Source organism: Capra hircus, chromosome 15 (assembly GCF_001704415.2).
Source record: "Capra hircus breed San Clemente chromosome 15, ASM170441v1, whole genome shotgun sequence".
Classification (NCBI taxonomy): Eukaryota; Metazoa; Chordata; class Mammalia; order Artiodactyla; family Bovidae; genus Capra; species Capra hircus.
The window spans coordinates 54,481,783-54,543,895 of record NC_030822.1 but is presented as its reverse complement, the minus strand read 5'-3'; the positions used below and the strand labels follow the sequence as shown (position 1 = coordinate 54,543,895).

General features: G+C 41.2%; 1 protein-coding gene across 1 annotated transcript; it reads left to right on the top strand.

Moving 5' to 3' along the window:
* PAFAH1B2 (platelet activating factor acetylhydrolase 1b catalytic subunit 2) lies at positions 30,929-59,378 on the top strand. The gene is made up of 6 exons (XM_018059744.1): positions 30,929-31,328; positions 42,231-42,318; positions 49,669-49,758; positions 50,537-50,653; positions 52,080-52,202; positions 56,068-59,378. Exons 2-6 carry the CDS (start codon positions 42,238-42,240, stop codon positions 56,344-56,346), a joined length of 690 nt encoding a protein of 229 aa, XP_017915233.1. The 5' UTR covers positions 30,929-31,328; positions 42,231-42,237; the 3' UTR covers positions 56,347-59,378.

Below are 62,113 nucleotides of genomic sequence, written 5' to 3'. Positions count from 1 at the left end.
CAGCAGACCACATTCTGTCAGACCTCTCTACCATGACCCACCCGTCTTGGGTGGCCCCACATGGCATGGCTTAGTTACACTGAGTTAGACAAGTCTGCGGTCCGTGTGATAAGACTGACTAGTTTTCTGTGATTATGGTTTCAGTGTGTCTGCCCTATGATGCCCTCTCACAACACTTACCGTCTTACTTGGGTTTCTGTTACCTCGGACGTGGGGGTATCTCTTCATGGCTGCTCCAGCAAAGCACAGCCACTGGTCCTTACGTTGGACGAGGGGTATCTCCTCACCGCCGCCCCTCCTGACCTTGAACGTAGAGCAGCTTCTCTCGGCCCTCCTGCGCCCGCACAGCCACCGCTCCTTGGACGTGGGGTTGCTCCTCTGGGCCACATGAACATCACCAGATGGTCAACACTGAAATCAGATTGATTATATTCTTTGCAGCCAAAAATGGAGAAGCGCTATACAGTCAGCAAAAACAAGACCAGGAGCTGACTGTGGCTCAAATCGTGAACTCCTTATTGCCAAATTCAGACTTAAATTGAAGAAAGTGGGGAAAAGCACTAGACCATTCACGTATGACCTAAATCAAATCCCTTATGATTATACTGGAGAAGGAAATGGCAATCCACTCCAGTACTATTACCTGGAAAATCCCACGGACAGAGGAGCCTGGTAGTCTACAGTCCATGGGGTTGCAAAAAGTCAGACATGACTGAGCGACTTCACTTCACTTATGATTATACAGTGGAAGTGAGAAATAGATTTAAGGGACTAGATCTGATAGACAGAGTGCCTGATGAACTATGGATGGAGGTTCATGACAGTATACAGGAGACACGGATCAAGACCATCCCCATGGAAAAGAAATGCAAAAAAGCAAAATGGCTGTCTGAGGAGGCCTTACAAATAGCTGTGAAAAGAAGTGAAAAGCAAAGGAGAAAAGGAAAGATATAAGCATCTGAATGCAGAGTTCCAAAGAATATCAAGGAGAGATAAGAAAGCCTTCCTCAGCGATCAATGCAAAGAAATAGAGGAAAACAACAGAACAGGAAAGACTAGAGATCTCTTCCAGAAAATTAGAGACACCAAGGGAACATTTCATGCAAAGATGGGCTCGATAAAGGACAGAAATGGTATGGACCTAACACAAGCAGAAGATATTAAGAAGAGGTGGCAAAAATACACAGAAGAACTGTACAAAAAAGTTCTTCACAACCAAGATAATCAGAATGGTGTGATCACTCACCTAGAGCCAGACATCCTGGAATGTGAAGTCAAGTGGGCCTTAAAAAGCATCACTACAAACAAAGCTAGTGGAGATGATGGAATTCCAGTTGAGCTATTTCAAATCCTGAAAGATGACGGTATGAAAGTGCTGCACTCAATATGCCAGCAAATTTGGAAAACTCAGCAGTGGCCACAGGACTGGAAAGGGTCAGTTTTCATTCCAATCCCAAAGAAAGGCAATGTCAAAGAATGTTCAAATTACCATGCAATTGCACTCATCTCACACACTAGTAAAGTAATGCTCAAAATTCTCCAAGCCAGGCTTCAGCAATATGTGAACCGTGAACTTCCAGATGTTCAAGCTAGTTTTAGAAAAGGCAGAGGAAAGCAACTGACAAACAACTAATCTCAAAAATATACAAGCAACTTATGCAGCTCAATTCCAGAAAAATAAACGACCCAATCAAAAAATGGGCCAAAGAACTAAATAGACATTTCTCCAAAGAAGACATACGGATGGCTAACAAACACATGAAAAGATGCTCAACATCACTCATTATCAGAGGAATGCAAATCAAAACCACAATGAGGTACAACTTCACACCAGTCAGAATGGCTGCGATCCAAAAATCTGCAAGCAATAAATGCTGGAGAGGGTGTGGAGAAAAGGGAACCCTCCTACACTGTTGGTGGGAATGCAAACTAGTACAGCCACTATGGAGAACAGTGTGGAGATTCCTTAAAAAATCGCAAATAGAACTACCTTATGACCCAGCAATCCCACTTCTGGGCATACACACCGAGGAAACCAGAATTGAAAGAGACACATGTACCCCAATGTTCATCGCAGCACTGTTTATAATAGCCAGGACATGGAAACAACCTAGATGTCCATCAGCAGATGAATGGATAAGAAAGCTATGGTACATATACACAATGGAGTATTACTCAGCTGTTAAAAAGAATTCATTTGAATCAGTTCTGATGAGATGGATGAAACTGGAGCCAATTACACAGAGTGAAGTAAGCCAGAAAGAAAAACACCAATACAGTATACTAACACATATATATGGAATTTAGGAAGATGGCAATGACCCTGTATGCAAGACAGGAAAAAAGACACAGATGTGTATAACGGACTTTTGGACTCAGAGGGAGAGGGAGAGGCTGGGATGATTTGGGAGAATGGGAATTCTAACATGTATACTATCATGTAAGAATTGAATCGCCAGTCCATGTCTGAAGTAGGGTGCAGCATGCTTGGGGCTGGTGCATGGGGATGACCCAGAGAGATGTTGTGGGGAGGGAGGTGGGAGGGGGGTTCATGTTTGGGAACGCATGTAAGAATTAAAGATTTTAAAATTTAAAAAAATAAAAAATAAATTAAAAAAAAAAAAAAAGAAAAGGCAGAGGAACCAGAAATCAAATTGCCAACATCCACTGGATCATAGGAAAAGCAAGAGAGTTCCAGAAAAACAACTACTTCTGCTTTATTGACTATGCCAAAGCCGTTGACTGTGTGGATCACAATAAACTGTGGAAAATCCTGAAAGAGATGGGAATACCAGACCACCTGACCTGCCTCTTGAGAAATCTATATGCAGGTCAGGAAGCAAAGTTAGAACTGGACATGGAATAACAGACTGGTTCCAAATAGGAAAAGGAGTATGTGAAGGCTGTATATTGTCACCCTGCTTATTTAACTTCTATGCAGAGTACATCATGAGAAACGCTGGACTGGAAGAAGCACAAGCTGGAATCAAGATTGCCAGGAGAAATATCAATAACCTCAGATATGCAGATGACACCACCCTTATGGCAGAAAGTGAAGAGGAACTAAAAAGTCTCTTGATGAAGGTGAAAGAGGAGAGTGAAAAAGTTGGCTTAAAGCTCAATATTCAGAAAACGAAGATCATGGTATCTGGTCCCATCACTTCATGGGAAATAGATGGGGAAACAGTAGAAACAGTGTCAGACTTTATTTTGGGGGGCTCCAAAATCACTGCAGATGGTGATTGCAGCCATGAAATTAAAAGATGCTTACTCCTTGGAAGAAAAGTTATGACCAACCTAGATAGCATATTCAAAAGCAGAGATGTTATTTTGCCAACAAAGTTCCGTCTAGTCAAGGCTATGGTTTTTCCTGTGGTCATGTATGGATGTGAGAGTTGGACTGTGAAGAAAGCTGAGCGCCAAAGAATTGATGCTTTTGAAGTGTGGTGTTGGAGAAGACTCTTGAGAGTCCCTTGGACTGCAAGGAGATCCAACTAGTCCATTCTAAAGGAGATCAGTCCTGGGTGTTCATTGGAAGGACTGATGCTGAAGCTGAAACTCCAATACTTTGGCCACCTCATGTGAAAAGTTGACTCATTGGAAAAGACCCTGATGCTGGGAAGGATTGGGGGCAGGAGGAGAAGGGACGACAGAGGATGAAATGGCTGGATGGCATCACCGGCTCGATGGACGTGAGTTTGAGTGAACTCCAGGAGTTGGTGATGGACAGGGAGGCCTGGCGTGCTGCAATTCATGGGGTTGCAAAGTGTCAGACACGACTGAGCAACTGAACTGAACTGAACTGATGAAAGCCTTTAGTTATTGGTAAAATGAGATGGAAATAGGGTGGAAGACAATATTAATGGAGGAAAGGGTGCCAAGGAATCGAGAGGCAGGATGTTAGAAGGATCATTTACAGGTGTGTTGAGATCACCAGGAATTGAGGTGAGGAGTTCTAGAGAGTAGGGAGTGGTAGCAGTGCTGGTCGCTCAGTCTGTCCCCATGGTCTGTATCCTGCCGGGCTCCTCTGTCCACGGGATTCTCCAGGCAAGAATACTGGAGTGGATAGCCATTCTCTTCTCCAGGGGATCTTCCTGACCCAAGGATTGAACCCAAGTCTCCTGCATTGCAGGCAGATTCTTTACCGTCTGAGCCACCAGGGAACCCTTCTGAGAGTAAGCCAGGAGCTCAAAGAGAAAATAGATGATACGGGTGTATTGAGATGAGGAGAATATCTGAAGGTATCTGAAGCTACGAGAGAGAGTGGGTGATGGTGGAATACAAGATTCTGAGCTTGGGTTTATCCGAGAGGAAAGATTGAGAATAATCTGAAAATAGCAGGACATCTAACCCATGTCCAGGTCCAAGAATATAACAGTCACAGGTGTATATGTGCCCACCACTCTAAATGCAAAAAGATGAAGGGAATGTTTAAGAGATATTTGTGACTATAGGTGATTTTGCTAATCACAAAATTTACTGATCACAAAATTTAAGGTAAATAGTGAAAGCATTTTAGAAGTGTGGAAAGGTGAGAGGGGACAGAGTAGGGGATATGCCAATCTTTATGGGATGTCATGGAAGAACCCCACCTCAGAGAGGAAAATAAGAAGTAACAAGACGCCAAAGGTGATAACTAGACAAGCAAGCAGGTTAGTTTGCCACAAGTCCTTGGTAGCTAAAAGTCAAAAATGAAAGTTAATAGATCAGGGCAAAACAGTTCACTACAGCACGGCAAACAGCAAGAGCATCAGCCTCATTGTGCTGACTCCCCTTGCCCTTGGGCCCCACAGGATGATACAATAGGCCCAGATGGTTGCTACACACACTCCACAGGTTGTGCCTCAGCTGAGAACTACAGGGCCAGGTCTCAGTATCTTTTGCAGTAAGGAGCAGACAAGCCAGTCACCCTCCCCTAGGAGGGCGCCGTTGAGCAAACAGACAGCAGTCATACCATGGTCACCTTGAGCTACTTCATTGCTCATTGACTACGGAAACTGCTCAACACTGGGGGATAAGTCTCACAGTTTGGTACCCTCTGTAGGGCTTCCCAGGTGACTCAGTGGTAAAGAATCTGCCAGGCAGTGCAGGAGATGCAGGGGACACAGGTTTGATCCCTGGATTGGAAAGATACTCTGGAGTAGGAAACGGCAGCTCACACCAGTATTCTTGCCTGGAAAGTCCCAAGGACAGAGGAACCTGGTAGGCTACAGTCCATGGGCTGGCAAAGAGTCAGCCATGACTGAGTACACGCACATGCGTGTGTACTCACACACATACACACATTTCCAGAGCAGAGGTAATAGACCTAATAGGATTAGTTCCAAGGGATTCAAGGCAGAAGTTCAAATCTGTTCAGTGTTGTCAGGCAATAGGGAGGAGCTGGTGTCTGGCTATCATTTTTTGCTCCTGTTAACAGAGGCAAGGCAGTCTAGGAGTTTGAGATCTCGGTCCCAGTTTGTGGACCCTGCTTGTCGTCTGACGATGTAGGTAGGAAGCCTGATGGAGGGGAAAGGGTCTCAGGAGTTCAGGTTCACTCTTGGCTCTGTTGCTGGAGGGGCACGTTTACGCCAGATGCGCAGTCCGCTTTGGTACCTGCTGAAGGAGTTGGGATTTCTCAGGAAACCAGGGGTTGGTCTGAGGTTAGAGATCCCCTCTTTGATCCGGTGATATGGAAACAAGACCTGAGAGTTGTGTGGTCTTAGTTCAGTGCACAAATGAGCTACACTGGCCCCCTTGGCACTTTATTATTATTATTTTTTGCTGCCCTATGCAGCTTATAGGGTCTTCGTCCCCCACCTAGGGACTGAATCTGGGCCCGCGGCAGTGGAACATAGTGGAAGCACAGAGTCCTAACCGCTGGACTGCCAGGGAATTCCATCCCCTCCGCTCTCTTGATGATGGGGTAAAAGAACGCAAAGGGATGTGGTCTTGACCCCGATGCACACGTTCCCTTGGGGAAAGGCAAACCTGTTTCTTCAGTCTGTCTTATGAAAAATTATGTATATAATTATATACATACATATATAATAAATGCATCATTTCACCCATTTTTAATTGCACAGTTCAGTTGCATTGAGTACACTCATATTCTCATGCAGCTATCACCACCATCCATCCCTAGAACTTTTTCACCTTCTGCAACTGAAATTTTGTACTCATTAAACACTAACGCCCCATTCCCCCTTCCTAGCCCCTGATGACATCATTCTAATTCCTGTCTCTATAAATGTGATTACCCTATGTAACTCATGTAAGTCGACTCATACAGTGTTTTCCTTTCATGATTCGCTAATCTCACTGAGCATAATGTACTCCAGGCTCATCCATGTTGTGGCCCGTGACAGAATTTCCTTACTTATTTTTGGCCTTGTCACCTGGCTTGTGGGATTTTAGTTCCCCGACCAGGGATTGAACCCAAGCCCTCAACAGTGAGAGCATGAAGTCCTAACCATGGGATCTCAAGGGAATTCCAGAGAATTTCCTTACCTTAGAAGGCTGAATACTAATGCATCGTACCTAGACTGCATTCTGTTTGTCCATTTATCCATCAAGGAAGGTTTGGATAGTTTCTGACCCTTTTGATTAAAATACTGGGGACAATGGAAGGCCCATTTTCCATTCTGATGGGGATAGGAAGTCCTTACAATCTGATTATAATCACAATTCATAATCTTTGGTATGTATGTACTATTAATATTAGTCTATGTATGTATGTATTATTTATATGTATTAATGTAATGAACTCACTGCTTAACTTGAAAAATGGAACTTTGTCAATAATTTGCATCTATCTCTTTGCTTCTTCCTTATCTTCTTCCCTTGCCCACTCTCAGAGGATTCTTGTCTTATATTTCATCTCACTTTATGCCTGAAATACATATTGTTCCTGACACAACCCAGTTGTAAAATCTGGTAGAACTTTATAGTACCAAGAGTGAATCTTCATTTATGCAAATTTTAAAAAATCAACCTGGAGGATAGAAAATTCTAAGATGGAATATAGACTATTACAAAAGAATTTAACTGTGTATATATGACAGAATTTCACTGAAGCAGGTGGGGAAACAGAGGTGCTGGCTTAAGTAACTTCGGCAACTCTGGAAACTGTAAGACTGAAAAGAAACCATGCTTAAGCTCTGTCATCTAGTTGGTAAAGTTGTTTTCCTTGGAGGTGAGGGCTTACAATTCTAAAACCACTCTACAAGAAGCCTGGGAATGAAAAAATAAGTATATGAATGGCAGGTGGTGTGAGCCTGGTTTCTCACTATTGGAGTGAGCAGGCACAGTTAGGGAAGGGAGGGAAAGCTAGAATGAACCATGTGATACTGGGTTATAGCGAGCGCTATCAGGATGAACTCACGCTTAGTTTAATTCAGATATGAGAGATGATGATAGTGTGGTGTAGACACATACAGGTACAGGTATGGTTATTTCCTGGCTCTGTCCTTTGAGAAGCCTGCGAGCAATATTACCCAGTAGCAATGAGGACACGTTAGATCTTGCTGTCCTTTATCTCCATATCATTGTCCAGTAAAATATTTTAGGTGGTCTTTACATTAAAGATTCTCTCTCTTTCTCTTTTTTGTTTTTTTGGCCATGATACTTTTTTTCTCTCTTTTTTGGGGGGGTTTTATTTGGTTGTCTGCACTGTGTGGCTTATGAGATCTTAGTTCCACAGGCGCTCTGCCGTGAAGGATGGGCCCTGGACTGCCAAGGAATTCCCAATCATGATACTCTTTTTGAGATATCATAAAACTCACATTTTTTTTTCCACGAAAATATCATGGGAAAAAATTGTGTTTTGTTTTCTTGTTTTTTTCCTCCATTTTCAATATTAGGAACTTTTCTCACATATCTGGTAACTTTGGCCTCTGCCTTGCTCTCAGTTAAGAGTGAGGGAGTAAATATCTGTTGAAATCTCTGAGTACATCCATGGGGCTTGTTGACTTTGAGCTTCACTATAGGGGTGAGCTGCAAAGGTCATTTGTTGGAAACAAGATTCCCTAGAGAGGCGGCTTCCTTGATAATCCCCTAGTTAAGAATCCGCCTCCCAGTGCAGGGGACATGGACTCGATCCCTGGTCCGGGAAGGTTCCACATGCCACAGGGTAACTAAGCCTGTGGGCCACAACTACTGAACCCATGTGCCCCAGCGTCCATGCTCGGCAACAAGGGAAGCCACCACAGTGAGAAGCCTGTTCACCACCACTAGAAAGTAACCCCCACTTACACAGCTAGAGAAAGCTTGTGCACAGCAGCCAAGACCCAGTTCAGCCAGAAGTAAATAAATAAATCTTAAAAAAAAGAAAAAAAAATTCCCCAGAGAAATTTCTTTCAACCACCTGCCTTGGTAAAGGTGTGTGTTCTGGGAATCAAGTGGGAAAAAGGTTCGGGCTCTCTGCATCCAGCAATCAGCACACACAAAGAGTCACTTCATCCTCCTGTGTTAAAGTGCCTCCCATCCTCCAGGCCAGAACCTGTCTGTTCTACCTTCTCCAGAGAATATAACTCAAATCTTCTCCTGGGAAGAAGATGGGATCAACCAGTGGAATGGAATGGGTTGAGAAATCTGTCTTTCTCACTTAGCTTTCACACAAAACTCCTCATCTGAGTCCAACCCCATTCCCTTCCCACTCTTACACCCAGTTCCAGAGGGATTGGGTTGGCCAATACCGGAAAACCCAAATTTTTTGGCCAACTGAATACCTAGTGCTGCCAACTCTTGTGACTTCTGAAGATTTTGTGATGTAATTCAGGTTGTTTTCAGATTTCACCACTGCCAGTTAGGGATTGAGGTTTCTCAGTTCTGTCAAATGAATAACTCTTTGGTTATTATCTTTCAAGTCTAGTGATTTTATTGTCTTTTAAAAATACCATTACCATAGTTATAGAGGTGCTTTGAGAGGGAGTGGAATTACATAAATGTGCTAAGCTTGCCAAATTAATTCCAAACTTTCATACCTCCAGTCTTTTATCCATCAAAAGTGAAAAATTCAAATTGTTAGTCATTCAGTCATGTCTGACTGACTCTTTTTGACCCCATGGACTGTAGCCCACCAGGCTCCTCTGTCCATGGGATTCTTCAGGCAAGAATACTGGAGTGGGTAGCCACTCCATTCTCCAGGGGATACTTCCTGACTCAGGGATCAAACCTGGGTCTCCTACATTGCAGGCAGATTCTTTATCATTTCTGCCACCAGGAAATCCCCATCAAATCCTACCTACAAATCCTTACCTCATCTCTTGCCAGAAACAAGTGGGATCAGGGTGAGGAAGGCTACATAGACGCCCTGTGGAGGGTGACCAGTCATTCAGGTCAGTGTCAACAAAGGCATGGCAAACCCTGTCTTTCTCTGGGTCAACTTAGAGATCCAAGAGGCTCTATCTTGTGATAGAGGGGTGATACATGATAGTAGGCACCATCTCACCATGACAATGTTAGTAATCAAGCTTTTGGGACTTCCCCAGTGGTCCAGTGGCTAACACTTCATGCTCTCAATGCAGGAGGCCCAGGTTCAATCCATGTTCAGGGAACTAGATCCCGCATGCTGCTACTGAGAGTTTGCATGCCACAACAGAAAGATTCTGTGTACTGAAACAAGAAATGAAGATCCTGCCTTCCACAACTAAGACCCAGTACAGCCACATCAATAAATATTTTAAAAAATCAAGCCACTAGTTTGAAACAGAATCTAATGGGGAGGAACAGAGATGGAGACCTGTCCCCAGGAAGGGTAGTCTGGAAAGAATTATGTAGGTTGTCACAAAACCCACTGATAAAGTTCAGGGTAGGCCTATAGTTTCAGTGAGGAGAACAAGAGGACTAATCCAGAAATCACGTATGGCAAGAATGGTAGACTTCAGCTCAAGACTTCAGTCTCGCTCTTGCAGCAAGACTGACACCAAAGAGACTGACTATAGCCTCTGGGTTTGTCTAGGTCCTTGCTACTCAGAATATGGAGTCAAGGACCAACAACTGGGATATTATCTAGAAGCTTGTTAGAAATGCTACTCTAAGCCTATTGTATCAGAGCTTATATTTTAACAAGACACCCAGCTGATGTGAGTCTGCCCATAGTTTGAAGGTCTTTCCTACCTCCCACTGGGGCAAGCTTGAGGGCAACAGGTGCTACCATTAAGAATACTCTTACAGACTTGCAGAAAATACATCAAATTGAACTGACACTACTTCATTCATGGTGAGTAAATGGATTTTCCGGTGCTTGATCTGCTCAAATAAAATCCAAGATTACTAATATGATGGGATTACAAGGTCAGTATAATGTGTAAGACAGTCATAGTTGCTCAATTAATACAACAGGGCCCATCATACTCTTAGTATTTTGTGAAGCCACTAAAAACAAAGCAGAGAAACATGTGTCTTGTGTTTCAATAATTGCTAAAAGTTTAGGAAAACAAGTCAACGAAAATATGAGGACCTTTGGGAATCTGGAAGATTAAATGTAGGATTTGTGTAGCTTCATATTCTTGGTATGGTAGAAACAGACTGAAAAGGGAAAGTGTTAGTCGCTCAGTCCTGTCCGACTCTCTGCAACCCCGTGGACTGTGGCCCACCAAGCTCCTCTGTCCATGGGATTCTCCAGGCAAGACTCCAGTGGATCTTCCTGACCCAGGGATCAAACCCGGGTATTTCAAGTCAACAGACCTTGTTTGAATCCCAGGTCTATCACTTACTGGCTAATAGTGTCCAAGTTATTCAACCTCTGGGAACTGACTTTTCTCATTTGAACATGAGGAATAATAATACCAAATCGTAGGGATAAGTGACTATTAAATAAGATGGTAAAGGGACTTAACAGGGTTGTGGAGAAATTAACTGACGACACGGCATCAGCCAGGCCCTCTTGCCCCACTCTCTCATGCTGCCTCACCCCATGTTCTGCAAACAATGATATTGCTGAGCTTGTAAGGTTGTGTAACAGCTGCAGCTGTAGCACTGAGCATGCATGTCACGTTGCACCCGCTGGGCCACAAGCCACTGTTGTTCTGTCTTAGTTTATTACAAGTCCTGCCTGAGGACCCCTGGTTGCTGTTGCCCAGAGAGAATAGACATGTCTGCAGTCCCCATGGCTCCTCGAGTGTTTTTCCAGCTTCGTTGGTCATGCCTTGTCTACCCTGGGTTCAGTGCACAGTGCAAGAAGCAAGACAGAAGTACTGTGCGAATGTGTCTTTTATTATTATTAAGCCCCTAGTTCAATTATAATTCTGTAAGTAGAGCGATGATCAAATTGTATGACTGAGAAGCCTGGTCACCTACATGTGATTTGAGGAACACAGGAAAAGGTCTTCGCTTGAGTGAGAACTGTAGCATCTGAAATTCCACCATAATTGCTTTTACTTCATGAGGTTAAGTCTATTAGCCCCATGAACCCCTCTGTTAAAAAGCAAATTCTATAGTGAAAATACAATCAGCCCTTACTTGTGTTATTGCTTTAATTTTTCAAAATTTTTTCATATTTATTATCTCGTTTTATCCCTTCAACTGTGTGATATGGTAGAGTTGATATGTTTACTATTTTTGCCATTTTGCAAATAACTGAGGCTCAGACAACTGAAGTGACTTAATCAAGTCCACACAGTCACCTCCATCCCTCTTCAAACTTAAGTCAAAGATTAAAGCAATTCTTGATTCTCTCTTTCCCTGCATCTTATATGCAAGTCAGGAGAAGATTCTATCAGTTCTACCTTCAAAATATTCCTACATCCATTTCCTCTTTTCCTTGTTTACTTTGGTTTACTTCATCCACCATATTTCTACATCACTGTCATCTCTGTACCTTCATCTCTCACCTGACTGCTGTTACCCTTCAGGCTCTTCTCCCTGCTTCTGCTTTTACCTCCTACAGTGCCTCCTCATAAAGGAATTAGAATGACTTCTTAGAAACAGAAAGTGGATTTTTAACAAATGGTGCTGGATATGCATGTATGCACGTGTTGTCGCTTCAGTTCATGTCCAGCTCTGTGCGACCCCATGGACTGCAGCCCGCCAGGATCCTCTGTCCATGGGATTCCTCGGGCAAGAATGCTGGAGTGGGTTACGGTGCTGGATATCCACATGCAGAAGAATGAACCTGGACTCTTACCACGCACCCTATACAAAAATAAACTCAAAATGGACGAAAGATCTGAATGTAGAGGCTAAAACTATAAATCTCTTGGAATAAAACAGAAAAGCTTTATAACTTTGGATTTGGCAAAGATTTACAGGCAACAAAAGAAAAAATAAGTAAATTGGACTTCATCAAAATTGAAAACACATTGTGCATCAAAGGACTCTATCAACAGAGTGAAAAGGCAACCTATGGAGTGGGAGAAAATATTTGCAAATATCTCATAAGGGATTAATACCCAAAATATAAGGAACTCCTATAACTCAACAGCAAAACAAACAAATCAATTAAAAATGAGTAGAGGACTTGAATGCACTTTTCTCCAAAGAAGACATGCAGATAGTCAATAAGCACATGAGAAGATGCTCAAATCACTAATCGTTAAGGAAATGCAAGTCGAAACCGTAATGAGATAATACTCCACATTCATTAGGATGATGAAAGAAAGAGAGAGAAAAGGAAAAGAAAAGAAAGATGGAAGGAAGGAAGTAAAAGAGTAGGGAAGGAGGGAGGGAGGGAGAAAGGAAGAGATAGAAAGAAGAAGGAAGGAAGGAAGAAACAAGAGCAGAAAATAGCAAGTGTTAACAAAGACACGGCGAAACTGAAACTTGTGTGTGTGCATAGCTGATGGGAAAGGGAAATGGCGCAGCCACTGTGCTAAATAGCATGGCAGTCCCTCAAAAAATTAAAGAATGACCACACAATCCAGCAATTCTACCTGTCAGTATATATTCAAAAGAACCGAAAGCAAGGACTCAGATATTCACAAATTCATGGCGGCAATATTCACAATAGCCAAAGATGGAAACATTGATTTCCACTGATTTCTTGAATGGATAAACAAAACATGAGTTTTATGTATATAAATGCAATAGAATATTATTCAGCTTTAAAAATGAAGGATTCTACCACATGCTACGCTTAAATGTCCCAAGACACTTAAATGTCTTTAAGTGATGAACCTTAAAGACATTATATTAGGCCGAGTGAAATAAGCCAAACACAAAAGGGCAGATACTGTATGGTTCCACTCATGTGACGTACCTAGAACAGTCAGTTTCACAGAGACGGAAAATAAAATGGGGTGACCAGGAGGTGGGGGAAGAGGAGACTGCAGAGCTATTTTTTAACAGATATTAAATTTCAGTTTCAGTTCAGTTCAGTCGCTCAGTTGTGTCTGACTCTTTGTGACCCAGGGACTGCAACAGGCCAGGCCTCCCTGCCTATCACCAACTCCCAGAGCTTGCTCAAACTCATTCCCATCAAGTCGGTGATTCCATTCAACCATCTCATCCCTTCTCCTCCTGCCTTCAATCTTTCCCAGCATCAGGGTCTTTTCCAGTGAGTTTGTTCTTTGCATCAAGTGGCCAAGTATTGCAGCTTCAGCTTCAGCATCAGTTCCTCCAAAGAATATTCAGGACTGATTTCCTTTAGGATTGACTGGTTTGATATCCTTGCTGTCTGAGTGATTCTCAAGAGTCTTCTCCAACACCACAGTTCAGAAGCATCAACTCTTTGGCACTGAACTTTCTTTATGGTCCAACTCTTACATTCATACAGCTACTGGAAAACCCATGGCTTTAACTAGAGGACCTTTGTCAGCAAAGTAATATCTCTGCTTTTTAATATGCTGTCTGGGTTTGTCATAGCTTTTCTTCCAAGAAGCAAGCATCTTTTAATTTCATGGCTTCAGTTACCATCTGCAGTGATTTTGGAGCCCAAGAAAATAAAGTCTCTCACTGTTTCCACTGTTTCCCCATCTATTTGCCATAAAGTGGTGGGACTGTATGCCATGATCTTAGTTTTTTGAATGTGAGTTTTAAACCACCTTTTTCATCTCCTCTTTCACTTTCATCAAGAGACTTCAGTTCCTCTTTGCCTTTTGCCGAAAGGATGGTGTCATCTGCATATCTGAGGTTATTGATATTTCTCTTGGCAATCTTGATTCCAGCTTGTGCTCCGTCCAGCCCGGCATGATGTACTCTGCATATAAGTTAAATGGTGACATATAATGCATATAAGCAGGGTGACAATATACAGCCTTGACATACTTCTTTCCTAATTTGGAACCAGTCTGTTGTTTCATGTCCGGTTCTAACTGTTGCTTCTTGACCTGCGTACAGATTTCTCAGGAGGCAGGTCAAGTGGTTTGGTATTCCCAACTCTTTATGAATTTTCCACAGTTTGTTGTGATCCACACAGTCAAAGGCTTTGGCATAGTCAATAAAGCAAAAGTGGATATTTTTCTGGAACTCTCTTGCTTTTTCTCTGATCTAATGAATGTTGGCAATTTGATCTCTGGTTCCTCTGCCTTTTCTAAATCCAGCTTGAACACCTGGAAGCTCTTGGTTCACATACTGTTGAAGCCTGGCTTGGAGAATTTTGAGCATTACTTTGCTAGCATGTGAGATGAGTGCAATTGTGCGGTAGTTTGAACATTCTTTGGCATTGCCTTTCTTTGGGATTGGAATGAAAACTGACCCTTTCCAGTCCTGTGGCCACTGCAGAGTTTTCCAGATTTGCTGGCATACTGAGTGCAGCACTTTCACAGCATCATCTTTTAGGATTTGAAAGAGCTCAACTGGAATTCCATCACCTCCACTAGCTTTGTTCATAGTGATGCTTCCTAAGGCCCACTTGACTTCACACTCCAGTATATCTGGGTCTAGGTGAGTGATCACAACATCATGGGTATCTGGGTCATGAAGATCTTTTTTGTATAGTTCTTCTGTGTATTCTTGCCACCTCTTCTTAATATCTTCTGCTTCTCTTAGGTCCGTACCATTTCTGTCCTTTATCGAGCCCATCTTTGCATAAAATGTTCCCTTGGTATCTCGAATTTTCTTGAAGAGATCTCTAGTGTTTCCCATTCTATTGTTTTCCTCTGTTTCTTTGCATGGATCACTGAGGCAGGCTTTCTTATCTCTCCTAGCTATTCTTTGGACCTCTGCATTCAGATGGGTATATCTTTCCTTTTCTCCTTTGCCTTTAGCTTCTTTTCTCAGCTATTTGTAAGGCCTCCTCAGACAACCATTTTGCCAGCCAAACAGGAGATGGCAAGAGTGAGCATCAACATTTTAGGAATCAGTGAACTAAAATGGACTGGAATGGGCAAATTTCATTCAAATGACCATTATATCTACTACTGTGGGGAAGAATCCCTTAGAATAAATGGAGTAGCCCTCATAGTCAACAAAAGAGTCCAAAATGCAATACTTGGGTGCAATCTAAAAAATGATACAATGATCTCTGTTTCCAAGGCAAACCATTCAATATCACAGTAATCCAAATCTATATCCCAACCACTAATGCTGAAGAAGCTGAAGTTGAACTATTTTATGATGACCTATAAGACTTTCTAGAACTAACACCAAAAAAAGATGTTCTTTTCATCATAGGGGACTGGAATGCAAAAATAGGAAGTCAAGAGATACCTGGAATAACAGGCAAGTTTGGCCTTAGAGTACGAAATGAAGCAGGGCAGAGGCTAACAGAGTTTTGCCAAGAGAACGCATTGGTCATAGCAAACACCCTCTTCCAACAACACAAGAGAAGACTCTACACATGAACATCACCAGATGGTCAACACCGAAATCAGATTGATTATATTCTTCGTAGTCGAAGAAATATATAGTCAGAAAAAATAAGACCAGGAGCTGACTGTGGCTCAGATCATGAACTCCTTATCGCCAAATTCAGACTTAAATTGAAGAAAGTAGGGAAAACCACTAGGCCATTCAGGTATGACCTAAATCAAATCCCTTATGATTATACAGTAGAAGTGAGAAATAAGGGATTAGATCCGATAGACAAAGTGCCTGAAGAACTATGGACGGAGGTTCGTGACATTGTACAGGAGGCAGGGATCAAGACCATCCCCAAGAAAAAGAAATGCAAAAAGGCAAAATGGTTGACTGATATTTCAGTTTAAGATGAAACAGTTTTGGAGGTGGATAGTACTGATAAGCTCACAACAATGTGAATGGAAAATGCCACTGAACTGTACCCATGAAAATGATTAAAACAGTATATGTTAGGCTTTTTCACAAAAACAAACAGAAACTGGATCTTCTCAATCCTCTCCTTAAGATCTTTTAATGAAATTTTTTTTGACATGTACACACAGCTTTATTTTATTTATTCATTTTTGGTTGCACTGGGTCTTCGTTTCTGCACACGGGCTTTCTCTAGGTGTAGAGATCAGGGGTGGGGGTGGGCAACTCCCTAGCTGTGGTGCACGGGCTTCTCAGTGTGGTGGCTTCTCTTGTTGCAGGACAGAGGCCCTTGTTGGGCAGCTTCGGTAGTTGTGGTGTGCCGGCTCGGGTGCTCTGCAGCATGACCAGGGATTGACCCCGGGGCCTCTGCACTGGCAGGCGGATTCTTATCCACTCTGCCACCAGGGAAGTCCATGATCTTTTAATGATCTCTGCTTACACTTACCACGGACTCCAAGGCCCTGCATTATCTGACTAATGTGTACTTTGCCAGCCTCATTTTGGGAAGGAAGAAAGGGAGGGAGGGAAAAAGGGAGAAGTCAGAACTGCGGTCTGACTTTCAATGATATGGTCTGCCTCCTATATTTGTAAGTTAAACTTTATCAGCTAATTAACCTCTCAGATCAAATATTTCAGCAAATTGTTTTCCAGTGTGCCATCTTGCTGAGGATCCGGTTCTTAACTACATAACATGATAACTTCTTCAAGAAGAAAGAGACCCTGGGCAGGTAGCACCGGAAAGAAAAGCAGAACGGGAAAGTGCAGTCACTTCTGACTTGTTCTAACTGGGGAAAAATGGGGAAGCTTTACAGAGGAAGGGCTGTTAGAACTCTGCAAAGCTTTAAGAAGTCATAGAATTCCCACAGGTCGAGGACTGTAAAAAGGACGCTGAAGGCGGAGGACAGCCAGCGCAAAGACAAGGAGAACTGCCTGGGGAAAGTTAGGTAGATGGAGGTGTGGAGGTAATGAAGTGTGCCCCGGAGGGGTGGGAGATGAAGCTGGGGAGGCAGTTCAGGACCTGAAAAGGAGGAGGGAATTAGAGCCACAGTAAGGAAACTGGACTTTAAGAGAAAAAGAGGGTGAGTCACTGCAGTGCAGAAACAGAATCAAGGAGCAGCAGGAGTTTTTGGTGGAGAAAAAGGGAAAGGACTACATCACGGGCAAGTACCTGGCACCTGAGCATGTGGGGACTGAGGATGGGGAAGAGAGAAAGATGGCAAAGAAAGAGGAAGGTCTCTTCCTGGCCTGCGCTCAGACAGGGAAATCAGAGACAGGGACCAAGGAGGAATTGAGAATAGCGCTGACCTATGTACACCACCCTGTGTGAAATAGACAGCTAGGGGGAAGCTGCTATAGAGGGCAGGGAGCTCAGCTCGGAGCTCTGTGATGGCCTAGAGGGGTGGCATGCGGGTGGTGGGAGGGAGGCTCCAAAGGGAGGGGATGTATATATGCATATAGCTGATTCACTTTGTTATACAGCAGAAACTAACACAACATTGTAAAGCAATTATACTCCCATAAAAAAGAAAAACAAAGAGTGAGGGACCAGAGACAGATGTTAAATAACTGTGATACTGCTGGGTGAACTCTAGAGTGTAACCTCCACAGGGAACTATACTCAATATCTTGTGATAAACCATAATAGAAAAGCATATGAGAAAGAATGTATGTATGTATAACTGAATCACTTTGCTGTATAGCACAGCTATAACACAACATTGGTAATCAACTATACTTCAATAAAATAAAAAATTTTTAAAAAGAGTGTAGTTTGAACTTGGAATCAAGAGACTTTAGTTTAAAAAGTAAGGGTGGGAGGGATATCAGAGGCCTTTAATAAGGGCAGAGGTAAAAGGGCAGGCTTCCCTGGTAGCTCAGACAGTAAAGAATCTGCCTCCAATGCAGGAGACCAGGGTTCGATCCCTGCGTCGGGAAGAGCCCATGGAGAAGGGAATGGCAACCCATTCCAGTATTCTTGCCAGCCTTGCCAGGCAGGCTATGGGATTGCAAAGAGGCAGACATGACTGAGACACACACACACACACACACACACACACACACACACACACACACACGAACGACAACACATTGAAGTTCCCAAAGGGCAGAAATTTCTGTATCCCAAACTGATAGAAAGTGACCACGTGGGAACACTAGGTTAGTATTGTAAAAGAATGAATGGATGCAAATAAATGGATTACTGGCTTTGTTTCAACCTGAAAGTTCTCCAGCAGTGAGAGAATACAAAGCTCCGACCTTGGTCCTATGCTATTTTGTTCTTTTGGCTGAAGAAATACAAAGTATGCTTACCAAAGAGCTATCAATAATTAGGGCTAGGAAGGAAAACGCTGGCCTTAGAAGAAGTAAGCTCCCTGTCAACTGATTACTTAAATCAGAATTTAAGGGACTCCCCTGGCGGTCAAGTGGTCAACACTTTGACTTCCAGTGCAGAAGGTATGGGTTCGATCCCTGGTGGGAGAGCTAAGAGGCCACATACCTCCCAGTCAAAAAACCAAAATACAAAACAGAAGCAATATTGTAATAAACTCAGTAAAACTTTTAAAATGATCCACATCAAAAAAAATCTTAAAAAAAAGAATTTGAGTAAATATCTATAAGTTGTGCTATTTAATATAAACAGATTTCTGCAGAGTTCTCACCTGAGACGCCTTCTAACTTTCAAGTTCCCCAATAATGGTTGTGTTACTCCTTATACTTAAGCACTAAAAAAGTTCTCTATTGCCTTTCTAAGTGAACACTTTCCTCTTTGCAAGGCCCTGCTTACTTTGATCTTACTCTCTCTTTTTTTTTCCCAACACTTTTGAAAAGCTTTTCTCATCCCACACAGAGGCCATGCCTGCTCTGCTTCAGTGTTTTGAAGTTTAAATAACATAAGAGCTGGGTTTATAAGGAAATGGCTCTGAATTCCAGATCCACCACTTGCTGTGGGGCCTTTGGTAAGTTACTTGACTTCTCTCAGCTTTAATTTTATTGTAAAGTGAGGATGATGATGTGTTTTTTGAGGACTGTGCATGTGTGCGTCTGTGCTCAGCCATTTCAGTCGTGTCCAACTCTCTGCGACCCCATGTCTGTAGCCCCCCAGGCTCCTCTGTCCATGGGATTCTCCAGGCAAGAATACTGGAGTGGGTTGCCATGCCCTCCTCCAGGGCATCTTCCCGACCCAGGGACTGAACCCACATCTCTAACGTCTTGTGCATTGGCAAGTGGGTTCTTTTACCATTGAGCCACCTGGGAAGCCCTTTTTGAGGATTAAAAATATCATATAAAAGTTCCCAGGGCTGCACCTGACACTTAGGCCCATTACCTTTCTTCCACACGAATCTTATCCCCCTCTGTCAGGACCATACTGCTGCTGCTACTGCTGCTGCTAAGTCGCTTCAGTCGTGTCCGACTCTGTGCGACCCCATAGACAGCAGCCCACCAGGCTCCCCCGTCCCTAGGATTCTCCAGGCGAGAACACTGGAGTGGGTTGCCATTTCCTTCTCCAATGCATGAAAGTGAAAAGTGAAAGTGAAGTCGCTCAGTCATGTCCGACTCTTAGCGACCCCACGGATTGCAGCCTTCCAGGCTCCTCCATCCATGGAATTTTCCAGGCAAGAGTACCGGAGCGGGGTGCCATCGCCTTTTCCGCAGGACCATACTGTTCACTGCCTAATTGCTTTTGAACTGTTTCATGTATTTTCATTTTGTCATTACTACTAGATTGTTGTAGAATCCTGGAGTCTACCAGCAGCGGCCAAAAAGCTAGACTTCCTGTACCTGTGGCGTTTGTCTATAAAATGAGAGAGCTGGACCAAATAACCCTTTTATCATCAATACTGTCATTTCAATTTGCCTTTTGTATCCCTGAGGTGGCTAGCACAGTCTGACACATAAATGTTTGTCAACGGAACGACTAAAATCTCTTTGCTGTTACTTCTCTCTTTTCTGTATATAGTAGCCATAAACAATATAGTAGCATTAAGGTCAATATAGCAGGATCAACCAGGGTAACGTACATGAAAGTAATTTCAAAATGTGAAGTTGTAATTATTATATGTGCGTGCGTGCATGCTCAATCGCATCACTTCAGTCATATCTGACTCTTTGCGACCCAGTGGACTGTAGCCTGCCAGGCTATGTCTGTCCATTGGATTCTCCAGGCAAGAATCCTGGAGTGGGTCGCCATGCCCTTCTCCAGGGGATCTTCCTGACCCAGGAATCAAACCTGTGTCTCTTAAGTCTCCTGCATTGGAAGGCAGGTTCTTTACCACTAGTGCCACCTGGGAAACCCAATTATTTTATATGCGTGTACATAAACTATATATTTAGGACATTATAATATTTGTATTTACGAGTAGTATGCATACCTGAGTGCTAAGCTGCTTCAGCTGTGGCCAACTTTGTGCGACCCCATGGACTATAGCCTGCCAGGCTCCTCTGCTCATGGGATTCTCCATGCAAGAATATGGAAGTGGGTTCCCATGCCCTCATCCAGGGCATCTTCCTGACCCAGGGATCAAATGAGCAGCATATAGAGTGTATATAAAGTACCATCCATATATATTATATATAAACTACCACATATATATGTATATATATATAGTATATATAAACGACCATCCATCTTTATGTTGTGGTAGTTGTAATATAGAAAGAATAGTGGCAATAGAATAGAATTTGAGGCAATTCTAATTTACTCACCAGTGTAATAATGAAGCTGGACTTGTGCTTATCCAGGGTGATTCTCTGACAGCAGAAAGGTCCCTTGTCATTGGGAAATTATTATTTATTAGTTTCACAGTGCATTGTACACAGAATCCATGCTCTGTGTTAGTCAGTGTGAAGAATATAAAGCTGATTTGGGCATGATCCCAATCTGGTGAGGGAGACAGCTAATATGAAGTTATCACCATAGTATTTAACCCTGAGAGCTATTAAGCAGGGGAGGTTTTGCTCCTGCTGACTCTTCTGCTTCAAGCCTTTAACCTGGCTATCCCCTTACCTCTCTCCTCTGCCCTCTCTGCTTTATACCTGGCAACTCTTATTTATTCTTTAAGACAGTACAGAATGCTTCGACCCCAACACGCACCTTATAATCACGTTACTAAAGGCCTGTATATAGCAGTTCCTTTTACCTTGTACATCATGTTCAGCAATTAAGAAAAAGTGTAAGGCATATTAAAATTGTGGATACAAAATATCCACAGTTTGAAGAGACAGTGCAAGCACCAGAAACAGATATCTAACCAGAGTTGTTAGAATGACCAGGAATTTAGAAAAACTGTGATTAATATGCCAAGGGCTTGAAGGGATAAAGCAGACATCATGCAAGAATGGATGGGTGATGTAAGAAGAGAGATGAAAATTCTAAGAAAGAATCAAAACTAAATGCTAGAGATCAAAAACACTGTAACAGGAAAGAAGAATGTCTTTCATGGCATATTAGTAGACTGGCCATGACTGAGGAAAGACTTTCTGAGTTTGGGGATATATCAATAGAAACTTCCAAAACCAAAGAGCAAAGGGGATAAAGACTGAAAAGAACAGAATAGAATATCCAAGGACTGTGGGACAGCCACAAAAGATGCAAGATGTGCAAAATAGAAATGCAAAAAGAGAAGACAAAGCGAAAGGAACAAGAGAAACTTTGAAACAGTAATGACCGGGAATTCCTCCAAATTAAGGTCAGACAAAAAATCATAGATCCAATTAGATGAGAGAACAACAAGAAGAATAAACGTAAAAAACCCCTAGGTATACCACTTTAAACCTATAGAAAACCAAAAACAAAGAAAAATGCAAAAGAATAAAACTTCTGGAAAATAACATAGATGAAAATATCTTGGGTATGTCAAAGACACAGCACCAAAGCTACAGTCCATGAAGGCAATAATTGATAAACTGGACTCCATTAAAAATTAAAAAAAAAACTTTTGTACCCAAAAGATAATGTCAAGAGAATAAAACGATGAGGCAGTAAATATTTGCAAAAGACCCACCTGATAAAGGACTGATACAAACTTAACTCAATAAGAAAATCGCCTCATTTTTTAAATGGGCCAAAGAGTTTAATAGACTCCTTACCAAAGAAAATATACAGATGGAAAATATGCATGTGAAAAATGTTCCACATCATATATCACTGCTGCTGCTGCTAAGTCGCTTCCGTCGTGTCCGACTCTGTGCGACCCCACAGACGGCAGCCCACCAGGCTCCCCCGTCCCTGGGATTCTCCAGGCAAGAACACTGGAGTGGGTTGCCATTTCCTTCTCCATCATATATCACTAGGGAATTGCAAATAAAACAAATATGAGATATCACCACCCATCTATTAGAATAGTCAAAATCCAGCAAGGGCTGATAAGGATGTGCTATAGGCTGGTGGGAATAGTAAATGGTTTAGCCACTTTGGAATACAGTTTGGTGTTTTCTTGCAAAAGTAAGCATACTTTTACTCTTATCATACAATCCAGGAATCAAGCTTCTTGGTATTTACCCAAATGAGTTGAAAACTTTGGTCTATCTACATGAAAACCTGCACTTATGTTTAAGACAACTTCATTCATAACTGCCAGAACTTGGAAGCAACCAAGATATTCTTTAACAGGTGAATGGTATATCCATTCAGTAGAATATTGCTTAGCACTGAAAAGCAATAATCTATAAAGCTACAAAAAGACATGGAGGAATCTTGAATGCATGTTACTAAGTAAAAGAAGCTGATCTGAAAAGACTATATACTGTATGATTCCAACCATATGACATTTGGAGAAGGCAAAATTATGGCAGCATTAAAAAAATCAGTGATTTGCCAGGGTTTGGAGGAGGGAAGGGAAGGGAAGAATAGGTGGAACACAGTGAATTTGGGGGGCAGTAAAAATATTGTGTGATATTATAATGATGGATACAAATCATTATACATTTTTCCAAACAGAATGTACAATGCCAAGAGTAAACCCTAATAAAAGTAATTATGGGTAATTATGATGTATCAATGTAGGTTCATCAATTATAACAAAGATGCCATTCTGTTACAATAGGGATGAGGCTGTCCATGTGGGTGGACGAGAGGGGTATGGGAAATCTCTATACCTTCTTCTCATGTTGCTAGGAACATAAAACTGCTCTTTAAAAGTTGTTGTTTTTTTTTTCAAAGATTCAGATGAGGCATCATTTTCTCCTAGAAACCCTATTTAATCAACCCACCTCCTCTTCATTTCTTAGACCATGAAATGTTCTCCTCTATTGTTGTATATTTAATCAGAATAAATATGGTCCTTGTGTCCATATCGATCACTAGACAGTGAGTTCCTTGAGGAGAGAAATGTTACCTTACTCATCTTTTCTCCACATTGATTAGCAGAGCACCTGGCTCATAGTAAGAATTAAATAAATTAAATAAACTGAAATGAAATGAACAGAAATGAAAAGAAATTCAATGGGACTAAGATCACTTTGTCAATTACTTATTTAGACATTGCCTTTAGAAATACTCAGCTTTTTAAGGCATACAAGAAGATGCAAGAAATTGCCTGCTAAAATTAATGTGGACAATGTCAAGTTACCTCCTGAGTTCCAACTTCCCACTACATAGCAGTCTCTTAGGCTTCTGATTGCTGATTCCTATTCTTGACTGGTTCCAGCATCTGCTCTCCTCTGGTTTCATGGTTTTCTTTCTTGAGACCTGAAAATTATCCTTGACTGTTCATCCATATTTATTTTCTATAAGACTATTTTCTTGGGCTCCAAAATCACTATGTACAGTGACTGCAGCCATGAAATTAAAAGACACTTGCTCCTTGGAAGAAAAGCTATGACAAACTCAGACAGAGACATTACTTTGCCAACAAAGATCTGTATAGTCAAAGCTGTGGTTTTTCCAGTTGTCATGTATGGATGTGAGAGTTGGACCAGAAAGAAGGCTGAGCATTGAAGAATTGATGCTTTCAAACTGTGGCACGGGAGAAGACTCTTCAGAGTCTCTCGGACAGCAAGGAGATCAAATCAGTCAACCCTAAATGAAATCAGCCCTGAATATTCATTGGAAGCACTAATGCTCTGGGAGATAGTAAAGGACAGGAAGCCTGACATGCTGCAGCTCATTCGGTTGCAAAGAGTTGGACACAACTAAGCAACTGAACAACAGCAACAGTCTTCAAAGTTGGTGAGCATTGAAAGCAAAGCACTTAGCCAGTGAGTTAGATATCTAGACGGGGTGTGTATTTAGGCCTAGCACTGAGGTTCTTAACTCCTCAAGCACATTGTTACACTTATTATAGACATCAAGTTGATTGTTTAAATTTTTCGGGTACATTTAGTCAGAAATTAAACACTTTACTGTGGGGTTCCCAAAAATGGGGTGTTTGCTACAACCTCAAGAAAAATGTCCTTATGAATGTGAAGAATATATATATATATATATATATATATATACTTAAGGATAAATGTATTAAATATATAGACCTTTCCAATGAAAGTTCCAGAGTATTGTTTAAAGACGATCTAAAATGATGGCAGTGGGACTTCCCTAGTAGTCCAGGAGTTAAGACTCTGCGCTTCCACAGCTCATGCAGCTCAATATCAGAAGAAGAAACAACACGATCACAAAGAGGGCAGAAGACTTAAACAGGTCTTCTTTTGCAAAAGAAGACATACAGATGGCCAAGAAACACATGAAAAGATCCTCAACATTACTCATCATGAGAGAAATGCAAATCAAAACTACAGTGAGGTGTCACCTCACGTGGTCAATGTGGCCATCATCAAAAAATCCACAAACAATAAATGCTGGAAAAAAGGGAACCCTCTTGCACTATGGGAATGTAAATTGACATAGTCACTATGAAGAACCGTATGGAGATTTCTTAAAAAACTAGGAATAAAACTACCATATGTCTCAGCAATCCCACTACTGGGCATATACCCTAAGAAAACCAAAATTCAAAAAGACACACGTACACTAATGTTCACTGCAGCACTATTTACAGTAGTCAGGACTGGAAGCAACCTAGATGCCCACCAACAGATGAATGGATAAAACTGTGGTACATATATACAATGGAATATTAGCCATAAAAAGGAATGAATTTGAGTCAGTTAAACTGAGGTGGATGAACCTAGAGTCTGTTATACAGAGTGAAGCAAGTCAGAAAAACAAGTATCGTATATTAACAACTTAATATATGGAATCTAGGAAAATGGTACTGATGAATCCATTTGCAGGGCAGGAATAGAAACACAGACATAAAGAACAGGCACAACTGGGGAAGGAGAGGGTGAGACGAATTGAGAGAGTGGCATTGAAACATATACATTACCACTCGTGAAATAGCTAGCTAGTGGGAAGTTACTGCACGACACAGGGAGCTCAGGCCCCACAGGGAGCTACGCTGCTCTGCGGACAGCCTAGAGGGGTGGTTGGGAAGGGTAAGAGGGAGGTTCAAGAGGAAGGGGATATATGTATACTTATGACTGATTCACATTGTTGTACAGCAGAAACTAGCAAAACATTGTAAAGCAATTATCCTCCAATTGAAAAAAAGAGACTCTGTGCTTCCACCTCAGGGGCACAGGTTCAATCCCTGGTTGGGGAACTAAGATCGCGCATACCACATGGCAAGGCCAAAAAAGATAAAATAAAATAATGGGACAATGAACCGTATTCATGAATCAGAAGACTCAATGTTGTTGCCATTTCTCCCTAAACACATATGCAATGCATCTTAATCAAAATTATAAAAAGCTTTTTAAGGAAATCAAGAGCTTCATCCTAAAATTTATATGGAGGGAATTCGCTGGTGGTCCAGTCATTAGGACTTAAGTGTTTTCACTGCCAGGACCTGGATTCAGTCCCCGATCTGGGAACTAAGATCCTGCAAGCCATGAGGCACAGCCAATAAATAAATAAATACAATTTATATGGAAATGCAAATTATCTAGGTTGTCAAAACAATTTTGAAAAAGAAGATAGCTAGCAGCAGCAGCAGCATATAGTTACAATAATTAAGATAGTCTGGTATTGCTGTAAAGATAGACATAAAGATAAATGGAATAGTATATAAGTCTGAAATTGAATCAATTGTATTTAAATAAAGTGGCCACGGTAATTCAATGGAAAAAAGAAAAACCTCTTGAACAAATAGTGCTGGGAAAATTGGATATCCATATGGGAAAAAATTGACTTTGCCCTTTACTTCACACCACACACAAACATTACCTTAGGATTACTGATTGTAATTAATAGTAGATAAAGATATCTTAAATAGAACACAAAAATCACACATTGTAAATGAAAGAATCATAAGCTGTACCTTACCAAAGTCAGACTAAGGGCATGGCAACCCACTCCAGTATTCTTGCCTGGAGAATCCCACGGACAGAGGAGACTGGTGGGCTACAGTCCATGGGGTCATAGAATCGGACACGACTGAGCGACTAACGTGACTAACACACATACCAAAGTTAAAAAATGTTCTTTGAAAGATACTGTTAAGAAAATGAAAACACAAGCCACAGATTGGGGGAAAAATGTTCCAAGCACATATATTGACAAAGGATTTCTACTATAAATATAAAAGAACTTTTACAATTTAGTAATGAGAAGACAGTCTAATATTTCTCTAAAAAGAGTTGAACAGGCACTTTGAAAAAGAAGATATATAAATGGCCTAAAAGAATATTAAAAGATGCTTAATATCATCAGAGAAATGCAAATTAAAACCACCATGAGATATCATTACGAACAACTAGAATGGCTATGTGGCTCAGCTGGTAAAGAATCTGCCTGCAATGCAGGAGACCTGGGTTTGATCCCTGGATTGGAAAGATCTCCTGGAGAAGGGAAAGGCTACTCACTCCAGTATTCTGGCCTGGAGAATTCCATGGACTACAGTCCATGGGATCGCAAAGAGTCGGACATGACTGAGCGACTTTCACCAATTTCTTTAACTGATAATATTATACATTGTCAAGGATTTGGAGCAACTGAAACCCTCACACTGCTGATGGGGGTGTAAAATGATCAACCCCCTTGGAAAACAGATGGGCTGTTTATTATAACGCTAAACATACACCTAGATCCAAGAGATCCAACAGAAAGGAAAACACATGTCCATGCAAAGATTTATGACATGAACTTTTATCTTCATCTTATGTATGATAAGCAAAACCAGAAACAACCCAGATGTTCATTAACTATTGACTGGATAAACAAACTGTAAAATATACATCAACAGAATATTACTAGAAAATAAAAAGGAGTGAACTTCTGACACACGACGTGAATGAATCTTAATGTATCATGTCAAACAGAAGAAGCCAGAAACAAAGGTTGATACTATTTATTGAAATTGAAGGAAGAACAAAACTCAAGTGACAGAAAGCAGATCAATGTTCGGTTATGTCAAAATGACTCAGGAGCCAACTTAAATAGGATCACTTGGGAACAATCTGGTTATCAATCAGTGTAATGACTGTAATAATGAAACATCAAATGTGTTTTAATTTGTGCATTTATAATGATTTTAAACCATATACACACACATTGTTAAAAAAATATAAAAATGTGACTAACAACTTTCAGTTGGGAAGACAAATATGCTGTTATAATATGTTCTTTACATTATTTCTAACAATATCTTGACTTAATCACAAAGATCTTAAAACTGAGAAATAAAATATATATTGACATTATGGCTACTGATGGAAAGAAGCTGAGACGAATGTGTTAATGAAAACCTGTTAATTTGTGAGAATTGGAGTAAAATTTGTTTTCTGTTAAAATATTTCTCAATGTTGTTTTAACAATAAATATAACTTTGAAACTTTTCTGTAAACCATCTGACCTTGCTTTCTACCCACAGAAATTCCCTGGATTCACACTGTGTGTCCATTCTCAGACCTTCTTTCCTTTCATATCTGAAATGCCAGGGTCCCCAGAAGTCTTCCGGTTTAATTACTGTAAGTGATGAAATGTCAAGAAGTCTCCTAAATTCAGGCCACTTGGGTGGTATTTTGACACATCTCATTCTCAAAGCCCTAGGTTTACATTTGATTATGTTTACGATACTCCAATAAGCTCCCTGATGGCTCAGTGGTAAAGAATCCACCTGCCAATGCAGGAGATGCAAGTTCAATCACTGGGTAGGGAAGATCCCCTGGAGAAGGAAATGCAACCTACTCCAGGATTCTTGCCTGGGAAATCTCATGGGCAGAGGACGTGACAGGCTACAGTCCATGGGGGTCTCAAAAGAGCCAGACATGACTTAGCAACTAAATAGCAACAGTCAGTCCACAGACCTTTTGTCAGGATTTCTATATGCTCTCCCTTTGGGTTGGCATTCAGTTGTGGGAAACCAGACCAAAGAATCCAGGTAGAATCATTAAACCTATCATCATTAATGGAAAAACAACTTGAAGGGCAAGCTCTCCTGATAGCTTTCAGTCAATTTGTTTCATAGTCGAAAACAACTATTCTTACCTATCACCAATTGTATGGTGATACGGAAAACTATGGAAAACACAGATCCTGAATGAGGCCCAGGGGAAGGGGAGGTTGTGTGTGGGAAGTGAGGAGAAGTGAGATAGGGTTGCATACCCCAGAGTTATGTTCCTTCAGGGAACTGGGGGGACATTGGAGGCTTAGAGCTAAAAACAATTTTGCAATGACCTAGTCCATCCTTCTCATCTTACAGACTAAGAAACAAAGGTTCAAGAAAGTAAAGTGAGCAGACAAGAATCCAGGGTATTCTGAAGCCTAATTTATGGTCCTTTTCACGCAACCACCTGCATTTTTTAAACGCATTACTTAGAAAGCCAAAACAGACCTATTAGGAGACAACCTCCATGAATTTCAGGGTTCGGTGACATTGAGATTTTTGCCTTATTAAACACTAAAAACTGCCTGAGCCATGTGTGTATGCTAAGCGGCTTCAGTCGTGTTCAACTCTTTGCAACCCCATTAACTGTAGCTGGCCAGGCTCCCCTGTTCATGGGACTTCCCAGGCAAGTATACTCGAGTGGGTTGCCATGCCCTCTTCCAAGAGATCTTCCTGACCCAGCGATCCAGCCTGCATCTCTTATGTCTTCTGCATTGCCAGGCAGGCTCTTTACTGCTATTGACAGATGGGAAGCTTGTCCGAGCCATAGAGGTCTTCAAATATTTCCAGAGGCTAGTTTAACTACTGTTCCCTGGGGGCACACTTCCCTTGTTTGTATTTCTTAATTAAAAAGTTGAAAACAAGAAAATGCACAGATAGGTCATAGCTATCACATAGGCACAAATTCAACCCTTGATCATTTATTCCTGGTTGAGCCACATTTAATAAGTATCTGCTATTCACTGGGCATCATGCCAGGTACTGGGAATCCACACAAAGTCTCTGCTCCCTCGGAGCTTAGAATATAGCAGGGGAGACATTATATTAAAGTAGTAATTACATTATAGTGTGTTGAGTGTTAAAATTGAGGAAATTCAGGATTCCATGGATTTATCCCTGGAGAATAATTCAAGCTCTGTCTTCTGTTATCAATACATTTCCAGATTGCTTTCTATACCGTTATCAGATTGGTATACCCCTCTCCCTTGGTTCTTGTCTTCACATAGCAAAGATTTGCAATGACCAGCCACCTGTATAGGTCAAAGAGATCAGATTTTATTAAGCAGGCAGTATTCCTAAGAAACTAGCTACAACTGTTACAGCTCAAGCGGGAAACGAGCAGTAAGCTCCCAGGACCCAAGAGAGGGCAGACCCTGAAAAAGTTCCATTCCTCTTGGCTTCCCTTTTTATGCTGTCTCCTCCTCTTGGAGCCTGACTAGTCACCCCAGGACTGGAGGTTCTGGCTCTGGTCCTCCACTTCCCCTTTGGTGGACTCACCCCAACCCCCCACCCCACCCGACCCGGTGGTCTGCCATCTTGGGCTCCTTTTTCTATTCTACCATGACACCATCATTTGAGGTCCCCAAACACAAATTCTTTTCAATAAGACATTTAAATCAACAATTTACCTAGTGGTGTGCTATATAGTGTGTGAACATCTGCAAGAGAATTCTAAGGTAAGTTAGCGTTTTATAGGACAAATTATTCTGGATTCTATATGCCTGATAAATAACTCGACAGCACAGGTCATCTGAAAAATAATTTGATATACCTTGAAACTTTAGGCTTCCAGATTTTCACAGCAACCCTTAACAGGTTTTGTCTGCAAAAACAAGCCCCCTGATCATTTTCAGAGTTCTAGAAGGCTCCACCAATACAGATAAGGGTCTGAATGGATCCCATTCATTTTTAAAGGGCCAGCTCTGGATGTTGCTCAACCAAACATTTTGCTAACTAGAGCCTGCGTTCATCTTTTGCCCCACCTCTTTGCTGTTACAGATCCCGCATTTATATAGCATTCAGCACAGGTCTTTTCATATTGACTGTACGTGTGTGCGCGTGCGTGTGCCGCCGCGGCGCGCGCGCGCGCGCACACACACACACACACACACACACACACACACACACACAGACACAGACACGTCTTCCCTGAAACTGCATGGATCTCTAAAAGAAAAAGACTCTGGTTCTCCATACCCCTGCTATGGTATTAGCTTAAGAGGCGGTCATCTAAAATCCGTACATTCATCATAGAAACAGAAATTCTACCCATGAATGTGAGGCACTTGCCTCATTAACCTCGGGGCCCTATTTCCCTCCCTCTGGCAGCAATCTGGTTTATTCCACGGGGTGGAGAAGGAAGCCAGGTTGGCGGGGTTGGAAGGGAATGGCGTCAGCGTGAGGTCACCGCACATTGTCCTGAATGCCATCTCCACGCTGCGGTGATATGAACGCAGGATTGAGGGATGCAGCGGAAGGAAAGATAGAGGCCAAAGTCTCGCAGACTACAGGCAAAATAAAGGGAGGACAGAGAACAAAGCGGGAAACTCGGAGGGGCCCCTCAGGACACCTGAGGGCTAGCACCAAGCGGCCGCAGAAAGGGAAAGCGGGCAGAGGCAAGAGAAGGCCGGGCAGGATGGGGCGGGACTTCCGGAAGCCATTTGCCTGAGTGGCAGGGGAACCGGAAGTGGGGGCGCTGCAGCGGGTGCTGGGGCCGGAGGAGGGACGCGCCGGAGTGGGGCCGCCCGGACTGAGCGAGCGACAGACGCGCCACCCGCCGACGCCGCAGCCGCTGGGGTTCCGCACGGACCCTGTGCCTGAGTGAGTGCATCTGGAGGAGCGGGAAACGGGCGGCTGAGAGGCGGGGGTCGGAAAGGGCTGCGGTTTGTTGTTGTGCGAGGCCCCGACCTCGCGTCCCCTCCCCCACTCCGCCGGACCCCTCCCCCCCGCGCCTCCCCCTCCGCCCGCGACCCTCGGGGGCCTTCGCGCGCACGCGCAGTCTCGGCGGGCCCGGCGGCGGTTCGCCGGCCGCCCTCCAGCCAGCCCCGGTCCCCGGGCCTCCGGGCCGCTCGCCGCGCTCATCGGAGCCCTGCCCCAGCGCCCCACCCCCAGGCCTGCCGCTTCCTCGGCCGCCCCGCCTCCCCGCCGCTTCCCGCGGCCGAGACCCGTGGCGGGGCGCGCCGCCCGGCCGGGCCCTGACCGGCCCCCGGAGGAGGCCGCCCTGCGTCCTCCGCCGCTCGCCGGGCTCGCCGCCGCCAGCCCCGTTTCCAGCCACACTTCGGCCCCGGGGTCTTGGCCGCAGCCTTTCCCTCCGTCCCCGAGGTTGAATCTCTGACCCTTTTCTCCCCTTTCCTCTGTCTGAGAGGCCATTGGCGCGGACCCAGACCAGTTGCTCTTGCTTTTAGACGGACCACTTTTTTACCCCCAGACCTTTTTTTGAAAAATTTCAACTGTGCAGAAACTTCCTCGTTGCCTCCTCTAATATATTCAAAAATAGACTGCCACGACTCAGAAGAGCCTATTTCTTAGAGGGCTGCCCAGTCCATCATCACCTCATTTTAAAGATGAGGCCCAGCGAGGCTGGTGATTTGCCCAAGGTCAACCAACTTAGGTAAACCTATTGGTGGACAGGTTTTCTTAGATGCTTTTTAGCTGGTCCGGGTCCATGTACCAGATCAGGATCTTCCGGCCTTCAGGTTTGTGATGGACCCGTTGCACAGTGACTCACTGTTTTGCTTTCCATGACTCCCAAGCCAGCGTTGCTTTTCATAATGTGTATACAAACATTGAGGACATTGAGGAAACCAAACACATGAAGCTTCGGCCTGTTTTTAGAGCTTACCCACGGAGAAAGGGAAGACCGCCTGGACCCACCATGAAATCTCATTTCGTTCAGCCTTAAATGAGGGGTATGATGAGGGAGGGGGGTTGATGTCAGGGAAGTGGTAAAGGTGTGGAGAGAACATGGGTATTGTCCCCCTGAGCATTCCAATATGCCTTGCCTGGGATAGGCCTTGTGTCTTTAGATTCTTCTCCTGGGCACATTGTTCTGATATAAAGGTTGCCTCCTTGTGGGGGAGCAGGGAAGAAGTATGAAATCATCCTGCTTTAATGTGTTGGCTTGGGCATTTGATAATAAATTATGGATGTGCTGAAACCCGAGGGCCCATCCACCAGTCCACTGAGGCAGGGAACTACGGATGAGGCCTGTTTTCTCCTTTAGAGAAAGCCTGCCAGCTCTCTCTGAAAATGAGGAGCTTTAGGTCAGAGTGGAAACATTCTAAATCTTTTTAAATTCTTAGTTGGACTTTCCCTCTCCATCTGTTTCCTGACTCAAGAAGCATCCAGCTCAGCTTGAGGGTTTGTAATTCTTTGTTGTTGGAACTAGACACACTACACCATTCTGGTACAAGCATTTGGAAATTCTGGTACTATATTTTCATAGTCTGAGTTAGGTAGAGAAGTCGGAAAATTGGGAAATGCTGTGCAAGTCTCCTCATCTTCCCAGAGAACTCATTTTAATGGACAGTTAAAGTTTGCCTGGAATAGAGTCTACTTATAAGTTAATTTCCTCGGACCTTTGTCTGCATTCTGCTGGGTTTTTGTAACTGAACTTGCTGTTTGTGATCACAGAAGCTAATGGCTTGCTGCATGAGGGCAGTTAATTACGAATCAATGAGGTGAGATGGGAGTCAGATCCCTCTCCTGGTGTTTTTTTCTGTTGTTACTAATTACAGCTTTCAGAATACTTCCATGCACTACCCAGGGTTGCATGAGGTGATCCATTAGAATATAGGAAAATATTTAGAATCTCTTTCTACATGCATTTTTTAGGAATGAAGTTTTTATTATCTTTAGTAATATTTAATATACAGGTTAACAGCAATTCACAACTGATTTATAACTATACATATATTAAGGAGCATTTCAAAAAGTTTCTAAAACATTAAAAAAATGTTGGAACCCCATTAATCTGGGCCAGTCTTTACTCATATGGTTTAGTTCTCTTTATGCTTTTCTAATAGATGTTCACCTCATCTCTGAGTTGCCTTTGGAGGAATCTGCTTTGAGAGACAGATGATGTCATTTGCAGTTCTGTGTGTTAGAAATTTGTCTCTGTACACGATATCCACTGGCCTTGTCTTCCTGTTTGGAGACACTGTAGAATAAGCCTTAAGTCCCTTCCTAGTAATCTTCAAGTACTTTGACAGCCATTTGTCTTGTGATCTCCTCTTCCCCAACCAGTTTTTCTACAGATTAGGAATGTACCTATTTCTTTCAACTATTTCTGATATGGTTTTTAAATTTCTCCTTGGCTCCTTTCCTTGAGACACCTTCTGGTTTGTCAAAAACATTCTTCTTAGGTTTTGACAAGATCTGAACATGGTATCCCAAGAACTGAAATGTAGTTGAAGTGTCTGCATTGTGTTTTTAAGTGATGAGGGATGTATTTGGATATTTTTTATTAGGGAGGCACCTCATATGCACAGTTCTTTTAACGATCGCTAGGAAAATGGTTTCAATTATGTAATCATAGAGTGTTTGCTCTTGTTCAGTTGCTAAATTGTGTCTGACTGCATCCCTGTGAACCTGCAGCACGCCAAGATTCCCTGTCCTTTATTATCTCCCAGAGTTTGCTCAAACTCCAGTCGGTTGAAGCTGTGATACTGTCTAACCATCTCAGCCTCTGCCACCCCTTTCTCCTGTTGTCCTCAGTCTTTCCCAGCATCAGGGTCTTTTCCAGTGAATCAGCCCTTCACAAAAGGTGACCAAAGTATTGGAGCTTCAGTGTCAGTCCCTCCAACAAATATTCAGGGTTAATTTCCTTTAGGATTGACTGGTTTGACCTCCTTGCAGTCCGAAAGACTCTGGAGTCTTCTACAGCACCACAGTTCAAAAGCATCAGTTCTTCTGCACTCAACCTTCTTTATGGTCCAACTCTCACATCCATGCGTGACTGCTGGGAAAACCATAGCTTTGACTATATGGACCTTTGTTGGCAAAGTGATGCCTCTGCTTTTTAACATGCTCTCTAGGTTTGTCATAGCTTTTCTTCCAAGAAGCAAGTATCTTTTAATTTCCTGGCTGCAGTCACTGTGCACAGTGATTTTGGCGACCAAGACAATAAAGTCTGTCATCACTGTTTCCCCATCTGTTTGACATGAAGTGGTGGGACTGGATGCCATGATCTTAGTTTTTTGAATGCTGAGTTTCAAGCCAGCTTTTTCACTCTCCTCTTTCACTTTCATCAAGAAGCTCTTTGGTTCTTTCTTCTTCACTTTCTGCCATAAGGGTGGTATCTTCTGCATATCTGAGGTTGTTGATATTTGTCCAGGCAACCTTGATTCCAGCTTGTGATTCATCCAGCCTGACATTTCACATGATGTACTTGGCATATAAGTTATATAAGCAGGATGATAATATATAGCCTTGATGTACTCCTTTCCCAATTTTGAATCAGTCCATTGTTCTACTTCCTGTTCTAACTGTTGCTTCTTGACCTGCATATAGATTTCTCAGTAGACAGATAAGGTGGTCTGGTATTCCCATCGCTTTAGACTTATCCACAGTTTGTTGTGATCCACACAGTTAAAGGCTTTAGCATAGTCATTGAAAAAGAAGTAGATGTTTTTCTGGAATTCTCTTGCTTTTTTTATTATCCAAACGAATGTTGGCAATTTGATCTCTGGTTCCTCTGCCTTTTCTAAATCCAGCTTGTACATCTGGAAGTTCTCAGTTCATGAACTGTTGAATCCTAACTTGAAAGATTTTGATAATTACCTTGCTAGCATGTGAAATGAGCACAATTGCATGGTAGCTTGAACATTCTTTGGCATTTTCTTTCTTTGGGATTGGAATGAAAACTGACCTTTTCCAGTCCTGTGGCCACTGCTGAGTTTTTCAGATTTGCTGGCATATTGAATGCAGCTATTTCACAGCATCATCTTTTCAGTTCAGTTCAGTTCAGTTGCTCAGTCGTGTCCGACTCTTTGCGACCCCATGAATTGCAGCACGCCAGGCCTCTTTGTCCATCACCAACTCCCAGAGTTCACTCAGACTCACGTCCATCGAGTCAGTGATGCCATCCAGCCATCTCATCCTCTGTCGTCCCCTTCTCCTCTTGCCCCCAATCCCTCCCAGCATCAGAGTCTTTTCCAATGAGTCAACTCTTCTCATGAGGTGGGCAAAATACTGGAGTTTCAGCTTTAGCATCATTCCTTCCAAAGAAATCCCAGGGCTGCTCTCCTTCAGAATGGACTGGTTGGATCTCCTTGCAATCCAAGGGACTCTCAAGAGTCTTCTCCAGCACCACAGTTCAAAAGCATCAATTCTTCGGCGCTCAGCCTTCTTCACAGTCCAACTCTCACATCCATACATGACCACTGGAAAAAAAACATGGCCTTGACTAGATGGACCTTAGTTGGCAAAGTAATGTCTCTGCTTTTGCATATGTTTAGGATTTGAAATAGCTCAGTTGAAATTCCATCACCTCCACTAGCTTTGTTCGAAGTAATGCTTCCTAAGGCCCACTTGACTTTACATTCTAGGATATTTGGCTGTAGGTTAGTGGCCAAACCTTTGTGGTTATCCAAGTCATTAAGACCTTTTTTGTATAGTTCTGGGTATTCTTGCCACGTCTTAATATCTTCTGCTTCTGTTAGGTCCTTACTGTTTCTGTCCTTTATTGTGCCTATCTTTGCATGAAATGTTCCCCTGGTATCTCTAGTTTTCTTGAAGAGATTTCTAGTCTTTCCCATTCAAGTAGAACAAATTATTTTTCTCCATTTTAGTAGTGATCTCTCAGTTAACCCTGTGTCAGTTAAGTTTTGTGTCAGAAACACCTAACATGCTCCAGGTGGGGAAATAAATGAGAAATAGTTGGGCGTTTTAATCTATATTAAAAGCTGGGCAATAGATTTTTTCCGTGAGTGAGTGGAAAATGGAGCTGTTTTGTTGCTATGTATTTCTTTGCATTGTATTTAAAGAATAAATGCATATCTGATTTTTAAACTTATTTAATTTTGGTTTGCACTTGGCCTTCATTGCTGCGTGCAGGCTTTCTCCAGCTGCGGGGCTACTCTGTTGCAGTGCATGGGCTTCTGCTGTGGAGCACAGGCTCTAAACACACAGGCTTCAGTGGTTGCAGCACAAAGGCTCAGTAGCTGTGGCTCATGGGCCCTAGAGTGCTCAGACTCCAGGAGTTGTGGTGCATGGGCTTAGTTGCTCCGAAGCATTTGGAATCTTTGTGAACCACGGATCGAACCTGTGTCCCCTGCATTAGCAGGCAGACACTTATCCACTGTACCACTAGGGGAGTCCTCTGTATCCAGTTTTGAAGTCTGGAAAATGAGATTGCTCCTTGTCAATCTCAAGAGCAGTAGTGCTTTTTGACTAGCAGGAAATAAAGTTACTTTTAAAATTAAAACAGTTATTAAGTGCCATATCAGATTTCACTTGAATAGCCAGACTTAAACCAAGAATTGAAGGTAGACTCCCCCTCGCCCCCAAGAAATGAATATGGAATGGAATATGGAATATTAAAATGTTTTGTTGATTAAAAACAGGAGAACCTCAAAAATAAACATTTTTATATAGCTGTTTGTTTTAGCCTCGTAATCTTTTTTTTAATGTATTTTAATTTCTCCATACTTTTCTTAGGCAGTGAAACCCCCAAACAGATATCATAGTCTGATTAGATCTATACAGGTTCATCTTGTAGTTCTTCCTTATTGTTGAAATGATACAGGTTCCCTTTAGGGAGTCAGCATGAACTGGTTTTTGATCAGTGGGCCAGATACGATGTAATTGGGGTCAGGCAAACCTCTTTTCAGTTACTTACTGCACAAATTACCTAAATTATCTGATCCTCATTTTCTTCATCTTGCAGTACTTTTGTGAGGATCGCAAGTGGTATGTAGAAAGCGTAGCATTGATACTAGTCTTTCTGCTGTTTTCAGTAGTTGCATAGTTTAGTAATCTGAAGAAACACAGGTTGTGAATGATATCTTACATCTTTAGTCAGATATGGGCTAAACCCTGAGCCCAGTTGTTTTTAGACCTAGGGTCATTTAGAGCTGAGCGAGTTTGGTTGCATAATTAGTGTTAAAATTGTCTGCTTCTATAATTTATTTTTTATGAATGAAAGTTTGCTTTCATGTTTAGGGCTTATTACTTTCTGATCCTCAAAAGCTGCTACCTTGGCAATCCAGTGCATTTTATTTGCTCAGTGAATACTTACTGAAAAGCTGTAACTCAGTCCTCTTTCTGAGACATTTCAGTTTTATTTGAGGATGCAAAGGAAGGAAATAGAGAGTATGACCTCTTTTTCTGTAAGCCACAAAACCCAGCCTTTTCTCTTTCATCATCCTTTGCATTTGCCCAAAGACCTCCTGAGCCTAATGTCTCTGCTGCTACTGCTAAGTCACTTCAGTCGTGTCCGACTCTGTGCGACCCCGTAGATGGCAGCCTACCAGGCTCCCTCGTCCTTGGGATTCTCCAGGCAAGAACGCTGGAGTGGGTTGCCATTTCCTTTTCCAGTGCATGAAAGTGAAAAGTGAAAGTGAAGTCGCTCAGTCGTGTCCGACTCTTAGCGACCCCATGGACTTCAGCCCACCAGACTCCGCCGTCCACCGGATTTTCCAGGCAAGAGTACTGGAGTGGGGTGCCATTGCCTTCTCCGAATGTCTCTAGTATGTATTATATATTCTCCAGAGTTGGTTGAAAACAATCTGATTTCTTACTTGTCTTTCTTGAAGAGCAGTGTTTCTAATTTTCCTGAATTGCACTTACTCGTTCATCTGCACTGTGCTGTGCGGTGCTAAGTCGCTCTGGTCATGTCTGACTTTGCGACCCTGTGGACTGTAACCCGCCAGGTTCCTGGGTCCGTGGGATTCTCCAGGCAGGAACACTGAAGTGGGTTGCCATGCCCTCCTCCAGGGTCTCCTCTACTATCAGATGTCATACTTAGGCTCATCGTTAATCACATTTTATCAGTGGAGACCTGTCAAAAATAAAAGTACCTAGTAAACATTTGTCAAAAATCAGTGCCAAAGCCCACAACTAATTTTATTATAATCTGTAGTACAGGTATATACTGTACTACAGATTATATGGTATAGTATATTATAATCTGTTTAGTAATCAGTGGATTCTAATCATTGCTGTATTAATTCTTAAGTGTATGACTCTAGTTCTCTAATATAGATATCTAGAAAATAATATATATTATCATATAGATATGTGGTCCACTGGAGAAGGGAATGGCAAACCGCTTCAGTATTCTTGCCTTGAGAACCCCACGAACAGTATGAAAAGGCAAAAAGATAGAACACTGACAGATAAACTCCGCAGGTCGGTAGGTGCCCAATATGCTACTGGAGATCAGTGGAGAAATAACTCCAGAGAGAATGAAGGGATGGAGCCAAAGCAAAACAACACCCAGTTGTGGATGGGACTGGTGATAGAAGCAAGGTTCGATGCTGTAAAGAGCAATATTGCATAGGAACCTGGAATGTCAGGTCCATGAATCAAGGCAAATTGGAAGTGGTCAAACAGGAGATGGCAAGAGTGAACATCAACATTCTAGGAATCATTGAACTAAGATGGACTGAAATGGGTGAACTTAACTCAGATGACCATTATATCTACTACTGTGGGCAGGAATCCCTTAGAAGAAATGGAGTAGCCATCATGGTCAACAAAAGATTCCAAAATGTAGTACTTGGATACAATCTCAAAAACAACAGAATGATCTCTTGTTTGTTTCCAAGGCAAACCATTCAATATCACGGTAATCCAAGTCTATACCCCAACCAGTAATGCTGAAGAAGCTGAAGTTGAACGGTTTTATGAAGACCTACAAGACCATCTAGAACTAACACCCAAAAAAGATGTCCTTTTCATTATAGGGAACTGGAATGCAAAAGTAGGAAGTAAGAAACACCTGGAGTTACAAGGAAATTTGGCCTTGGAGTACAGAAGAAAGCAGGGCAGAGGCTAATAGAGTTCTGCCAAGAGAACTCACTGGTTGTAGCAAACACCCTCTTCCAACAATACAAGAGAAGACTCTACACGTGGACATCACCAAATGGTCAACACCGAAATCAGATTGATTATATCTTTGCAGCCGAAGATGGAGAAGCTCTATACCGTCAGCAAAAACAAGACCGGGAGCTGACTGTGGCTCAGATCATGAACTCCTTATTGCCAACTTCAAACTGAAATTGAAGAAAGTATGGAAAACCACTAGACGATTCAAGTATGAACTAAATCAAATCCTTTATGACTCTGCAGTGGAAGTGAGAAATAGATTTAAGGGACTAGATCTGATAGACTGAGTGCCTGATGAACTATGGACGGAGGTTTGGACATTGTACAGGAGATAGGAATCAAGACCATCCCCAAGAAAAAGAAATGCAAAAAAGCAAAATGGCTGTCTGAGGAGGCCTTACAAATAGCTGTGAAAAGAAGAGAAGTGAAAAGCAAAGGAGAAAATGAAAGATATACCTATCTAAATGCAGAGTTCCAAAGAATAGCAAGGAGAGATAAGAAAGCCTTCCTCAGTGATCAATGCAGAGAAAAAGAGGAAAACAATAGAATGGGAAAGACTAGAGATCCCTTCCAGAAAATTAGAGACACCAAGGGAACATTTCATGCAAAGATGGGCTCGATAAAGGACAGAAATGCTATGGACCTAACAGAAGCGGAAGATATTAAGAAGAGATGGCAAGAATACACAGAAGAACTGTACGAAAAAGATCTTCATGACCAAGATAATCATGATGGTGTGATCACTCATCTAGAGCCAGACATCTTGGAATGTGAAATCAAGTGGGCCTTAGAAAGCATCACTACAGACAAAGCTAGTGGAGATGATGGAATTCCAGTTGAGCTATTTCAGATTCTAAAAGATGATGCTGTGAAAGTGCTGCACTCAATATGACAGCAAATTTGGGAAACTCAGCAGTGGCCACAGGACTGGAAAGGGTCAGTTTTCATTCCAGTCCCAAAGAAAGGCAATGCCAAAGAATGCTCAAACTACCACACAATTGCGCTCATCTCACATGCTAGTAAAGTAACGCTCAAAATTCTCCAAGCCAGGCTTCAGCAGTACGTGAACTGTGAACTTCCAGATGTTCAAGCTGGTTTTAGAAAAGGCAGAGGAACCAGAGATCAAATTGCCAACGTCTGCTGTATCAAAAAAGCAAGAGAGTTCCAGAAAGACATCTATTTCTGCTTTCTTGACTATGCCAAAGCCTTTGTGTGGATCACAATAAACTGTGGAAAATTCTTAAAGAGATGAGAATACCAGACCACCTGACCTGTCTCTTGAGAAACCTGTATGCAGGTCAAGAAGCAACAGTTAGAACTGGACATGGAACAACAGATTGGTTCCAAATAGGAAGAGGAGTACATCAAGGCTGTATATTGTCACCCTGCTTATTTAACTTCTGTGCAGAGTACATCATGAGAAACGCTGGGCTGGAAGAAGCACAAGCTGGAATCAAGATTGCTGGGAGAAATATCAACAACCTCAGATATGCAGATGACACCACCCTTATGGCAGAAAGTGAAGAGGAACTCTTGATGAAAGTGAAAGAGGAGAGTGAAAAAGTTGGCTTAAATCTCAACATTCAGAAAACTAAGATCATGGCATCCATGGCCATCACTTTGTGGCAAATAGATGGGGAAACTGGAAACAGTGTCAGACTTTATTTTTCAGGGCTCCAAAATCACTGCAGATGGTGATTGCAGCCATGAAATTAAAAGACGCTTACTCCTTGGAAGGAAAGTTATGACCAACTTAGATAGCATATTCAAAAGCAGAGACATTGCTTTGTCAACAAAGGTCCATCTAGTCAAGGCTATGGTTTTTCCTGTGGTCATGTATGGATGTGAGAGTTGGACTGTTAAAATGCTGATTGCCGAAGAATTGATGCTTTTGAATGGTGGTGTTGGAGAAGACTCTTGAGAGTCCCTTGGATTGCAAGGAGATCCAAGCAGTCCATCCTAAAGGAGATTAGTCCTTGATGTTCATTGGACGGACTGATGCTGAAGCTGAAACTCCAATACTGTGGCCACCTGATGTGAAGAGCTGACTCATTTGAAAAGACTCTGATGCTGGGAAAGATTGAGGGCAGGAGGAGAAAGGGACGACAGAAGATGAGATGGTTGGATGGCATCACCGATTCAATGGACATGGGTTTGGGTGAACTCTGGGAGTTGGTGACGGACAGGGAGGCCTGGCGTGCTGCAGTTCATGGGGTCTCAAAGAGTTGGACACGACTGAGCAACTGAACTGATATAGATATGTTATTATATTTCTATAATAATATAGATATCTAATATATTTATGTAAGATATCTTTGAACCATAAGAGTTTAACTCCTCGTCATTTGGTTGTTACAATAATGTATATTCATGAAAAGTGAATGTAAGTGTAAGGTATATACTTGGAGCAGACTTTTAAAATGTAGTGCACTATTCCTGAATGGTATTCAAATCTGTCTGGAAGTCTAGTAGTGCTGGAATATTTATGGAACTTGTGCAGTCATGTCCTGGATCTCATCTGCTGGAAATAAACTCCAGTTGCATCGTTTCTAGGCAAAACCACAATGAAATTTATTTAATTCTTGTATAAAACCTGACATGTGATATTTAAGTAAGCGGTAACAGACATTCCTGTCAGTGAACAAAACATGACATAGACCTTTTTTCCCTCAGGTGTAGAATGAGCCAAGGAGACTCAAACCCAGCAGCCATTCCACATGCAGCAGAAGATATTCAAGGAGACGACAGATGGATGTCTCAGGTAAAGGAGGTGCACGTGTTATTATTCACAAGGGTGAATCTCTTCAATTTTTAGAGCCTTGACCAAAGCTACGAAAGGGTGTTTTTAATGGTCAACAAGAACTGATTACTGTAAAATAAAAATTTTATGTTAGAGATATCATTCTAACCACCATGTGATGTTGGAACTGAGGAATATTTTAAAGCATGTTCATTGCCCTTTGTTAATTTTAGTAGATAGCGAGGTTTCTATTTTTTTTAAGCTTTTTTAAATTTCAAAGTAAGTTCATAAGTATGCAACAAGTATTACAAACAGTTTAGAAAGAACTTCTTATATCCTTCATCTAGATTCGCCACTTGTTAGTTAACATTTTGCTGTATCTGCATAATTATTCTGTCTGTATCTGTTTATACTATTTACCAACTTAATATTTTTTCTCAGTCATTTGAAACTGTGTTGCAGTCTTCATGATGTTCCTTTACCCTTAAATATTTGAGTGTTTTCTAAGAAAAAGAACATTCTCTCACATAACTGCAGTATGGTTATTAAAATCAGGAAATTTTACACTGACAGGATACTCTTAACTCTGGAGAGGAAAATAGCAACCCACTCCAATATTCTTGCCTGAAGAATCCCGTGGACAGAGGAGCCTGGTGGGCTAGAGTCCATGGGGTTGTAAGAGCCGAACAGGACTCAGCGACTAAACCACCATACTGTTACTTAATGCAGAGACCATACTCAGATTTCTTCAGCTGTCTGTTGTTTATATCAGTTTTCTTCCCAGTCTTGGATCGCACATTGCGTTTGATTGTCATATATCTCTTTATTCTCCTTTAATCAGAAACGTTTCTTAGCCTTTGTCTTTCATGACTTAACCATTTGTATAGGCTGTTTACTTTGTGGTGTGTTCCTCAGTTTGAGTTTGTCTTCTTTTCTCGTAATCAGGGTTCAGATTATACATTTTTGGCAGGAATATCAGGGAAGTAGTCTTCCGTGCATCACATAGAAGGCATTTTGACATTGGTTTGTCTCATTGGTGATACTGACTTCGATCACTTGGTTAAAATAGTGTTGCCCTAAACCAGTCCTAATTTGTTATAATATAGATTCACAGGTTCCTACTTTATTCAACTGGGTTATAATCCACTGTAATTTTGAGAGTCAGGTTGTCCCAGGTTTAGCAAGTGGGGATCCCTTCGATCTCTGGTGCCGTTGCATTCTTAATATGTCCTATTATTTTGTTTTCGGGGTTTTTTTCCCCTTTTTTTTTGTCCCACTGGGTTTTTTTCAGCACTTTTTTTTTGCAGTATTTGTAGCTTACTTTTAATAAAGTGTTATCACTTTATCTGTTTTGAACCATATTACCTTTTGAACTAACAAGTTCTATATGATTTTAAGTCTGCAGAGTTTCCTGTTTTAGTATTTCATGATTGTTTTTGTACTCTTCATAGTTGTATTTGCTTTCTGTTTTTGTCTTCTTGGGCTTAAAAATCAGCCTTTAGCTATTACATTTTGAGTGGTAGTTTTTTATTTTGAGTGTTCTTCTATGTATCAATTACTTGGTTGTTCTTTCTTAATCTTTCTCATTTGTTTATGTCTTTCAGAAAGTATAATGGGGACTTCCCTGGTGGTCCAGTAGTTAAGACTTTGTGCTCCCAAAGCAGGGGACTTAGGTTTGAGCCCTGGTCAGGGAACTAGATCCCCCATGCTGCAACTAAGACCCAGTTTAGCCAAATAAATACATACAATTTTTTTTTTAAAAAAAGGTATTATGAAATATTCTGAGCATCTGTGTGTTTGCTTCTCACTCTAAAAATCTACAGCATTGCTGAAAGAATTGTGTTCCCCATATATGCCACATTGGTCACATTTCTTTCTCTTTCCTACTTACCCAGTATCCTAAATTTTTTTCATGTATTTAAATACTACATATATAATCTCTAAACAGTGTAATTAGTATATTTGCATGTTTTTAAACTATGTAAACAGTATCTTCCTATTTATCTTTCAGTATCTTTCTGAATGTGTTTTTTCTGCAGTATATCATACAGGTTAAAAGTATAGCTATAATTGATATATTTTTTTTTTTCTCTCTAGTATTTTGTTGCTTTATGTGAAAATACCACAGTGGGTTGTTCATTTTCTCATTGATGGGCACTTAGGTCATTTATAAGTTTACTGAAAAGTAGTAATAAAGCTAGATTTATTTATTTATTTTTTGGGGGGGTAGTTTCTGGCATAAATTTAGCAGACGTTAAATAATTAGCACCGACTGGGAAAAAAGATAGTCAAATGAAAGAAGAACATGACTTTAATTTTTTTAAAAAAGCTTGTATAATATGGAAGGACTAATTTGTAATAAAATATATTGTGCACCTAGATCTTGGCTCTTAAATACAGTTCTCCAGCGAAAGGAACCAGGACTCTTTGGAGAAATCATTGATTTTTATAGCCGAGGCAAAGAAAATAAAAAGATGGGCCTGGAACATCTTACAGTGAAAGAAAACAAGGAACTACTCGAGAAAGAAAAGGGAAGGGGGATGAAAAAAAAAGATGGCCAGTAGGAATACCACTGAAGTGATGGGTCCCCAGTGCAGCACGTAGAATGCACACAGTATTGGTTTCTCTCATTGATGACATTAACTCTGACCACCTGCAGCAGACTGGAAAGAGCACCCAAACTGCAGTGCTGGACAATTTGAGCAAAATAATAATTGATAATATTGGCTTATAACTAAGAATGAGTATTCATTGATCCATTCCCTGTAAATAAATGAATGGATGAATAAATAGGAGGGCAAAATCTTCTTTACAGAATATTTTAAATAAATATAGAAGGGAGGAGGAAAAAGAAAACCATGGATAGGACACTGCAGTACTGTAGGCAAGATCCACTGAGGAATCCTAACATTAGTGACACAGCTTTCAGGAGAAACAATATATTTGCTTAGTATCTCCTTGTAAATTACTTTGGTAGCTTTAACATATGACTGCACATTTTTTGATACCCTTCCCTCTAGGAACTGGTGCTGGATTTTGCTTCTAACAGAGTGTGGAACAGAAAATAGTGACTTGATAGTGGAGATAACTGGCAAACACCACCTTACCTAAGTGATCAGTGTTCACATCACCAGCAGTAGGTCATGTTGGTATCATGTACCCACTGATATGATAAACAGGGGCAATTACCTCTGTCGTCATATTCCCCAAAAATCCATAACCTCAGTCTGTTCATGGGAAGACATCAGACAGACCCAAATTGAAGGACCATCTGCAGAACACCTGCACACAGCTGAATGTGTTGAGCTTATGAAAGAAAAGGAAAAATCAAGAGACTGTCCCATATTGGAATAGACTAAAAGAGATATGAGATTAAATTCAGCGTAATATCCCAGATTGATTCAGGAAATGGGCATTAGTGGAAAAATTAGTGAGGTGTGAGTGCAGTTTATTTTGTTTGCTAGTATTCCCTAATGGAAGTGTCTTATGTTTGACAGATGTGCCATGCATATGTACAGATACTGTACAATCGTTGCAAATCTTCTGTAGATCTAAAATTATTTCAAAACATTTTTTAAAAATAATGATTAAAACAAGTATTAAAGTGATACTCATGGAGTATTGCCAAACTATCCATCCTTAATCTAGACTTAAGTACCACATATTTAGAAGTAGCTGGAGCCAGTGAACATGTCCACCACCACCACCACAGGAGTGCAGTCAACAGAGTCCAGACTATGGAGATTAGATATGACCTAAGATTCTATAGGTCAGACAGTCATATTCCTTAAAAAATAGTTTGGAAGGTGGTGACTGAGAGAGGTGGAACCTGTACATTACAAGGGATTTTAGGAGACAAATTGTCTGGACCCTGATTTTAAAAAACATAAAATTTTGTTACATTGAGTTTGAGCACTAGTTATTTGTTGATATTAAAGAATTGCTATTGATTTTAGAAGAGTAGAACTGGTATTTTGTTAGTGAATTTTTTTAATCTTTTAAGAGTTACATATTGAAATTTTTATACATGAAATGCTCCATCCTTGGTTTGCTTCAGAGTAATTTGAGAATGAGGTGGGGCAGTAGTTTCTGAAATGTTGAATTAATAATGGCCATAGTTCGATGATTGCTGTAATTGGTGATGGATATATGGAGACCCATTGTATTGTCCTCTCTGCTTTCCTGTACGCTTGACATTTTCCATAGCAAAAAGTTTTTTTGGGGGGGTGATACTAAAAGACTTGACTGTAGACAAATTTAATAGCAAATCATATCAAAACAGTAACCAGCTAAAGAAGGCTTAGCAGCAGACTGACAAAAGTATTTTCAATAAATATCACAGATGACACACTGATATTTTTGTTGTATCATCAGTGAAAATATCCTCAGATATACTGGATAAATATCTCAATGAGCATGACAAGAACTGTCTAACTTTTTGTTTCCAGAAGGCACAGATTAAAACAGTGAGGAGAAGGAGGGAGGGGGAAATATTAATGACCAGTACAGGTGGGACTGTGGTAAGATGAGTTCTTACGCGTGCGGGAGTCAGTATAGATGCAGCCAGTGGCCGTTGTGTTAAGAGTTTGGAAATATCCCCAAGATCCATAAAAGTGTTAATCTTTGACCTAAAACTTACCAATATGTAAAAAAAAAACCACACATGTAAATTTCTTCATCTCAGTCAGTAGGAGGTTCCTGGCAAATCTTTCATTAGGAAAAGAGCTAAAAACAAAATATGCATGTCTCACTGGATGCGGCAGTAGGATATTAAGTAGTGTTAGAAACTATGGTTATAGGGAATTCCCTGGCGGTTCAGTGGTTAGGACTCCATGCTCTCACTGCAAAGGGCCTGGATTCAATCCCTGATCGGGAACTAAAGTCCCACAAACGGTGTGGCCTGGCCAAATATGTAAATGAATATTTTTCTTTTAATGGGTGATAAAAATTTTTTTAAATTATGATTATGGAAATCATGTAGCCACATAGAAAAATGTTTTTAATATAATATTATATGCAATTATAATGGCCCTATTTATTGAGTGCCTATTGGGTGCTAGCAAAAAGCTGGGTCCCTTTTATGGAACTCGCATCTTTACAACTCTAAAACAGAATTGTCAGCAGATGTGGAAGACTTGGGTTATGTACTTGCTTAAGGTCACTGACCAGATATTAGTTAAGCTAGAATTTGCACATAGGTTTTTTCTGTCCTCAAAGCTGTGTTGCCAGAGGAAGATGTGCATGTTTCAACTATTTTAAGGCAGGGGAGGAATGGGGAATGTGTGAAAAAATGATGAGAAAAGATACCCCAAAACATTAATAGGTACTGGTTAAGATGGTAGGGCTATAGGTATTTTGCTTTGATCTTTTCTGTTTTTCGAAGGTCATTGCAACTATTTAAAAAGAAAATATAAAGGACTGAAACAATTAGAACAGCAGAGCTTAAATTCCATGATATTCTTTAAACATGAGCTGTTTTGTTGGTGTTGAGTAGTAGTTGATACCTGAGTACCCACAGAGAGATGACATGATGTGAAAGAGCACTACTCAGTGAAATTGAAGTTTTATTCTTGCTTATCTTATCCCTTAAGTTTAAAAACACTGTTAAAATAATAGTAAATTTTAAAAAATAACTGAACACTGGTTGGGGATCTAAGATCCCACCACACTGCACAGCCAAAAAAAAAAACCACTTTAAAGTGCTTGCCTTGGCAACATATAAATTGTTTACACAAGACATGAACCTATACACATATGCGAAAAAAAAAAATCATTTACACAAGAAAAAAGAAAAAGCTATCCCAAATCCTGTCCAATTAAGAAGAGATGTCTTAATTGTCAAATTATTTCCAGAGATGTTTTTGTATTTTCACCAGTCGCAGTGGAATATCTCAGTTTCAGCACAGTGTCATCTCCACTTGTGTTATCAGCAGAAATACTTAAATAGCATCTCCACCTTAATTCCTACTACTGCTACTGCTAAGTCACTTCAGTCGTGTCCAACTCTGTGCAACCCCATAGACGGCATCCCATCAGACTCCGCCATATTTGGGATTCTCCAGTCAAGAATACTGGAGTGGGTTGCCATTTCCTTCTCCAATGCATGAAAGTGAAAAGTGAAAGTGAAGTTGCTCAGTCGTGTCTGACTCTTCGTGACCCCATGGACTGCAGCCCACCAGGGTCCTCTGTCCATGGGATTTTCCAGGCAAGAGTACTGAAGTGGGGTGCCATTGCCTTCTCCTAGGGGAAGAAGAATTGAATGTAGCGATTGAGAAGAAGAAACCGCATTTGGACCTTTCTATAGAACTGGGTTAGAGACCTGTTAAAGCATTGTGTTAATTTGTTTCGGGGATGAATATAACAACTTAAACTATGTCCTTTGGTTTAACATCAATGAATAAAATCTTTTTACCTTAAGAGCAGAGAGAAGCATGCCTGGGCTAGGTCACCTGAGCCTAGAAACTTGGATTAGACTGAAAAAGCCTGATTCTTAGTATGCCAACATCTCACCTTGAGAGGTTAGCAGACATTTTCAAAGACCATATTAAAATCATTCCAATAAAATGCATGCCTTTTGATTGGATCCTAGTTTAAAAAAAGATACATATAAAATACTTTATCCAATTCTTGGAACCGTTGTAAAGATTGAATATTAGTTGTGGGATTATTGTTCATTTTCTTAGATGTATTGATAGTGGTTCTGTGGCTTTACAGTAGACTACCCTTATGCTTAGGAGATGCTTGTGAAATATTTATTTATTTTTTTAATGTGTTTAGCTGCGCCAGGTCTTAGTTGTGGCGTGTGGGTTCTTCAGTCATCACTGTGGCATGTGAGCTCTTAGTTGCAGCATGTGGAATCTAGTGCCATGAACAGAAATGGAACCTGGACCCCTGCATTGGGAGCACAGATTCTTAACCACTGGACCACCGGGGAAGTCCTAGCATGTGGAATATTTAAAGGTGAAGAATCAGTGTTTCAGCAAACACACAGAGATAACAGCAAATATGGGAAAATGTTGAATGTAGGTGGAGTGTGTACAGGTAGTCATTGTGTTCCTTCAGCTTTTCATATGTGTGAAGTGTTCTTCATGAGAGTTGGAGGAGAAGATAAGCTTTATTAAGAAAAAATAAAAAGGGAATGCATTTTTCTCTTCCGGTTTCTGCAGTGTTCCAATTTTCTTGAGCACATGAGAATGATCAGTTCGGTAGGATCCAGCAGTTGATCGCAGTTGAGAGGAATCAGCTTTACGGACAGACCAAAGAGAATGTTTAATAACAGAGTAACTGGTCGGACAACTGTTCTGACTAAGCCAAGAAACCTCACGGGGAAAGAAATGCCAGCTTCTGATTGTTCTTTCTTCTTCACACCAGCACAACAGATTTGTCCTGGACTGCAAAGACAAAGAGCCGGATGTCCTGTTTGTGGGGGACTCCATGGTACAGTTGCTGCAGCAATGCGAGGTAAAGTGAAGGGGCGCGGGTGGTCCTTGGCTGCTGATGTCAGCACATCCGTCAACAGCAGACTGGCATCCATTCCACTCTAATCCAGAGTTAGAAGGGAAATGAGACCTGCTTGACGGGATTCTTGGTGCCATCAAGCACGAGACTGGAAATGTAGCGTTATTTATTAGTACACTCCCCTTTTTCCATTGGCTTCCAAGAAGCCTCACATTATATTTGTCCTAGTCATGACTTTGAATTCTTGCATTTTACTATTTCTTTGCTTGTATTTGCTCATTTTTGTTTGTCCTAGCTGTGATTCTCAATTCCTATTATTTGTGCTTTACCATTTTAAAATTTTATGTATTTTTGGGGTGAACTTTTGAATCTGTTTAGGCATTCTTCCAAGGGAAATTTAACAGAAAAGATAGGTTTCTTTTTGTGTTTAGCACTCTTAAGTTTTTTCATCTCATGTTTCTACTTCACCTCATTTCTTTTAAATGATTTAATAAAGGGAAAGATGAATTTATTGAGTTGACTGCTTAATTATAAATGTTGGTACCTCTTTAAATGGTCACAACCTCTGCGTTGAGACTCAGGTCTTGAGCTGAGGCCTAATGCTGCACTGAGAACTGAGTTACAAAGCGCTTTCCGCAGTTGAGAGCATACCACTTGGGGTGTTAATATTTGAATACAGAAAAAGGAAGCTGTTATTTCAAATGCCTCACAATACATTGCAGTTGAGGGATTTTATTTCCCAATACTTTAAGCTTAAATAAATGAATTTTTCTCTTTTTAGATATGGCGAGAGCTTTTTTCCCCACTTCATGCACTGAATTTTGGAATTGGGGGAGACACAACAAGACATGTTTTATGGAGACTAAAGAATGGAGAACTGGAGAATATTAAACCTAAGGTGAAATGAAGCTTTTTAAAAAAAAAAAAAAAAAAAAAAAAACCTTAAGTCTTTTGCAGAGAGTTAAATTGTCAGAAACTGGTAGTTTTTAAGAAAAATTGCTTCTGAGACTTCCCTGGTGGTCCAGTGGCTAAGATTTCATGGTCCCAAAGCAGGGGGCATGAGTTTGATCCCTAGTCAGGGAGCTAGATCCCGCATGTCACAACTAAGACCTGGCTCAGCCAAATAAATTAAAAAGTTAAGTGGTTAAACTTTTTTTTCAATTGCTTCTTTAAACCATTATTTCATTGTTGTTCTTGGCTTCATGCCTTTTTAAGATAGATGATTTTATCATTAAGAACATTCCAAATACATGCTTAATTACGGATCAGTGTATTGCTTTTTTGGCTCATACTTGAAATTGTTATTGTTACAATTATCTTCATCTGCTGTTGGCAGACATTTGATGCTAATGAGGTTTGCTGTTCTGTGGACCTGAAGCAGTAAGGGGAGGAAAGTGCTCAGAGGTGGGCCATTGGAGCAGGGCTGTGATTCACTCGAGGAAGTAATTTTGGATTAATTTAACACACAAACAGATTGGTAATCACGGCCTCCAAGTTCTTCTAAAGGAAATTTGAAACAGATGTGAACAAATGTTCAGCGCAAACATGTACCCAGTGCCTTATCAAATTATCAGTGTCCTGAGTTGGCATGCTGCATATAAGTTTTTCCAACCCCAAACAACAAAAAGAGAACAAAACTGAGGCACTGACAGCAGTTTCTGTAGTAGAAAGTATTTTGTCGTTGCCTTTCTAATAGAAGAACTCATGCATATTCCTTTGGTGCTGGGTGGAAGTTACTTTGTCAGGTTACGTAGTAAGATGTACGTCTACGGATAATAGTCACCATGTAGAAAATTTTGTTAAAGCAGAAATACTTCTGAAAACTATATCCAGCCTCCATGCCACTGACTCTGCCTTAAGTAGAACTGTGTATTTATACCCAATACCCTCCCTTGGGTACTTTTATTTTTATGTTTTCTAGAAGGTTACATCTACCAGAGTCTTTCAATGTTACTAATATTTTCTCCCATGTTTCTTATTTCACTGTTTTTTGACATGCAGTGGTTTTATTTTTATATAGTTAAATTTATTTTATTTTTTTGTATAGTTTCTGGATTTTAAGAGATTAACTACCAACTCCACAATGATAAAATTTCCCGTCTCTCCCTAGCACAACTTTACCACTTAAGTATTGCTGTGTTTGGAATTTATCCTGATATTAATATATATGAGGCCTACATTACTGTTTTAAGATGCCTGCCCTGTTGAAGTTAACCATTTGAGCAGTTCATCTTTCCTTCTTTGATTTTTGAAATAAGATTTTCAGCTAACTAGTGGACATTACTTTATGCCTGGGTATCTTTTCTTCCTTCCCTCAATTACAGGTCATTGTTGTCTGGGTAGGAACAAACAACCATGAAAATACAGCAGAGGAAGTAGCAGGTGGAATCGAGGCCATCGTACAGCTCATCAACACAAGGCAGCCACAGGCCAAAATCATTGTATTGGTATGTGGTCTTTGGGTGGGTGGAGACCTCAATATCTTAAAGTAAAGATGAGGTGTCTTTTTAGAAACGGGATCATTCATGAATATAAAGAATCTTCAGGTTGGAAGCAGCTTATAATGCTCCTGAGAAGCTCTTGTCTGATATGTGCCATTGTCTAATGGGTCTCATCATTTCCTAGAATCAGCTGTGGGGATTATCTTTTTTTTGCTCATCCTTATTTAGAATTATAGGTCCTCTTTGTTGCCTAAGGTAGTCTTAGTTTTTTTTCTTCCCTTTAAATCTTCTGGTCTTCTGATAATTTTTTAAATGCATATGACCTTTTTTTAGTCCTGAGTTCTCTTTTTTTATTACTGTTTCTTTATTTGATTGCATGGAATCTTAGTTACAGCATTCAGGATCTTCGATCTTTGTTGCAGCATGAGGGATCTTTTTTTTTTTTTTTTTGGTAAGTTGCAAGCATGTGGGATCTAATTTCCTCACCAGGGATCAAACCCAGGACCCCTGCATCAGGAGCGTGGAGTCTTAGTCTGGACCACCAGGGAAGTCCCCTGAATTCTCTTTTCATTAGAGCTGGGTTTAGATTAGCCTAGATCTGTTGTTTTATTCCATTGTTAATATAGTTAAGGTGGTGTATTTATCAGGATCTCTGAATTCTTTAATATATCAGAGATTCCATCAGGAAGAAAATCTGTGCTTCATAACCTTACCCCATCAGGAAATGCTACCCTCTGTAGAATTAAAACATTGTCTTTATGATCTCAGGGGTAAACAGCTGTCTGTTTCAGTGTTAAAGTTTACCTGTAGACATTCTTAGCCAGCTAAAAACATGTTTTTGAGAAATCTGGTATAGATTCAGTTTTTTAATGAGATAAGTATTATTAAGGTATTGATTTGTTCAAAAAAAGTGTGAGAATCACTATGTACGAGGCACTCTCCTAGGCCCTGAGCATTTAGAGATGAGTAAGATGTAGTCCCTCTCAAGGAGCTGGTGGATGGACATAGCAGGATAAATATGTAAAAGTTGACATCTGAGTTTTAAAAAATTTAAAAAAAATTCACTGGTCTCCAGACAAACGGAGAAATGAAAGAAGAGAAAGTATTACAGAGAAGAAAGAGAGGAGGAGGAGGGAGGAAGAAAGGAAGGAAATGATCAAAGACTTCGTCATGTGTGTGTTTGTTGGGTGAGTGAAGGAATGTACTGGAAGAATTGAAGGTTATCATGGAATAAAGTTCAGGTCTGGGGTAGTTCAGAGAAAGAGGCCACAGTTCCCATGTTAGGAGTTTGGATATTATAACAGAGTTCTGGGGAGCCAGGTCTTGTTTTTTTAATTACATGGTATTTAATTAACTTCCTTGTTTAGATCCTGCCTTATTCCAGAAAGGATTACATTGTGGTTAAGAGTCCCATCTCTGAAGTACAGTGGCTGGTACATTGTAGTTGCTTAGGACATACTTGTTGCCTGAATGTTGCTAAATAAATCCTCCTTAAATATTCTTTGTTTCAGCCAGGCTTTTGAGTTTGATACACAGTGGTGGTATCTACAATACTAAAACATTGGAAATAACCTAAATAATCAACCCCATGGGAGAATGATTATACAAGTCATTGAATGTAATAGCACTAATCATGTGACAATTACAAGGTCTGTGTGCAAACAAAATTTACAGTATTATTTAAGCGAAAAGTCTGAATACTAAACAGTGTATATTATATTTGGAATTGCTTGAAAGTGAATATGCAAATTAGAAAAGGAAATGAATTTAAAATCATTATTACATGGTAAAGGAATTAGGATTGTAATTTTTTGTCTTCTTTAACATTAGCAATTACCACTTACTACAGAGAAAAATCACAGATCACATGGCGTACCCTTGATACATATTTATTAAGGAAAATGTTCCACAAAATATACATTACTTTTCTCATCCTTGCTTGACAGTTCCAGTAGGCATGGCGCTCTGCTTTTGCAGCTTAACATTTTTATGGCTTTAACTGCTGTGACATTCTCTGAAAGTCAGAACAGCATATTTGTTTGTTGGTTGCTGACCATCCTTCCTAGTTGCTCATGATATCTCAGCCAAGCTTTAATGTGCCAACAGTGAGGGCTGCTTTTTGTTAACTGTTAGATGTAGAACCTTGCACTTTTAACTGTCATATAAACTAGGATTTAGGGTTGACCTCATTTGCACTTAACAGGGATAGAAGGAGATATTGGTGTATCATAGTCATAGTTCTGTAGCTCTCTTTGGAACTGTACCGTCATACAGCAAATTGAAAATAAAAGCCCAGCGTTTTGCTGAAAAAATTTAAAGTAGACATGAGTAAGTACTTCCTTTGGGCATAAAACTTTTCTTGTTCTTTTAGTAGAATGCCTACAGAAAACCCATTTTTATGAAATAAGACCTCTTATCAAACCCAGTAGGAGAAACAAGTGGCAGCATTTTTGCCTAAATAACAACAACTTGCTGTTGTGGCATCATGAGCTGTAAACCAGCTAAAAGGTTGGTTGGGGATTTCTGACAATCTTATAATAGGATTAGTTATCTGTAAAGGCCATTTCTAGTTTGAGATGATAAAACCTTCTCTTGCATATAAGAGCCAGCTTTTATTTACTATAGGAGAAGGACAGACACCTGATTTAGCTGAAAAATATATTAGATCATTAACAAGTAAGTTTAAAACATAGTTAGGATACATCTCTGTTTTGTTTATTGTTTTGAACTTTTTGTTTTGTATTGGAGTATAGCCAGTTAACAATGTTAGGATAGTTTCAGGTGAACACCGAAGAAACTCAGCCACACGTCTACTTGTATCTACTCTCCCCTAAACTCTCCTTCCATCCAGGCTGCCACATAACATTGAGCAGAGTTCCCTAATGTATGTATCTTGGGAGAGTACTAAACATTTGAAATCTGGTACATGTTTTATACTTAGCGCACACTTCAAATTATCTTAGATTTGGCCATTTGGAAGTCCCTTTTACCTAGCTGCTGTATGCTTGTGACCGTGCCCATCATTTTGGGAGGGATACTTCTTTACTTTCTGTCATTCAGGATATTCCAAACTCATCTTGTACCTGCCACATCTCTCTTCGTACTGCCAGATAGTACGTGGCTCTGATTCATCAAGACAGCACCTGTTCCAACTCTGTTTCTTATGTGTACTAGGGAGGTTTCAGGTGGCATTGATGAATAGATGTGTGTTTGAGCCAGATATTCTAGCTATATGGCGGACTGTTTGGAGAATGAATTGAAGGGAAGATATTACTGAAGGGAGGATGGTCAGTCAGGAGATTTTTACATTAATTGAGATGAGTAATAAATAACAGTGTTGTTTATAATCAGAAAAAAATGGATTGGAAAAATATTTAGGATGTAAAAGCTGAGTGATTTAACAATAAGTAGACAAGGTTTATGGGATGAGAGACTCAGGGATGTTGAAAGAACAGTTGCCATAGAGAATGTGGGAGGAACGTAGTCTAGGGGAGATGATAAATGGTTTTTGGCCATGTTGAGTTAGGAGTGCCTGAGAGACATTCAAGTTTGGTTCTATACCTGGATGTTCAGTCAGAGTTCTGAAGCTATGGAAGTGACCTGGGCTAAAGTGTGTAGAATGGGAAGAATACTGGCCCAAGGACAAGACCCTGAGGAATACCAGCGATTAAGGGACAGGAGGAGGAGGAGGAACCTGGAAAGAAACCAAGCAGGAATAGTCAGAGAACTTTCATTAAGATGGGCCTAGTCCAGTGTTTCATAAATCAAAGGTATAAAAAATGCTAAATGGAGAGTCCCAGGGATATTTGAAATCACAAGTAAGTAGAGAAAAACAGTGCGTCTTCTCATATTCTTCTGTGCTGTTCCCCAGGGTTTGTTACCTCGAGGTGAGAAGCCCAACCCCTTGAGGCAAAAGAATGCCAAGGTGAACCAGCTCCTCAAGGTCTCCCTGCCGAAGCTCGCCAACGTTCAGCTCCTGGACACAGACGGGGGCTTCGTGCACTCGGACGGTGCCATCTCCTGCCACGACATGTTTGATTTTCTGCATCTCACAGGGGGTGGCTATGCAAAGATCTGCAAACCCCTCCATGAACTGATCATGCAGTTGTTGGAGGAAACACCTGAGGAAAAACAAACCACCATTGCCTGACTGGCTCCCATCAGTGTTCCTAGCATCCCAGGCTCCTCAGATCAGTTCTATCACTGGCACTACAGAATCCTTCTCTTTCTTAAGGCACTTTGCATTGTCGAATGTTCCTGAATGTTCCTATCTAGTGTTTGAAGGGGAGGAGGGATTTAAACTGGTCCTGTACATAGAAGGTTTGTTTTACACAGGAGAAAAATTAGCCAAGGAAGATGGTTGTTTAAATTCATTTGAAACCAGAAGGGGACTTTTTAGTTATATGTGTGATACAGTCTTTGAATTATCACTGTTTTTCCTAGGAAAACATCAAGCCTAAGTACTGAACAAAATGAAGATGCTTGGCCTTTCTTTGTATGGATTATGTCATATATAATAATGATTAGAGTCACACCTACTTGGCTTTAAAACAGATGTTTTTCCAGTTGTTAAAGTTCATTATTTAGTCTTTTTTATTTTGCTTTACTCATACATATTCTCAATGTTGTAGCAACATATAGCATCAGATAGAACGTGCTTGTCATTCAAATATGGGAGATGCTATAGTCACTAGTGAATTTGTTCCACTCTTAATCCTTCCCATGCTTAGCAGTGAAAAATAGGTTTGGCCCCATTTGGGGGACTCTGTTGAGGGTATTATTTTTATGCTGCTGAATATCATGTCTGTAATAGACCCATGCATGCAGCCTTTCCTCTATTCCCCCTCATCCCCTCTCTTTTTTGGGGGGTCCTTGTTGACATTACAAGCTTTTAACACATTTTTAACCTAGGAGCTCTGTTGCTGGAAATGTAAGTCCCCAGCCAGTTACTCTTATGATATTACTGATGTGTAACTCATTCTTGCGTGGTGTTCTGTGCTATAGAGTCTGTGTAGTGCTGTCCATATTCAGAGTTCTGATTGGTTATGTTTTTGTTTCTCCCTTAAAACCTCTTAACAGTTTTCCTTCTTTTAGGGGGAAAAAATTGGAACTCTGTTTCCAACTCCACAAGACCTGGCTTTTTTTCTTGGCTTAGTTTTTAAATTATCAGTCCAGAAAAATTTGGCCTCTTCTCATGGGGAAACAGTGAAACTGCTCTTCAGAATAAACATTCTACTTGATCCCCCCTATTTTAGTTTAAAAAAAAAAAAATCTTGTGTAACCTTAAGGATTTCTCCTTAATATATCTTCATCTGTGTATTTCTTTCAAGAGAGCTCTTTGTAATCTTAATGGTTTGATGAGCTACAAGAACTGCCGTTTAAAAAATAGTAGGAGCAGGTGGTCTGTTATTTCGTATACCAATGGAATATATACAAACTGGATCTACAAACAAATACTTTAAACTGGACCAGGTGGATATTGAAGTAACCCATCCAGATGGGCTCTGCAGAGATTCAGCTTAACATTCAAGTTCAGTAACTAAGGCGTATGTTTCATACTTGGCTTGCAAGGTACATGATATTGCTGTTGTGTGTTGGAGGGGGATTTGTGGTTTGTGCTAAGAGCCACATCTGATTGAAAGGGATAGAACTTGGGCAGATTTTTTTTTTTTCTCAAGGCTTTTTCTAGGTATTTTGTGGGGTCTTTTTTTTTTTTTTGTCTTAAAAAAAAAACTTTTGAATGTATCATGTCTTCATTAACAACTGAAAATATATGTGATGTTTACTAAACTTGTTTAGTATATTAAATTTTCCTTCTTATTTTTAGTAGCCCAGGCTCTTGAGTTTTTCAGGACAGATTTTTTTTTTTCTTAGCTGAGGTATAATTCTAGGAAGGAGAATTAATTAAGCCACAGTTTTATGTGTGAAAAGACTGTTTCCTCTCCAGGTCTTTTTCTGTTGTCAGAGATGGGGGTACGGTCCAAACCCTATTAGGTCTCTCCTGCAGCATGTGCTTTTAGCTTCTCTCTCGACTAAGTCACATACCCCTTTGTCAGCTGACCTTCAGCTCCTTTGCTTCTGTGTATAAACCTTGGATGTTACTACATTTTATATTTACCAGAGCTATTCGAGCAATAGTATCTGAACCACTAGCCTTTGAAATAAAAGTCAGCCCCATTGCTAACAGTGCAGATACTGAGTCCACTTTCATTTCTTGCAGCTTTCTTTGCACTGCTTTAGGCAAAAAGTGTTAATTTTTTTTTTCATTTGACACCCCAGTTTGCTGCAGTGACAGAACTTATGCCTAATCTTTAGAGTTCATATATATATATATATAATACATATACACACACAAACACACATATATATGAAGTTTAATGAACTGTCCAAGTGAAACATCCTAATTGTCCTTGTGATTAAGGAGCCAGTTTTGCAGGCAGCCAGCGAGGTGTTTTTCTGTTGGTCTCCCAGCACATTCCCATTCCTTTGCCCACCCATTCCTGCTACACTAGACGGCAGCTTGTGACGCCACTCTGGAGGTTTCTGCAGCCCTTTCCTGAGTGTGGCAGGCTGGAGGTGTGCTGCCAGAGGTGAGCTGGGTCATGTTTTGTTCCCCACGCATTTCTAGACTGCTACAGGCAGTGTGCTGGCTACCACCTCAAGTCCAGACATAGGTCCAAAGCTGAACTTTGTGTCAGTAACCTTAACCCACCGAAACAAATCTTGAGTAGCTCATATCCTGCTCTTAGGAATTCTGTCGTCATTTACAAGTAATGTTCAACTTTCTTTTCCTTTTTTATTTGTTTAACCTAGTCACTGTTTACAGCTGTATGCTAAAGCCTGAGATATTGTCTGTGCTGTGGTGTATGAGCATTGCCAATTTTATATTTATTGCAGCAAAAAAGAAACTAAAGATATACGAAAATGAGGAGCATGGCTATGCTCCTAAATCTGTGTGGGTGCATGTGGGAGAAGTGAATTGGAGTCTCTTCAAAGGAGGCTTTTGGGGTTGGGGTCACCCAGGCTTCTCCTTGGTGTTCCTGCTTGGGGATCACTGCTGCTAGCTGACTGGACCTCCCCAACGGAAGTTTTGTGATTCCGCTTTGGCAAAGTTTCATTGACCAGTAGAACTCATTCTGTTTTAGTGCATATTTCAATATAAATGTAAACATTTCACTCGAACTCACTGTCTTTCTGTCTCCTTTATCATAGCTTGAATTCCAGTGGCAAGAAGAAGAGATGGGTTTTTTTTTCCTAATCACAAGCAATTAGATACTTGTCGTCGTCTGTTTTCTGTGGAACTGAATGTTCCAGGCTGACCCTCATCACGGATCTCCTTGGGGGTGTAGAATGGTCAGCAGGGTGGGATGAGCAGATAGAAGGAACCTTTAAGTAGATAAATGGAAATAACTGTCAAATAAAATGTTTCAGATTTGTTAGTACTATCTGGTAGTTAAAAACAATTAACTCTAAAAATTATTAAATTGACCTCTTGATGCTTTTTCCTAATTTCAGTCTTAGAATTTTATTCACGTTAACTGCCCCAGCTTCCACTGTTTCTCCATTCTTCACACTAATAATCACCAGTTTTTCTTTTTTACACTTTGGCATATTTCTTTATTGTTGCCCCCAGCTTAAACTTAAGTATTTCAAATTAATTGGACTATTCTGAGTTTATGTGTCATCTAGGGAAAAAAGATTCAAGATAATATTTCCCATATGTTAACCACCTAAGCACTTTAGGTGGGTGCATTCCCACTTTACTTTTGGCCTGGGGAGTTTTCTGTCCTGTCAGAGATGAGTCATCTAAGTGGTTGGGCTGGGCTTTGAACCCCACTTTGCCTGACTTCAAAGTCCTTGCCCTCGGATTACTCATTCAACCTTGGGTATCTTTTTAGCTTTAGATTCTGATTGACAGTTCATGACAGATAGATTGCTAGTTTCCTTTCAGTTGAGAGTCCTTGGGGGACAGTCTGCTCACCTGCAGCAAGGCAACAGCTTCAGTCAGCCTTTCTGCAACCAGTTATACTCCTTTTTGATTCCATTCTCTATGAGGCCACAAAATTATTAAAATTTAAGTGCATTCCCTGGCTATCTTGTTTTCCACCTTAAAAACCAGCAGTAGATTTAAATTGTGTTTATGGAGCTAAGCATTTATAGTGGGACACATGAAGGTGGTCCACCTGGCTACTGTATGAACATGTCAGGAAGTTCAGGTTAGCAGGAGGATATTACCTGGAGGAATTAAGTGAAATAAGATTTAAAACCTAAAGAAAGGTGTCCCTGATGGTCCAGTGGTTAAGAATCTGCCTTGTAATGCAGGGGACACTGGTTCGATCCCTGGTCCAGGAAGATCCCACATGCCTCAAAGCTGCTAAACCTGTGCCCCTCCACTACCGAGACCATGTTGTTGAGGACTAGGGCCAGCTGAGCCCATGTGCCTGCTGAAGCCCACTAGCCTTAGAGCCTGTGCTCCGCAACAAGAGAAACCACCACGACGTGACGCCCTTGCGCCGCACTTGCCCAAACTAGAGCGAAGACCCAGCACAGCCAATAACTTTTTGGAAAAATCTACAGGAGGCCTTCCCTTGTGGTCCAGTGGCTAAGAGTCTGCCTGCCAATGCAGGGGACACACATTCCCAGGGTCGGGAAGATCTCTCATGCCTTGAGGCAGCTATGCTGTGTGCCACAACTACTGAGCCTGTGCTCCAGTACCTGAGGGCCACAACTACAAAAGCTCAGGTGCCCTGGAGCCCACGTTCCACAAGAGAAGCCAGCACAATGCGAAGCACAACCGGAGGGTAGCCCTCTCACAGCAACTTAGACCCAGCACGGCCAATAAACAAGTTCACGAAAAATTCTAAAGCATGCCAAAGTGAAGTGCAGCCAATGATAACTGGCAGCGTGATTAGGAGTTTCCTGGTGGTCCAGTGGTTAAGACATTGTGCTTCCATTGGAGAGGGCACAGGTTCACCCCTGGTTGGGGAGGTAAGATCTCACACGCTGCCTGGCATGGCCCCCACAAAACATTGTTTTAATAAGTAATACAGTAGGAGTTGCCAGCTTCCACATGCTGAGGGATACGAGTGGGGACCACAATTGCAGGTGAAGATACAGAACGAGAGTTCACGTGAGACCAGAAGGCACAGCCGCCTCCCTTGAAGGGCACTGCTGAGCTGGTGTAGTGTGGGTGTATGCTGTGGCCCACCTCACCTGACTGGATGAATGGCCTCAGTCTAAGGGTGGCTGCTGAGTGACGGCGTGGACACAATTCTTTATCACACTTGCCTCCCCAGGCACTCCCTCTTCAGAGCTGTGTGACCAGAACGGGTCACTCAGCCTTAAAGGGCCCCAACCAACCATGCCAGCGATGATCACAGCAAACTGATAAGCCATTATGTTTCTCAGCAGCTAAAAGTTTCTCTGTTTTTTGTAACATTCACTTTGTCACTTCTAACCACGGTGAGGCTACGATATTGAAATGATTTACTCCAATAAAGGGATAGAGATACTAAGCTGAGGTGTTTTTTTCTCCTTGGTCTCCCCCATCAAACCACGGTCCTCTCCACCCGCCCCCAGAGGCACTACCTTGTGAGTTGCTTACAGGTTCCTCTTAAATCACAGCAATGAAAGCCGCTGGAGGCCTGAGGCTTTGTTGATTGTATCAAAACTACCCCCTCTGAACCTCTTCAGTGGCCCAGAAGTGGGGGAGAGGGTAGTGTGGGGGAAGGGGAAGCTCCCTCACCAGCATCTGCTTGGGAAAGGAGTCAGCAAGGGAATCCATCCTTGTTTCCCTCCAGCCACGGCATAGCTGCTTGCTCAAGGCATGTGGGATCTTCCCGACCCTGGGAATCCTTGACGCCTGCTTCGGCAGGCAGATTTCTTAACCACTGAGCCCTGTATTTGTTTGTTTATTT

Excerpts from the sequence above, each read along its gene's own strand:
- PAFAH1B2 (XM_018059744.1), top strand. The coding sequence starts at position 42,238 with ATGAGCCAAGGAGACTCAAACCCAGCAGCCATTCCACATGCAGCAGAA. Across the intron at positions 42,319-49,668 it reads ACGACAGATGGATGTCTCAG|CACAACAGATTTGTCCTGGA; the intron begins GTAAAGGAGGTG and ends TCTTCACACCAG. Across the intron at positions 50,654-52,079 it reads TGGAGAATATTAAACCTAAG|GTCATTGTTGTCTGGGTAGG; the intron begins GTGAAATGAAGC and ends CCTCAATTACAG.